Genomic DNA, 54,083 nt, shown 5'->3' with positions numbered 1-54,083 from the left:
TGATATTAGAATTGGATGTCAATAAATCCCAGAGCTATATTTCGTTTTAGACTTCACATCTATATTGTCATTTCTTTTATGGAAAAGGAAGATGTTTCTGGTAAGTGGCTATTCCATTGCCTCTTGTTTTCTTCCATCTGAAACTTGGCAACTAGTTTCCTGACAACTCTATCTTCACGATCAGGTAAAGTAGGTGAAAAATATGGTATGCCAGGCATCCCCGATAAAGTTGGCAGATACTCTCGTCATAGTGGGGCTAAGTGGCTGCAACTCCTGTAAGTTAGTGCACGATCCTGTTAATTTCAATGGCCTAAATAGTTCCTGATAGATTATTTGTTCTGTTGGTATAAGGATAGATTCTTTGCTAGAGGGGCTTTCATGTTCCACTTGGCCTTGGAAGTGCACTTTCATGTCTTGGTTTCAGCTTATATAACCTGATTCTGTAAAACTACTGTCATTTATTTATTGTGCAGTAAATATGCTCCTGTTGAGATAAGATCCCCCCCCCCAAATAAATTCCAGGAATTTATGGGGCTCGGGATCTGCTGAATCGTTCCTCTGCTTCTCGGAGATGAGCCTAGAAGAAATTTCTGAGAAACAAAATGAAAAAAAATGACAAAAATTTATTGGTATTTGGTTCAATGTGAATGCTGCATTTATTACAAGAAGTTATTTACTCGTCAGAAAGGTGAGGGAATCCAGAATATCACGTTTATTTGTTTTCTTCCCTGATGAAATGAATGCTAGAAAATATAGAAAAAGAGATGGAATTAGGGTAGTAAATGCCTTTTTCATTGGAGATTGGATCATGAATTCATATATTGAATGGCATTTTCATGCCATGTTTTTGCACTCGTACGGTTTGTTGTCCACAGTTTCTTTTATTAATCTAAGGGGAATATAAAGTGTATTTGTTTGAAAGACTTTTAATCATTTAACAATCAACGGTTTTGTATCTCTACAGACGTGATACTTAAATTCAAGACTTCAAAAAATAACAATAATCTTTTAATCACTGAAGTCGCTTGATTTGTGTATTGAAGAGTTTCTTAATTGGTTGCATAGGGAAATAATTCCATGATGCGGGTGTTATTGTAACTCTAGTGGATCGGATTAATTGAAGGGTAAATTATCATGGTATTGTATCTTGAGCCGATATTAATGCATTGCCATTTTTCTTATAACACACTCCTTGTGTTTTGGCAATATTATATACAAAGAGTCGCACATTCCAAAGCTGACTAGTTTCACACATGATGAACTTCTCTATTGACAAGCATGGCTAAGAAAATTACAAATCAACCCCTGAGTGGTGCATCGTTAAAATAGACAAAAGCAAAAACCCAAAAGAAGGAAAATACAAAGCAAAGCGCAACATAATTCAACCAAGGTACTGTAGGTCGTGGACTTATGGTCACATTGCTTATTATTCCCAAAACCCATCTTATCCATTACCCCACACAATCATTATATATGTGTTTTTCATTTTACAGAGACAGGACACTAGAAGAAAGAAGAAATGGTGAAGTATGAAAAGAAGCTTCAAGGCTGATATGATTGGGGTTGGCTAGCGTCGAAAGCTCCTGACTTGGCGCGTTTGTTGGGACTCATCATCGCGGAGCTTCACCAGAGTGTAAGTGGCGGAACCGATTAAGGCGCCGAGTGTGGGTGCTATCAAGTATATCCATAATGCCTTGTAATTCCCAGCTGCCACCGCTGGCCCCAATGTCCTCACTGGATTCATTGAACCCCCACTACTTGGCCTGCAAATCAAAGGTCAACCACTACTTTATTTTTGTCTTTATTACTCATTTTATATTGACCCTCTCATGCCTACTTTATATTCTCTTATTATAACATGTAATTTATTTTGATAAAAGTTTTAAATTAATACATATTTTTTGGATAAATTATATGTTTAGTATCTAAATTATCACTTTATTTCATTTTGGCACCTAAATTTTAGGCTTTTCAAAGTCACATATAATGTTTAGTTTAGCTTTCAATTTAGTATAATACCGTTAAAAATTTAACAATGATGTATGTGTCATCATAAGATAATGACATATCATCTTTGAAAAAAATAAAAAATGTCATGTTAGTGGTTATGTTAATCTGTTAACAAAATGTATCATATTGAAACTTAAACTAAATGTTAAGTATAATTTTAAAAAAATAAAGTTTGAGTATTAAAATTGAACAAAAATTATAATTTAGGTTTTTAGTTTACCCTATTTTTTATTTTAAATTAGTAGCTAAACTTGAAATGAATTTTTAAGATGCCTAATGTTAATATGGTATGTTAACAACCAAATAAGTCATCAACATGATTTTAATGGTTAAAATATTTTATCAATACTTAATACTAATTTAATTTTTTAAAATTTAAATATAAAACTAAAAAAATCAAATACTAATCTTGAAAAACTACAAGTAGCAATTTGAATGATAAACGTTTATTTAACTCTAGTCCATCAAATGGAACCAAAACCTGACCTGTAGTTTATCAAACGGCACCAAAATCTTGAATTCTAATTTTTTTTAATAGTTTGATAAATATAATATAATATTTGTTTAAAATTTTTCTTAGTTTATTGATAATATATACATGTGTATATGTCTATTTAAACCAATTGAACTCAGTGGTTAAGGGACTCATTATTCTCCTTAGAAATCACGAGTTCGAGCACCGGCAGAAATATAAATATCTTTGGATACATGCATTATCAATGATTAAAAAATTCTAAATAAATAATATCATGTAATTACCTTAGACTACTAAAAATTATTTATTTTAGAAAAAATGTATTAATATTATTAAATTCAACTTTTTTTACCCTTTTAATAAATCAATTAAGTTGTATACAATATACCTAATATTCTAATACCATTTGGCATTTCTTGATCATTAATTCTCATTTTTTTGTCCGCACCGAAGAAAATTTAAGCATTAATATTGAAAAAATGTGACATAATCAAATATTATTTATTTTCAAGTGTGTATGCAAATTACTTTTTTTTTATAAAAAAGATCAAGTTGAAAAAAAAATTAAAACATGGTAAATTGATTATGGTACTTACCCAGCCACAAGGATGTTGAGCATTACAGTCGCCCCAACAGCTATTCCTGCCAACTCTCCGACCTGTAAGATAAACATATTTACTTTCAATCATGGAATACCATTTTCTTAAACCAAATTGTTACATTTGACAGAGACAAACATACGGCTCGGGTGTCAGTGGCAACGGCCGTGACGACGAAGAGAAGATTAAATGTAATGAGAAACTCGAGAGCAAAGGCCTGTCCGTAGCTGACGGAGGGGACGGTGACTCCGCCAGACATGAAGGGATGAAAGACTCCCTTGAGAGCGAACGAAGCACAGATAGAGGCGGAGACCTGAGCTGCTATGTAGGCGGGAACCTGAGTCCAGGGGAAATGACGACAGGCAGCAAATGCAATGGTGAGGGAAGGGTTTAGATGAGCTCCAGAGATGTGTCCAGTTGACAGAATTATTATCATCACCGCCAGCCCAGCGCATGCGGCGTTTCCGATCAGCGACTCGACTCCGCCATACTTTTGGTTCACTATAGGTCCAGCCGTTGCCGCAAATATAAGGATAAAGGTTCCCACAAATTCTGCACCCAGCTGCATACATAAATCCATACACCACTGGACGTAATTATGTCATATTATATTACCATTTGAATTAAATATGAACCAGAATTATAATTAAACAAAGAGAAACTACATATTTAACCACTCCATTACCTTTCCGGTTTTATTTTGAATGCTTAACTATTCTTATTTTAAAACAATTCCTAAAGTTACATTTTGATTTCGTTTAGGTCATCCATCATAAAATAAATAACGATGATGCTAACGTGTCACATTATTTTACAGTTTTACTTTTTTAAGTACAGTAACCAAAATAGAATCAAAATCTACATTTAGGTGACAAAAATGAAAAATATGAGAATAGTTTGGTGACTAAATACATAGTTCACCCTTAGAGAGAGAGAGAGAGGAAGCGCACCTTTCGGGTAAGAGAGACATCAGGTGCAGGGAAGTCGGTGAAGCATGTGTGAGGTTGACCCCACGTTGGGGCTGTCACCGGGAAACATTTGCATCGCGGCATTGACTTCCGATCGTAAGACAGTGAGTCCACCCTCATCGAAGTGAAAAGCGGTCCGCCCGGCGTTCCCGGTGTTGCCGGCGCCGACGCTGTCGGGGTTGCTGTCTCTTCGTCCGGCATTCTTTTTCACTAAAACAAACTTCTTTATATATATATATATTATAAAGGTGCAGCTACACGGTTGTTCTAATCTTCTCCACGACAGGCAAGAATCAAGAACAAAAGATAACAGTATAAACTACAGATTCTATATCTATATTTTTTGGTTTTTGGTTTTTTTGAATAGGATTTGAACTAGTGAAGGCAAAACTTACATGCTTGATATGTTCTTATAAAGGTGTAGTTAAGAAAGAGTGAAAAGGAACCGATCCAGCTTCAAATGAAAAGAGAATAGAAAGCTCAGAAACAATGGCGAATCGTGCGTTGATCAAAAGAAAAATGAAGTGGGTTTTGGAGATTTCAAAAAGATGAGGAAATGAAGGAGAAGAATCGGGGCGAAGGTGTAACTTAAGTTAAAAGTGATGAGATAAATTATAAATGCAATGCACCACGTGTTTATAACGCAAATCCAGGCTAGGTAGGCCTTTTCATATTTTTCTTTGGATATAGTAGAACAAAAGTTATTCAACTCTCTAGGAATACTATTTTTGGTTAATTAACTTTTAAGTAATATAAAATAATTATTAATTAAATAACCCTATAATGGTGAGTTTGTGACATTTTATTTTTATTTGAATGCTTTTATAAGTAAAATCGTGATATTAAATCCAAAATTCGATCATAGTTGAGGGACCAAAACAATGATTTAATATTTAATGGAAAAAGTCAATGCACATTCCAATCTTTTTGAACTCTCTCTGTAATTATTTTGCTAGAGTCACCGCTTCCTTCAAAATTACAAGCTGCCTCCTACCGTTGGATCACTTTGAGCAAAAAGATCCAATCTGATGTCGAGTAGCCAAAAAAGTCGATGCAAACAACGTATATACACACCATCCCGTAAGGCTGTAACAGCTCTTCCGGCTTTAACGATGAAAACTGTGGGACAAAAGCCTAGGATCACAGACGTTGTATAGCCGTCCGATCATGGGACATTGTGACGACAAAGACAACTACCTAGAGATGGTCATTTCTGATCTAACCTAATCAAATCATATTGATTTTTTTATTTTAAAAATTCAATGTAGATTGAGTTTTCCAAAAATAAGGTCAAATAAATTTAGTTTAAAGTGAAAAAATTTAACTCAACCCAATATACTATTATAAATTTATAATTCTCTTTTATATATTTAGAAAAATTAAATAACGTCTCTTTTTATTTCTTTTAATTAGATTCCACTTTAACTTAATAAAATAAATTACGTATATAAGTCGAATCGGATATAAATTTTGACTTAAAATTAGTTTAAATTTTGAATCAAATGAGATTTTCTTATACTTAAATTGACTTATATATAATTAAAGAAATTAAATTTTCAAATCAGATTTGAATGAACTAAAAACTCAAACCGATCCACTGCAATCCCCCACACCACCCCACGCCACAAGCACTGTCGGGACATCACTTTCTCTTGTATTTTATTTTTGTTATTATAACACTACCCGATCAATAATGATAATAATGTAATAAAGAAGCATCTCCGGTCCAAACCGAAATCAGTGATTAAACCACAACTACCCACCTTAAAGAAAACAAAACACATACACATAAAATAATGATGATGATAATAAAAGTAAACATATTTAAATGAACTTTATTTAGGCCTTCTCTTCTCCCCAATCACCTTCAATCTACATATATATATATGTTATACCTCATCATTGCATTAAGATCACAATGTCCGAAAAATCACCCAAATTAAAATTTGGTTAAGCTAGATAAGGTAAAGATGTGGAAACATATATATACTTTTGTTGAGTTGTCCATACCATAATCTTTGGAATTAATAATGAATTTAAAAATATTTTTTTAGAATTGATATATATAAATAATATGCAGGGTCGGTCCTGACTATTTTTAGGTTCAGGGTAAAAATAAAAAAAGAACCCTTAATATAAAAAAATTAAGAAATATGTAATATACAAATTTTATTAGATTTTTTATTAAATTAAAAAAAATAGTAATTCATTACAATATAAGATGTCAAAAATATATATTTAAGAATACAAATATTTATAAAAAAATATTACATTCGATCAATTTTTTTTTACAAAACCATTGATGATAGTGTCAATATCAATGCTTTCCAACATATTTTTCTCAATACATAACATAGCATTTGAAAATGAAAGAACGATCTTATCTAGAATTTGAAAAATATGTAAAATTAAAAGAAAAAGTTAGAAAACGTGATCTACCTAAAATTTTAAGAACAATCTTTCATATGATTTAAGCATCATAATTGATAATAAACAATTGTGACTTTATGTGTGAGAGAAATATGATAAATTAAAAAATGTGAATAAAAATTTTAAGGTGAATCGTGAAACATGAAAGAGAAAAGAAAAATGCTAATTACACTTAAATTTTTTCCTGTCATTAAGTTTTAAAAAAAATAATGTTAATAAATTTTTTTCATTGGTACGAAAAATCAGAAAAGAGATTTAGTGAATTGATAGTGGGAATTTTGAAAGACCAAAATTAAATAGTTCAATTGATTTTTTTTAATTTTGAAAAAAATATTAAATTAGAATTTTATGGAATAACAATTTATTAACATTAATATAAAATTCAATAAAGATAAGTGACACCTTAATAAATTCATGGGCCTCATTATTTTATTGAATAAATTATGTATTTAGTACCTAAATTATCAGTTTTGGTCTGTTTTAATACCTAAACTTTCAAATTTTTTAAAACCATACGTAAAGTTTAATTTTTGTTTTATTTTATTACCCGCCGTTAAAACTTTATTTTTTATTTCATTTTAGTGCCCATTCAAAATTTAACGTCAAGTTTTAAAATTTTCTGAAATTCTATGTACTAAAACAAACCAAAACTGATAGTTAGATACTAAACACGTTAAGTTTTTAACGACGGGTACTAAAATAAAACGAAAACTAAACGTTAGATATGATTTTGAAAAAAATTAAAAGTTTAGGTACTAAAACGGATCAAAACTGATAGTTTATGTACTAAATGCATAGATTACTCTATTTTGTTTTACAATTTTTTAATTTATTATCATAAAAATAAAAAATATATATTAAAAATTATTTTGTGGTCCCTGGGCGGGTGCCCCTCCTGCCCTGCCTTGCCCTAGGGCCGACCTTGATAATACGAAAATTTATACGTGAGAGTACAAATAAAATATCAAGATAAATATAATATAATAAATAAATAATTCTAAATAAATTCAGATTTCAAAATAATGTCTACTCATCCTAAACAACAAGTGATCCGCCACTGCTTGGAATAATTTATTCATTATCATTAAGGTTCACTCATTTCTTGTCTATGCCATTGTTGTTTTAGGTCAATACAAATGTAATTTCTGCAGCTTAATTTTGTTGGAATTCTTTTTGACCCCGTTTCTCTTTCTACGAACACAACACGTACATATTCTAACAATGTAAGAAAAGGTAACCCTAGACCAAATTCCAAGACCTAATCAAGGTCTCAAACCAGAGACCTTAGGAACAACATTAAATACTTAACAGAAGAGTTTTATCATTTTGATCTTACACCTTAATTGTTTTAGCAAATATTTTTCATTATTGGTAAAATAAATCCCCGTTTAAAAAAAAAGTTAAACTTCATTCTATATTCACATGAAATGAACGAAAAAGTTGAGCATCACAAATGAAAGGAGATGACCCACCATCCCACAGAGGATATAAATGTTTATAAATAAAGTGGGAGTCGCCAACTCGTAATAGTTCATCTCAATTGATTCAAACGGAGACTCACGTATGATGGTAGTGAGATATCCAAGCACGATGGATTTAATTCATAGTGTTTTTATACATGGTATTGGTCACTGTTATAATGCATATTACTTGATATATGAAAAGGTATGTAAGTATACAAGTGCATGTGGCATCTAAATATGTATTAGTGGCACCAAAAGTGCATACATGAGATGAAAGATACATGATATTGTATGTGATTTTAATAAACTTGTATCATGTGATACGATGTTCCTAAGGTTGTATGATGTGGTTGCATATTGTTTGGGAATGAATGAATTAGGAATTAATGTTATTAAATTCTTTAATTTATAATATATTTCTCATCTTCTAGATATTTTTTTATTTTTTATAATTTATTTGATAGATTATGATAAGTAATAAAAATTTAGAAAAATTAAGCATATTAAACATTAATATTTGCTAATTTACAATTTATTATTTTATTCAAAAATAAAATTAAGGTTTATCCTATTTTTTCTTTCTTTTTCTTCACTCACCGTTAGTCTCTTTTCTTCTTTATTTTTATGATCGACGTCGATACCAACCTTGGTGCTAGTCATCGATCGTTGATATTTATTTTTATTCATTTGCTTTATCATAGCGTATATTTCTCTTTTTCTTGTTTTTATTTTTAATAATTTTGTTTTTATGACACGTTTTTGAACTATATTTTGATATAACAATTAAGTCAAAATGTTTTTGGACTTGAATTGAATTTATTCAAAGTTTTTCAAAGTTTTCAAAAATAATTCAAAGTCCATTTAACTTGAAATTGAGCACAAAATGTTTTTCTAGACAAGTAGTATCGATACTGTTCTTACAATATCGATACCTCATGAACAATACTGATATTGTTCATATGGTATCGATATCAAGGTAAGGGAAGTATGAATACTCACTAGGTAGTATCGATTCTACCAGCAACATTGATCAAATTCCATAATGTAAAAAATGGTATCGATACCCAAAGGGGTACCGATACTACTTTGTATAGTAGTATCGATACCATAGGCAGAGTATCAATACCATCAGGCCCCAACGGCTTGTAACGACTAGTTGATTTAAAAATAACAAACGTAGTACCGATACTCTCTTTAGGAGTACATATACCCTATGTACTGGACAGTTTTATTTTGCAGATATTTTATCCTCAAACGACTAGAAATGACCACAACTTCATTCCAACATATAAATACAAGTTCAAGACACTTGAAGAAGGGTGAGAACACTTATCCTATCATTCGAACACAAGAGAAGAATTTTCCAATCTTATTTTATCTCTCTTGTAAATATTTTTATTATTGTGAGCTTTAATCATCTGTAAACACCTATCTTAGAGAGGTTTTCTTGTTTACATTTCTTTTATTTGTGAAAATGGGATTGATTCTAGTTTAGCCATTGAAAACCTAGGGAGTGTAAAGGTTATCTCTTGATCCTGTAAAAAGAAAGAACAAATTAGTGAATTTGTTAGAAAATCCTTGGTGAGGAGCTAAGGTAGTGGAGGTGGACTTTGTTGAGAAGTCGAACCACTATAAATCGCTTTGTCAATTTTTCTATCTTTCTAATCTCCTTACTCCCTAAACACAAAAACCAATTCACTCCCTCTTGATAATATTTTTCAATTGTCAATTCGAGCTTCTGCAAATCCCAACACACGTCTTCTTCTGTCTTCATAGCATGTTTTTTTTCTGCCTTTATGACACGTTTTTTTTGTCATTTGACCATGATTTTCGTTTATCTTTTTTAGGGTTGGATTTGACATCGCCACGACTGATCAATATGACGCTTATTTGTTTTCATGTTGATCTTCCCTATTTTTGATTATCGGATTGGATTTAGATATGCCATTTGCGTTCGTGGATAGTATTTTTACATCTCTCTATTTTAATTTGGGAGTTGTCGGTGGTCTTTCAATAGCTCCATCATCTTTTGTGATTTGTTTACCGATACAATTAAATCTGATCGTATTTACCTTTTGTTCGAGTTTATTTGGTTAGGTTTTTTAACTTTTTCCTTGTATGGTCCTTATGTGATCTTAAGTGTTTAGTTTTCTTGTGTTTAGGAAAATATATTTATTATATGTTTAGTTTACGGGTGTAGTTGTAAGTCTTCATTATAATTTGGATATTTTCTATTTTTAATAAAATTAGCGGCTTCTATAACAAAATTGCTAATTTACAAGAAAAATATTTTAAAGCTTAACGAGGGCATGCATATATATTTAAAAATTATTTGATATACTAATTATATTAATAATAAGTTAAATATAAAGTTTTTTTAAAATGTATATAGTGTAATGAAAATAATTCAAAAAAATTTCATGCAAATATTTTAAATTTAATATTGAAAATTTAACTTATTAAGAAATTCATTAATTGATCGAGTGGTTAAGGATGTTCATGTTGTTCCACCTAGAGGTGAGTAAAACTTGACTCGAAAAATTGTTTGACTCGACTCAAAAAAAATTTAAATTCAAATCGAGTTGTAAAATACAACTCGAATAACTCTAAATTTTTAGTAATTAGTGGATTGATTTTTAGAGAACCATATAAATTTACAATATAAATAAAAAATTGGAATAAAATAATATCATAATATTATAAATATTTACAATTAAATTTAAATAGAAACTCAAAAATTCGACTCATCTCAAATTTTATAAACTTGAATTGACTCGAGAAAATTTCTAATTATAAAATATGACTCCTCAACTCGTATAATTTGAAATTTGTTTACTCTTCTCGACCGAACGCTCACCCTTATGTGGGTTCAAATCTCTACGTTTTTTTTTTTGAAGTATTATATTCTTCTTATCGAATATTAAAATCTTACATCCTTAATAAATCAAATAAGATATATCATTCCCAATCATGTATTAAATAATATCATATATAAAAAATCTTACTCCGAGAAATAATTTTGTATCAAATAAACCAAACATCTCTTAAATGTAAGATGGTTGATATAATAATTGATGAGACTTTTAGTGGATATTATAATTTTCAGAGGCAAAACAATACATAATGAATAATTTATTTCAAACCTGTCAATAAAGCCATATTAAGTAATTCTTTAGGATTAAAAAAAGTAATTCTTTAGGATTAATGCATCAAATTACCAATAATTAATTGATTTAGTGGGAAGATACACTAGATTTCTTAAGTAAGGTTAGAAGTTTAAATCTTGATATTTGTGAATGAAACAAACTGAGTTGAGAAAGTCGTCCTTATTTCTATCGTAGCCGATTTAGATTAATCGATCCATAAATCGAATATTAGTGATTATAAAACAATAATGCATCAAATTACTTCCTTTATGGCAACACCAAGGCCGCTACTCTAAGTGGAGATTATGCCTTCCTAAATGTGTGGGGTTTGTGCACTTAACGCGAAAACCCATATCCCTAATTATTCATTAGAAAAAGAATGATCAAGTCGTGGATTAGCTGGAGAATACTTAACCGACAATGCCATGGGCACCTTCTTAGTTAAGCTGGCAGCATCAAACAAGTATATTCAATTGTCCCCAAGGGCTGAGATTAATCCAGAATCTTCATAGGGGTTGTTTAATTTGTCCCTTAGCAACAACTGTGAGAAGTGGTATTGATGGTGCAGTTTGTTTTATTTTTTTATTACGAGTGATGATTATAAGGTAGTATATGTTTAAAATCTTTTTAACTAACTGACAATGAATATACATATATCTTGCAAGCACAACTATTTAAACTCAAAAGTTTTGAAAAGAATTATGTTTTACTATTGAGGTCGTTTAATAAATTCAATTTTCAAAATTAGAAAAGGAATCGAAATCTGGAATTGAAGGTTCATTACACAAGCACTTTGTGAACAAAATGCAGTGGACGTCCTTTTTGTTTGATGGTTTTAATGATGATATTTGAGACTCAACCAAAGTCCACCTCTTCTACCTTGGCTTTCTCCAATTTGATCCGCTAGTTTAGTCACCAAGACATGAGGATATGCTGCGTTTTGTTTTAATGGTTCGCACATTCCCGCATGTTAATGTATGGTACATTCAATCAACAACAAAAAGATCACTATTATAAATGTCATAATTTTGCAAACTTAAAACAAACCGTGTATTGCTGATCATATCAGTGAGCTAAAAGTGCCAAAGTTGCTGCAGATTGTGGAGTAGTGATGGCAAGTGATGTTCAGTGGGTTTGACCATCCAATTCTTTTCTTCTTCTTTTTATCTATTTTTTGTGCCACAAACTTTGGGTTTTCCAGACGTGATTGATGAGGATACCCATCATTTAGCTTTTGAAACCCATTATCCATGGCCTAGCTAGCTTTCATTTAACAAAAATGATAGTAGTAGTAGATTCAATTTTTTTTTAATATAAGTTAATAATATAAAACTTTTATATGAGAGGTATACAATCAACAAAATAAATAATTAATGAAAAAAATTTAAATTTCAAAATAAATACGTATCATCATAAACTTATTTTAGATCAGCCACTGCAAGCCACCCAGACATGCAGGGGAGGTGTCCCTAGAAACTTCTCTCAGTTGCTTCACTTTTTACAGGTTAAACACATGGCTTCCGTCTCTTTAAAACAGATAAAAGATAAGATTCTTGCTATATGTAGAATGATCTTAATTGTACTTTCATGGAAATTACATCCCCGTTTATATATTTATAATATCTAGGAGGAGAGAAAGTGTATGAATGATGTACAAGCAGCAAGAAGAGCGTTTATTTTTGGAGTGCACACATATACGTTAATAATACAAAATTTTTAAATAAGATGAGCACAAATAATTTCAAGGTGGTATCATCAGTAAAATATGTAATTAATTTAAGAAAACTTAAATTTTAAAGTAAACACAAAATTTTAAAATAGACACTATTAATAAAATAATTAATAAACTAAAAAATTTAAATTAAAAATAGACACATCACTACTCTCAGGTCTCGATGGATCCGCCACTGCATGCAAAGCTTATTCATTGTTTGAGAAATGACATTTAGCACATGATCCATGGACCAGGAATACCATTGAGAAACACTTAAAAGCATTAACCAAAGAATAAAACTAAAAGCATAAGGATAACCTACATATTTTCATATTTTTGTTTTGATTATTTTATTATTATTATTTTTTCAAAATCATATCTAATGTTAGGTATTATTTATGTTTTAGTCATCCACAAGAAAAAAAATTAACATTAATACTGATATGAAAAATAAAAAATCTACATATAGCCTTATATGTTGCTGATGTGTAAATCAATGGGCCAAATAAATCATTAAAAAATACCACTATGTTGTTGATGTAGAAATAAGAATTCATTGAGTGACCTTAGCGGCAAAAAGAAATATTGTTCTCTTAGAAGGCTCAGATTCGAACAATTACGTTTGTAGAGTATGTGTACGTTGTCAATATGATAAGAAATCTAAATATATATTACCTTGTAATCACTACAAATTGTAAAATAATAATAATAATAATAATAATAAAAATGTTCATCAACATTACCATTAACTTTTTAATGGCAGTGACAAATACATAAATGAAATCTAATATTTAGTATAATTTTGAAAAGAATAATAGTTGAGTGAAAAGAATAATAGTCTCAATGGTATTAACATATATGGTCTTAGAAGATCAAAACTGAAGCATATCTGCATTATTGGAGTTATAATGAATCACAGTTTGCTGGGATCCGTCTTTCAATTTACACCACAACTCAGTTGAATGGGATGGAGTCTGTTTCCAGGGGGAAAAAATAGACCATAGAGTTAATGGGCAGTGATACCAAATACATGATGAATATGATAGGGCCCATGTAAAGGCCGAAACCGAAGTCAAAAAGGTTGATAAAGGAACCAACTTCAAGCTCACAACCACACAAATATGAATAATTGTAACAAAAGCTGGGTTGGCAGAAACATAGCCGGTAATGGATTTTGTATAATCCAACCATGAATTGATGTTATATCAAAGTCAAGGTACATGGATTTGCAAGCAAAGATGTGTTCGAGGAGAAATTATTATTTGAACCCGATTTATCACGTCAATCACAGCTAATAAGATTCATCCATCTTAAAATAACTTTTAAATAACTATCCACTCATTATTTACACGCAAGAAATACGTAAAGATTCACTTTAAAAAAATGAGATAGATGTATTTTTTTGATTGAGACTACTGATAATATGATGAGTCATGTCATCTAATATTTTTTCGTGTTAGTAGGATTTTTGTTTTATCAAAAAAATTCCCATCAATTTTTTTTACTTATTTTAATGATTTGAGGATGGCATGTTTTGGACGTTCATTCCTATTTGAACTCTAACAATTAGGGATGTGTATGGTTCATGTCAAATTAAAGCGTATCGAATTAGGATTTTAGTCGATACACAACATATACACATAACTTTTATTTTTATTTGGTAAAATATAAATTTAATTAAAAAAGAGAGATTAATATTATTGCAATTATTTTTAAATATACAAGAAATAATTATTTCGAGTCGAGTTAATGACTTTTAACCCTAAATTCAAACTCAACATGAACTGATACTTAAAAAAAATCTTAAATTGACCCAAATATAATTTTTTCCTAAAAAAACGTGACCTTATAAAATCAGATCTAGTGAAAACTTATCAGATCCAAGACTCATGTACATCCCTAACATCAATTGTTGGTGCTTGAATTAGTTAACAACATTTCATCAGGATAAAAAATTGTGACCCAACATGATTTGATAGGATCTTGAGTTCTTTTAATGAAATTTTGATTGTTAATTTAGGAAAAATTTGTCATGTCATGGTCTAAAATAATTATAAAAATGATTTATCATGTATTAATATATTATTAATTAATTTTTGAATTTTTGATTTAATATATAGAAAAATAGAATAAAAAGTACTCAAATGATAATATTAAATTAAAATTTAATTTTATATTATTAAATTGGATAAATAAACATTTGATTTAATTATTTTTTAATTTTAAAAATTAAGTGAATTATTAAATTTTTTCTTAAATCAGGTTATATCTGAAATTAAATCAGATTTTTAATTTAATTTTTAGATCAAGTTCGGATTGAATAAAAATATTTTAAACCCGTTTTTTTATAGTATTACTGTAGAGTAAACCAGACTTTTAAACTTTATTGGTTATGTTTCAAGGCCATCAAGCCCTGGTCAATTTGGGCTGGGTTTCTCATTCAAACAATTTAGTAAATGGTAAATATAAGTTTTTGTACCTAACTTTTTTTTTTATTAATTTAGAGTAAATACAAAGCAGTACTTGTTTAAATATAACTCTCAACCATTTGACGTTGAACTCTCGTACACTTAACATTCAAGATGTTTGAACTCGAGACCTAAGGAATAACATCAATTCTTTTGCTACCAAGGTGGTTTGGTTTAGTTCGTTCTCTAAAATATTATTTACTCTTAAGCAAACAATTGTGTTAACAACGAAATAAAAGCCCATAACGTATTTAAATTTAACATATTTATATTGATATTTAAAGAATTCTTTTTAACTAATAACTAGTTGATTTAGTTGGACGAGTCATTAGAACCCTTTAAATTTGTTTAAGGCTTCTTATCCCGGTGTTTACAAATGAAGCAAATTGAGTTAAAAGAGTCACTCTCGTAAAACTTGATTAGGATTCGTCGAGATATAGATTGAATATGGATTGTTATACCAAAAGTAATTTTTTTTCTAAATTGATATTCAAACTTTGATTTTATTTACTAATTTTTTAATAGTACTAATTTTTAGTTTTACTCTTAAACTTTAAATATAATATTATTTTGAACCAATACTTTAAATAAAATAACATTTTCATAATTAGATTTTAAATAAAATATCAATATAAATTAAACAATCAAAATCCAATTCATGTGTGCAATGCGTACTCTCCACTTCTACCCTGAAAATATAATTACATGCGCTAAATCTCCACATTAATCATTTTCTTTCTGCCCTGTTTTTTGACTTTACAATCATAATTGAAGTAAACTATGAGCGTTATTTAGTTGCTAGCGGCAAAGAATCTTTGCCTTGCAAATCCATGGAAGTGATTTTCTCCTTAATGATTTCAATGATTTGAGCGGCAGATGGCCTAACAGTGAGAGACTGGTGAAGGCAGAGTGCAGCAATCGAAAGCAAAACCCTGGCTTCTTCCAAGTCAAACTCTCCACACAGGCGTGGATCCACCAATGCCGCCACTTTCTCCTCCGCCCCATGTTGGTCTATGTCCCTTAAACACGGTGCCACAATCGAAGTCAATAGCTGTCCCCTCTCCGGACAAAAGGCCTTCATTCCCGTCACCAGCTCCAACATTATCACACCCAAGCTGTACACATCGTTCTTCTTGGAAGCCAACCCGGTTCTCAAGTAATGAGGGTCAGTGTACCCCGGTGATCCCACCATCACTTGCTTCGAACACAAAGGCGGCTTCACCGTCGACGAAAATCCCATCTTCGCCGACCCGAAATCGCACAGCTTGCAATTGAAATACTCGTCCAGCAACACGTTTGATGGTTTGATGTCCCCGTGGACTATTTGGAGGGTACATTTTTCGTGTAGGTATTCTATGGCTTGAGCTAGTTGGAATGCTATGGCAGTTCGGGTTTTCCACGAAAGTAGGTGTAGTTTCTCTTGTAAGTTCCCATTGGGAACGTACTCAAACACCATGGCACCTTCATCTGGACACACAAATTAATACAGTTTCAATCAATAAACAAAGTAAAAGACTTAAGCGAACGAGTCACGTAACGTACCGAGATCATCGCAGTAACCGAGAAGCTTGACGATGTTGTGGTGACGAAGGCGGAGCAAGATATCGAGTTCTTGTTTGAACACTTGATTCAGTCGATCACTTCTGGCATGGATCTTGACCGCTCCTTGTCGTTGGTCAGAACCAGACAACTTAGCCAAGTAGACATTGCTAAAACCTCCACGACCAATCAGACGGGAGAAACCCTTGGTGAAAAACTCAATCTCTTCCCATCTGAATTTCCTGACAAACACCTCGCCTTCAACGCCGCCATCTTTTCCCTTGCTCTGATCGGGCCGAACGGTTGACGTTGATTTGCAGCATTCGAGTTTGAAGCATCTGAGACACGACGACCCCATTGCAAACGACAAGACAAGAGAAACAGAGAAACGAGCGGTTGGGTTGTTTTCAAAGGGATTGTGAGCGGATCAGTGAAGAAGATAGAATGGGCATTTGGTTTGGTAGCAATAAGAACACGGAAATGGAAGGGATGGGAGCAGCAGACAGATTTTGAAACCTTGGATCTTGTCAAATAGTCAAAGATGTAACCATGGGGATGGAAGCCTCGTAGGAAAGCCAAACCATTTCATTTTTGCATAATAAGTACTAAATAGCCCCGTCAAGTATGATTTTCTAATAAAAACAAGAGAAAATCGCCTCAGTGACCAATAAAATCGCAACGCGATATCAAAATCGCAACGCGATTTAGAAAATCGCAACGTTAAAAAGAAAATCGCAACGGCCACGGCCACGACCACGACCACGACCACGACCCGAGACGGCGGCGGCGGCGGCGCGCGAGAGTCCCCTTGTCCTCTTTCACTCAACAAGGAAGTGCAAAATACAAGCCTTAAATATAATTCCCAATAGTGTTTCCAATACTATGTGGGATTGAGCATTACCAACACTTGTTCCCAATATCATTATTCTTCATAAGTTATCATCCATTACAATATGAATTATCGATAATAAATTAATTCATTTTAATAAGTATTTAAAATTATAACTTGATAAATACATGAAATAATTCTATTATTAAATAAAAAATATATTTTTTATATTAAAATTATTGAGATAGATATTTACTATAAAAGTAAAAGATTTTTTTTTTCACGTACAACCTCTATGTGAATTAGTTTCACAATAAGGTATCGGTTATGCATTGGATTCTTTCGTATTAGATGGTCTTTAATAAGATCATCATCATCATTCTTTTGTTCAACAATACCATATATTAATGAGGTATATTGGTTCATTAACACGACTAATTCATATTGTAATGGATGATAACTTATGAAGAATAATGATATTTGGAACAAGTGTTGGTAATGCTCAATCCCACATAGTATTGGAAATACTATTGGGAATGGTATTTAAGGCTTGTATTTTGCACTTCCTTGTTGAGTGAAAGAGGACAAGGGGGACTCTCGCGCGCCGCCGCCGCCGCCGCCGCCGTCTCGTCTCGGGTCGTGGTCGTGGTCGTGGTCGTGGTCGTGGTCGTGGTCGTGGTCGTGGTCGTGGTCGTGGTCGTGGTCGTGGTCGTGGTCGTGGTCGTGGTCGTGGTAATACGTGTCTTCGACACGTCCGCGCGGATACTATCTTTTTAGAGAAAATTCTTAAGAAACAAAATTTTTTTAACTATTCTTTTGACCGTTGCGATTTTATTTTCAACGTTGCGATTCTATAAATCGCATTGCGATTCTCTCAGTCGCATTGCGATTCTCTCAGTCGCATTGCGATTTTCTTCTAAATCGCGTTGCGAACTTGGAAGCTCGCGTTGCGATTTTCTTTTGACCGTTGCGATTTTCTAAATCGCGTTGCGATTTTGATATCGCGTTGCGATTTTATTGGTCATTTTGGCAAATCCAAAAAAAAGTTGGTTAAAATCGTATATTATAAGGTATTTTTGGTCACTGAGACGATTTTCTCTAAAAACAATTCAACATTTAGATAATATATTTTCAAAAACTCTCAAACATTAATAACGAATATTCAAATATTTGTGTAAATATTATACTTCAATTTAATATCTTTAAGAATAATAACTATCTTTTCTATTATTGAGCACATTTGATTTGTGCATGTTCGAATTTAAAAAAAAATGTTCTGATCCAAATTAAATAATTATAAAACTATATTTTTTATGTGTTTATATATTATTAGTTCAATTTTGATAAAACAAATACGTGTAAACAATTAGAATATAAGATATTAAAATTATATTATATTAAAATTTATTTTTTATGTTTACTAAGTTGAATAAAATAATATTTTATGATTTTTTATATTTTACAAAAATATATAAAAAATTAAAAATTATATTAAACCGATTATATCAAGGTAAGATTATTAATTAAATTTTTAGGTTAAATAAAAAAATATTTTTTTTGAATAATTCCTACCTAGAGGAGGGAGAAGGAGAATTTTGCTCACAATGGGTAATGAACCCACAACTTTAGGGAGAGGAGATGTGCCAAAGGATATCTTTTAACCATATGCTCTAAATATTTTTAAATTTGAATTAGATTGAAATTAGTTTTATTATTATAATATCATATTGAGTTCAGATCAACCAAAAACCCACATTAATCTATCACGTTTCAATCTTAAGGTACATGAGTGGGGATGTACATTTGACCCGAACCTAACATGTTCAAAATTCAAAATTTGACCTAGAAATACGAATCACGTTTCGGGTTAAATGAAAGCACTCTAAACTCATTTTAGATGACAGATAGAGAGATCATACTCTAATCAAATTTGAATAGGACAAAATTTTGATCCAATTCGACTACGACCATCCATGTACATGAGGCTTTCTTATGATTTTTTTTCTTTATTTAATAAAATTTAAAAATTTTATTTGATTGAAAAAGGAAAACATTCATAGTGGGATGCCATTCGCCAAGCGCCCCAATACCAAGTCCAACGGTTGAAGATTATTCCCTTGTTCATGAATTTGTTGATTATGAACGATTCCCTTGTTTAGGAATGTAATGTAATTAATTTTTATAATTGTTTGTGTTTAATAGCGTTAAAGTGCAAATGGAAAATCCCAAATTGTTAAACCAATCCAAAACTTTATAGCTTTACTTAAATAATTATGTACATATTCATTGCATTGCATTCAACTAAATTCTTGATTTTCCATGAAAATAAAATTATTATTATCAAAACTATAGATAAATTATTTATTTTTAGGGTGAATTACACAAATAATCCCGACTATATGGTAATACTTTATTGAGTTCTTCAACTATTAAAAGTTAAAAAAAGTCCCTCAACTATAGGATATTATTTTGTTGAGTCCTCCGACTATTAAAAGTCACCAAATGACCACCTGATTGTTCATATATTGCAAACTTATTGACCATCTGAGTTAAACATTAACTTATTGACTGAAATATGATAAAATCATATTTTAATTATGTTTACTGGCACCGCCGTTGCTTTTAAGCACTAGATCGACAACATAATGTAAATGGAGAGTCAATCCAAAAAATACAACTCAAACGGTTCTAGGATCAAATTTTATCATATCTCAGTCAATAGGTTAACGTCCAACTCAAACGTTCGTCAATACTTTAACAGAAAATGACAAATTTGGAACATGTGAATAGTTGAGGGACTATTTTATAACTTTTAATAGTCGATTGAGGGACTATTTTATAACTTTTAATAGTCGAGGACTCAACAAAATAATATCCTATAGTCAGGGGAGCATTTGTGTATTTTACCCTTATTTTTATATGAAAATAAATAAATGTGTTTATTTTCTGAAAAAAAAAATATATAATTAAAATTATATATTTATAACTACACAAAATTAAAAAAATACTATAATACGCATTTAATCAAAACTGATGTTTAAATTAGCTAAAATAAATAAGTTTTAAGTTTTAATTTGTATAAGCAGGTAAACCATTAATCTTTCATCCCATTAAATTATATTTTCTTTTTAAAAAATCTTCCATTCATAACAAAATATACTAAAAACATAAATCAACATTTCCTTTTAGATAAAAGCTTATTTAGGTATAATCCAAAAGATTTTGCTTAAGGGAAAAGTATATGAATTTCCTTAAAAATAAAATGATTCAATGTTTTTATAAATATTTTGATAAAATCTTTTAAAAGAAATGGTTGGTTTGGTTTGAAATTTATTACTATTATTTGTCTTAAGTCGTCTATTGCCAGCCGATGTTAGCAATTTCTCTCTATGAGTGTGAGACTATATTCAGTGTTTCTCCTAAACACGTTATTTAACATAAATTTAGTTTCACGAACCAATAGACCTCAGTAATAAAGAAATTGTTGTTATTCTTTAAGATTCTGGATTCGAGTACCATGAATGCCAAGAGTATGAAAATTCAATGTCAAAAAATTGAGAGTTATTTTTAAACAAATACTACTTTATACTTATCCCGGATTAAAAATAAAAAAATAGTTATTGTCTCTAAAAAAAATTATTCTTATATATATTATCATAGATAATTATATCAATTTTGCGCACATTGAGTGATTTTAGTGGTTAAAGGAAATGTAATTCTTTCTTGAGGTCCTGAGTTTGAACAAATGTATATGTAGGGTGTGTACATTGTCAATAATTGAAAAATATTATGAACAAATATTACATTATAATCAATATATATATATATATATATATATATATATATATATCAATTTTTATTTTTATAGTTATTTTATTATAGAATTTTAATTTTTTTTTCTTTAGTGATTTAAGGTTTCGAAGTGAGGTCGAATCAGATAGGGTTGAGACAGATTTTCACTCTTAAATTTTAGGTCAAATTTTAGACAAGTGAGACTCCTCTAAAATTTGACCCATGTCTATTTCTAATAACTAACTATATATTATCTATTTTATAAAAATCAAATATTTAATATATATTTTGTAATTTATATAAGTTTAATGTCTAAAATAATTATTTTAAAACAGTTTTAGTGGTATTTTTAATTTACACAAATTATATTTTCAAAAGTTCGCAATCTTAAAAACATACACTTTAATGATCTAATGGTTATGAATTAATTTTTAAAATTGATATAACTAAAATCAATATTAATGTTACACCAATAAAGACATTTATAGATGCAACGATACTTACTAATTTGTTCAAATTTTACATTCTAATGATGAAGTATACAACCATGGTCTTACCTATCATAATTTACTACTTTGCTAAAATATTATTAATATGTCAATACCATCTTTCTAATTATTTATTAATATATTAATTATTTATTAATTTAAATATTTAACTATAGAAAAAATATTAGAAAATAATCTCTACCGTCTATTTTCATTTATTCAACAATATTTAATCAATATAAAACTTTTAATTTTACATTGTATAACTGAATCTCAATCATGATTGAAAATGAGATATGAAGTACAAAGAGAAGAGATGAAACTATTAAGAATAAATGATAAACGTCTACTAGGGTTGCCTGTGTGTTGCTTCACCGGTCCAGTATGTTTTAACAGCAACAAGAATTTTCTCAGGATTGAAGGGTCCGCTTTCATGGTACACGATCTGACTCTTCCACCTCATTCCATCTGTTATACTCTTTATCTTCACTAGCAGCTCCACCGTGTCCCGGAATATAACCGACCCTTCCGGCCACAGAATTCGATCCATCTCCAACAAGATGTAAGTTATGTCACACTTTCAATCACCATATTAACACAACTTTAATCACACATGGAACATAGTTCATCAACTGTTTGAAAAAACAAAATGTTTACCTGTACGTCTTGATATATAGTGAACACGCCTTTAGCATGGATGAGGTCGCATGTTCTTGGATATGTTGAGAATCCCTCGCACCAATCCTGGTACGTACCGATTAGACCACGTTCATAAATGATTCGCAACGCGTCAGGTATGAATCTGATGGTACCACATTCATGTCCATGATGTTCCGATATCATCATGAGCGTAGGGGAGTAACGAGTCGATTGTAATGTGCTATCTTTTGCTTCCACAGTTATTGTCCTCTAAGAATCGATCGGCACCTATGCCTGGTACTAAGCCACGGCTAATTCTAGGAGGTACAACAAATGCACGTTCCGGCCATTTTGGTAGTTTTCCATCAGTAACATCATTTGAACTTGTTACTTCTGGAAGTGGGGTTATGCAAGCTTCCAAATTTCTGTAACTTTTTATTGTTATCACAAATGACAAGGAAAGTGAGACCCAAAAGAGCTTTATGCCTTTATGTTTATGTGTATCAAAGGGCTAAAGACTAAGCTGAATCTGGATCCTGTGATGTACACATGAGCGGTGTTCCATGGACCTTCTTGATTTTAACACACTCAAGGTGGTTGATAGGCTTTTGCCAAATTGCTAGATCATTGTGTTCGATCACTTTCTTCAAGCATAGGCGTTTGGCAGCGTCTTCGATAGCGTCTCGCTCTTGTTTTAAGTCCTCCATTGTCCTTTCCCACCCTCTCCAATATGTCTTCCAGCGGATAGGAGGACCGGAGAGCACCCGTTAACCTCCTATCTTAGAACTCGATCCACTTAGATGAGATACAGCCCATCTGTCCCCAATTAAACGAAACCATTAGCTAATATGCACAGAAAAATGAGATAGAGGGTAGGAATTGGGCTTTCTTGTTGGAGATGCCTTACCATTCTTTGACCAAGGGATCAACAACGAGAACAATGAGCCAAGTCCAAAGCCCTTGCTGGGTAAGGAAGCCTCTGCGATCCCATGATTCCGATCATTGCAGGAACTCTGCGCTCCAACGCGAACTGGACCTGCGCTTCATGTGTATCTCTTGGAGCAAATGAAATTGTCAAGATATTCCTCGTTAACAGGTAAGCACCAAAACTTGCAACCTAACAGCAAAGGCAATTAGTACACAGTTCTTGTACAAGTTATTAACATGGGCCAACAGTTCATAGGTATTTGTAATAGCCCAAAAATTGCGAAGGGATTTTCCAATACTTACCCCACAGCCAGTATCAACTGCTGTTCTGATGTGTCCATTAGTAAGGGGAATGAGCTTGTAGATGTACGCATCGGCTCCCAGAGGGAACATGGTGCCCCCACCGGGGAATCTGAAACGATTACCCTCTACTTGAATCCAATTCTGGACAGTCTTCTCAATGCTGAGTTCTCTATGAGGGATATTGTGATACCATGCATAATCACTGCTCTGAGGCCATTTAAAAGGAGTCTTATAATTCAGTGGAGCCGGTATAAGGCAGAGCATAAATTCTTCCTTGGCCGGACAATGCCGCTCTTGATATTTCATCATGTCGCGATTGAATTTCCGTCCCCTCACTTTATCTTGGCAAGGAGTGTACTCACTGTACGACATATCACACGGCGGGAATCGACTTACTGTTTTAGAACCGTCAAGAGCGACCTAATGATGGCTAGCAAAGTCCAACTTCGTCAATTTAACATTGTCAATGGTGTCCGAAGCACCCGTATTATTATCACAACCAACTTTAGTGTACAAATCGTATAGAGTATTAGGAGTCGCCTGCCAAGCTCCCAACACATAAAATAATATGCAGAGGGGACTAACCCCAAGAATCCATGTGAGATGCCTCCTCCTTGTGTTGAAAAGTCAGCACAAGTGGCCAAGCCATTTTCGGTGCAAAGGTGCAAATGGGTTTGCTTTCGGTGCATGCACTGCAAATGTTGATTTTTGGACAATGGTAAAATCATAATTTAGTCATTGTACTTTAGGGTATTTATAAGATTAGTCCTTAAGCTTCAACTATAAATACCCTAGCTCATTTAGCTTCAAAACCATCACAAATCATTCTAGTTTTCTCCCAATACTAGAGAATTTAGAGTTTATTGAGAGTTGTTTTCTCTTTTTTTATCAAGAGAGAATTATCATTGTTTTCTCCTTGGTAGATTGAGAGAAGTTGTAATTTTTATTTTCTCATAGTGAAATTCTTCTACCGTTACCCGTGGTTTTTACCCTATATTATTTAGGGGTTTTCCACGTAAATTTTGTGTCTCTTTTATCTTTATTTTTATTTTCTCAAATTATCAGTTATGATTTTTCTCTATCCGATAGCCGTCTTCCGCAACAATTGGTATCAGAGCCAGATTAGAGTGTGTAATATCAACTTATTGTCTTTTTGGTTGCTACCAAAAGGTGGATCCTCAAACATAAGAAAGTAAGAAGATATTACCCATTCTTTGAAGGTTCCAAAGAACTATTCACGATAGTGAAATAGTGTGAGCTATCCGTAATAAAGTTATGGCAACGAAATTTGATATTAAAAAGTTTAATGGGAGAAATTTCTCATTGTGAAAATTGAAGATGAAGGTCATCCCGAGGAAAGACGGTTGTCTAGCAGCTATTACTGAAAGGCCGATAGATTTCACAGATGACAACAAATGGATTGAAATGGACAGAAATGCTATGTCATACTTTCATCTAGCATTAGCAGATGAAGTATTGTCAAGCATCGAGGAGAAGAAGACAGCTAAGGAGATATGAGATCATTTCACCAAATTATACGAGGCCACATCGTTGCACAATAAAATTTTTCTTAAAAGGAAATTGTACACTCTCCGGATGCCAGAATCTACTTCAGTGACGGAGCACTTAAACATACTGAATACTTTATTTTCTCAACTTACATCCTTAAGATGTACAATAGGAGAACAAGAACGTGCTGAACTTCTACTTCAAAGTCTACCTAATTCGTTTGATCAACTCATCATCAACTTGACAAACAGTAATGTCACCAGTCTAGTCTTCGATGATATTGCAGCTGTTGTTTTACAAGAAGAAAATCGATGCAAGAACAAGGAAGACAAACAAGTAAATCTACAACAAGCAGAAGCGTTGACAACGATGAGAGAGAGATCAACAGAACGTGGTCAAAGCAACAATCACAAACATAGTAGATCGAAGTCGAGGAGCAAGAAGAATTTAAAGTGCTACAACTATGAAAAGAATGGTCACTTGAAGAAGGATTGTTGGAGTCTAAATAAAAACTTCAATCCACAAGGTAATACCGCAAACACTTCAGATGATGGAAATGCTCTATGTTGTGAAGCGTCAACTACCGTGGAAGGCATAAAAAGATTTATAGATATATGGCTCATTGATTTAGGAGAAACATATCACATGACCCCAAGAAGAGAATGGTTCCATCATTATGAACCTGTCTCAGGAGGATCTGTGTATAGTTGCAATGATCATGCCTTAGAGATCATTGGCGTTGGAACCATCATATTGAAGATGTATGATGGAACAATTAAAGTTGTTCGAGATGTGTGGCACGTGAAAGGCTTGAAGAAAAATTTATTATCCTACGGATTGTTGGATAATAATGTGAGCAAGATTGAAACACAGAAATGAATCATGAAGGTGTTCTATGGAGCGCTTGTGGTGATGAAAGGCGAAAAGATAACAACAAACTTGTACATGCTGAAGGGAGAGACTTTGCTAGAAGCATAAGCCTCTGTTGCCTCATGTAGTTCAGATTCTACAATGTTGTGCTATCAGAAACTTGGACACATGTCAGAACAAGGAATGAAAGTCCTTGTGGTGCAAAAGCTACTTCCAGGCTTAACAAATGTATCACTTACTATAACATCCCAAACTACGAGTTAGTGATCAAATTGTAAAATTTCAGAATTTGGTGATTAAAGTGGAAAAGTTCAATGATTTATTTGAAAGTATTTCATGAAGGGTTGTTAGTAATTATTGAAAGAGTCAAAGGGCAAATAGGTCATTGAACAAGAATAATAATTAAATAAAATTTAGTGGGTATTATAATACCCATGTGATGCATGTGTGAAGAGATAAGTTTCCAAACTTATCTTCTTCATCTTTTTCTCTTCTCCAACGTGCCCAAGCTAGAGCAGAGGTGAGTTTTATATTTTGTTGATTATTTGTTAATTTTAAGAGTGGGTTTTGATCATTAGATGATAATTAAGCTTAAGGAAAGCTTAAGTTATCTTAAAATCAAAAGATGAAGAAGTTACGAAAGATTAAATAAAATGGGTTTTTAAGTGATTTGGAATATGAAGGTTTAAATGAATTTGGAGAATAAATTTGACTTGTCATCTATGAGAATAAGAAGTTAGAAGTGTTAGAATTAAGTTTGGATAACATGGAAATTTGGTATGATTATTGATTTCTATATGGAGAATATAATTTGAGGTTTAAGATGAAATAAATAGATATAAATGAGTTTAAGCATGTATATTTGAGTTAAGAATATGAAAGGGAATGAAACTTGAAGAATTAAAATTGAAATAGTGAATTTTCGTGCAATGAACAGTGGTTTCTGGGTAGGTGCATCGATGCATTAAGGGGGTACATCGATGCGTGGATATTTCGAAGCTATTCTGTGTACCGATGCACCCATAGTGCATCGGTACACTCTGAAAGGAAAAGCTGAAATTTGGTATATTAAATTAGCCTGAGTTATGAACATCAAGTTATAAGGTTTAGGCTTTTGATAATCGTATCAGAATTTATGTTTATGTAGATATTGAGCCTAAACAAGTTCAGGAACAATCAAAGAATTAGGATCAAATCAAAGCAAGGCTAAGGTGAGTGCATTTAAATTGTACTTATGTGATTGATCAAACATTGGCTTGCGATGAGCCAATGATAGAGTTACTATGGTAAGAAGTAACTTATAAAAATGTTATGTGATTACTATGTGTGTATTAGTACATAGAAATGGATGTATGTTATTATATGTTACATGATTTACATGCTTACGTGAAAATGCAACATATGATATATGTTACTTGATATGATATGCAAGGTTACATGAACAAATGAGAAATGATAAAAGCCATATGAAATGATCTATGTGAATACATGCATTTGTGATACATGTTATATGATATTAGATATATGTTTACACATACATGTGGTATGTGACAGAAGAGAAGGAACATGTGATTATGAGATCAATGATTACATGTACATGTGATACGTGACTGAAAAGAAAAGATATGTGTTTATAAGAGAAAGGATATGAATAAGTAATGTGAACTGTTATAAATGATAATGCCCATGTTATGTGATGTGAGAGCTAGGGGTATAGTTGGCATGCTAAGGGTCGAGGGTTTACCTATGTTCTTGGGGACATATGGACTGTTTACCTATGTTCTTCGGGACATATGGAATGTTTACCTATGTTCTTCGGAACATATGGACTGATTACCTAGGTTCTTCGGAACCTATGGACTGGTCCTTCGGGACAATTATACGAGCTGTGGTGACAGCATAATAGTGCACAACCTCAATGTACTCACATACCTTAAGTTCTCACTGGTGTACATGGGCTAATAAAGAGATTAAACAAATATACTGAAGGTGATATGCATATGTGATTTATTATATGGAATAAATTACAGGATTCATGTATTGGTTATATGAAAGCATATATGTTTTAGTTATATGAATTGTATTACATGAAATACATGGTGTTAAGTGTATTTCTTTATGAAATGATATATGATGTGTATAAATGATAAGTATATGATTATATGATAAAAGGTATCAATGATAATAAGAGGATAATGATAAGGAAGAGGATAATCATATATATACATTTGTGGATTTGGTATATGAATAGAAATATAATAGTATATGTACATGTATGTAATTTAATATATGCAATGTTTTACGATTTTTATTATATGTTTTATATGCCTCACTAAGTCGTAGACTTAGCGTGTGATTGTTTCACGCGTAGGTTTTGAGAAGAGGAAGATTGATAAGAGTTATGCAAGACAGTTCAGTTCTCTTTTCCAAAGATCATATCAGAAAAGAAATGTATAGTATGTATTTTGTAATAAGTAAAATGGTTGGCATGTAAATAAAGGATTAAATCCGATATGTTCTAATCAGTTTTGAAAAGTCATATGATTGAGTTTTGTAATGTTTTAAACATGCTTATGTAAATGACAACTGTATAGTAATGAACGGTTAAATTTTTATGAGTTTTATGAACGTTTTATGAAAGTCACTGTATCAGTACTGTAGCAGTGCATCGATGCACAATTTTGCTTTGAATTTTTGATGCATTGATGCACTGTAGCAATGCATCGATGCACTGTTCATGACACTGTTCATTATTGTTCATTACTGTTCACGGAACTATTTATACCGTATTTTTGTTCATAAATACATTTTTATCTCAAAATTTTATACCAAACACAATTGAAGAATATATGATCGTATTTTCTTAATGTAAGTTCAAATGTTCAGTTATTTTACAAGAACAAAGGTTTTAAAATGTTAATATGAAATCTCGGACTCGTATCCGGGTCGGGTACGGGTTGGGGTGTTACACTTACTTTGTGTGAGCATTGCATAACAAGTAAGCAACACCAGTTGAAATTCAACACATCAAATTCTAGAGGCAAAAGTGTTCTAGAATTGGTTCACTCTGACGTATGGCAAGAACCAGTTACATCCCTAGGTGGAGCAAAATATTTTGTCTCATTTATTGATGACTACTCCAAGAGATGTTGGGTGTACCCTATTAAGAAGAACTCAGATGTGTTTTTCACTTTCAAAAACTTCAAAGCGCGGGTGGAACTTGATTCTGGAAATAAGATCAAGTGTTTCAGAACAGATAATGGAGGAGAATACACAAGTGAAGAATTTGAAGAAACTTTTGCAGAAAAGAAGGCATCAAAAGACAGTTCACAGTGGCGAACACTCCTCAACAAAATGGAGTGGCAGAGCGGATGAACAAAACCTTATTAGAAAGAACAAGAGCAATGTTGAGGGTTGCAGGCCTAGAAAAATCATTCTGGGCAGAAGCAGTCAATATCGCCTGCTATTTGGTGAATCGAGCTCCATCAACAGTAATAGAGATGAAGACACCAATGGAGACGTGGACTGGTAAACCAGCTGATTATTCAAACCTCCATGTATTTGGAAGTATTGTGTACGTGATGTACAACTCCCAAGAAATCTCAAAGGTGGATCTAAAATCCAGGAAATGCAAATTCTTGGGGTACGCTGATGGAGTAAAGGGGTATCGCGTATGAGATCCCATTGCCCGTAAAGTGATCATCAGCAGGGATGTTATCTTTGTAGAAGATAAACTACAAGGAAAAGGAGAAGATGATAGAACTAAAAAGTCAGAGACTACGCAGATACATGTGGAAAATGAGTTTGAACAAGGAGATTCTTCTAAAGCAGAACCAGCACATGATGAACAAGAACCAGAGAGTTCTGAAGCTCCAACAACTCGTCAATCAGATCATGTGATAAGACGTCCCAATTGACACTCAAATTATGTTATAGAAGGAAATATTGCATACTGTCTTTTAAGAGATGACGGTGAGCCATCAACATACCAGGAGGTAATAAACAACTCAGATGTTTTACTGTGGATGATGGCGATGCAAGAAGAAATTGAAGCCCTTCATAAAAATAATACATGGGATCTTGTGTCACTACCACAAGGAAGGAAGCCAATTGGTAACAAATGGGTCTTCAAAATCAAGCGAAATGGTGACGATCAAGTCGAGAGGTATCTTGCAAAACTAGTGGTCAAAAGATATGCTCAAAAAGAAGGTATTGATTTCAATGAAATCTTTTCTCTTGTGGTTCGACTAATAACAGTTCGAGTAGTCTTGGGAATGTGTGCTACATTAAACTTACATCTAGAGCAACTAGATGTTAAAACAACTTTTCTTCATGGAAATCTTGAAGAAGAGATTTGCATGCTCTAGCCTGAAGGTTTTGAAGAAGACGAAGAGAAGAACTTGGTTTGCAGGTTGAACAAATCTCTGTACGGTCTAAAGCAGGCGCCAAGGTGTTGGTATAAGAGATTTGATTCCTTCATTAAGTGCCTTGGATACAACAGACTTAATGCAGACCCTTGTGTTTATTTCAAGAGGTTTAGTGATAACGATTTTGTTATATTGTTGTTGTATGTGGATGACATGTTGGTTGCAGGACCCAACAAAGATCATATTGAAAAATTGAAGGCACAATTGGCTAAGGAATTTGAAATGAAGGGTCTGGGATCAACAAACAAGATTCTAGGGATGCAAATTCACCGAGACAGAAGTAATAGGAAGATTTGGTTTTCACAAAAGAATTACTTGAAGAAGATATTGTCACGATTCAACATGCAAAATTGTAAGCCAATTTCTACCTCTCTTCCTATTAACTTAAATTATCCTCCAGTAGAGAGGATGGAGGTGTCTCGAGTGTCGTATGCATTGGCAGTGGGAAGTTTAATGTTCGCTATGATATGCACAAGACCAGACATTGCACAAGCAGTGGGAGTGGTTAGTCGGTACATGGCGAATCCAGGAAAAGAGCATTGGAATATAGTAAAGAGGATACTGAGATAAATCAAAGGGACGTCAAATGTTATGGAGGATCAAACTTATTAATCAATGGGTATGTAGATTCTGACTATGCAGGGGATTTGGATAAAAGCAAATCTACTATAGGATATGTGTTCAAAGTTGCTGGTGGAACTGTAAGCTGGGTTTCAAAATTACAGTCAGTTGTGGCTACGTCCACAACAGAAGCAGAATATATAGCAGCTATACAAGCCGATAAAGAAGCAATTTGGTTGAATATGCTATTGGAGGAGCTTGGGCACATTTAAGAGTATGTCTCTCTGTTTTGTGACAGTCAAAGCGCCTTGCATTTAGCAAGGAATCCAGCATTTTATTCAAGGACAAAGCACATACGAGTTCAATACCATTTCATTCGTGAAAAGGTGGAAGAAGGAACGATAGATATGCAGAAGCTCCATTCCAAAGACAACATAGCAGATTTCATGACGAAGGCGGTCAATGCTAATAAATTTACTTGGTGTCGATCCTCTTGTGGCCTGTCAGAAACGTAAGCAACATGAATGTACAAGGTAGAAAAAATTGTGTGAAGATTCCAATCAAATCTTCAAGTGGGAGATTGTTGAAAAGTCAGTACAAGTGGCCAAGCCACTTTCGGTGCAAATGGGTTTGCTTTCGGTGCATCCACCGAAAATGTTGATTTTTAGATAATGGTAAAATCACAATTTAGTCATTGTACTTTAGGGTATTTATAAGATTAGTCGTTAAGTTTCAACTATAAATACCCTAGCTCATTTAGCTTCAAAACCATCCCAAATCATTCTAGCTTTCTCCAATACTAGAGAGTTTCTTGAGAGTTGTTTTCTCCTTTTTTATCAAGATAATTATCATTGTTTTCTCCTTGGTAGATCGAGAGAAGTTGTAATTCCTATTTTCTCATAGTGAAATTCTTCTACGTTGCCCGTGGTTTTTACCCTATATTATTTAGGAGTTTTCCACGTAAATTTTGTGTCTCTTTTATCTTCATTTTTATTTTCTCAAATTATCAGTTACGATTTTACTCTATCTGATAGCTGTCTTCCGCAACACCTTGCTTCTAGCTGATGATACTCTCTGGCCAGCACGATATTATCGCATCACAATCTGAGAAAATAGCAAAACATGATGAGGTGAAAGATTAGAATCGAAACACAGTGAAAACTATGTTGCCCTAGCATAGATGGATACAAGAATAAATATAGGTACGTGAAACTGTAGTTTCTAAAATTATATAGTACGAGTACGATAAAGTATAGTAAATATAAATAAATTTTAGCATTCGTAATTACTATAACATTGCGTATTAAATCTATATTCAAATTTATGTCTGCACTATCTTCGCTAAAACGGACATATCTTAAGTTCTCGACGTTCGATTGAAGCATTTTCGTATGCGTTAGAAAGATAACTTAAAGACGATTCATATGTAAGAGGACATTTCAACCCTGAAATGCCTAAATCGCATTAAAAAATCATCATAACTCAGCTGATATTCCAGACTTTAAAATCAACTTCAATTTCTTATCAAAATTATCTTTTTTTATGTTAAATCTACAAAAAAAAACTCTGGGTGAATATCTAATGTCATCCCGATTATGTCTTGGAAATCTATTCAACATACTCAACTAATTCTATCAGTATCCCTTCAACATGCCGATTATGTCTCGGAAATCTCTTCGACATACTCAACTAATTCTATCAGTATCCCTTCAACATGGGATGTCCCATACATACTCAAGCTGTACATGTCCCGTATTCATCTGGAGGACGTATTGACTATTGAGTACTTGAAAAGGCCTTGGATTGCCGTACCCGTGCAACATAGGGGAAAAACATACCAACACAATGATAAAACAGGATGATGGTACCTGAAGAAGATGATTTAGGTAGTCTGTGGAGACTTTGAACTCCAAAAATGAAGGGATCTAAGAAGGGTAGGTGGAACTTTGTATAAATAAATGGAAACTACAATGAAAGATAGAGTAGGATGAAAGAGGAAAGCATGAGATGTCCGCCATTACAGTAGTAGCTAGGTGAGTGGTGTTATATTTTGAGGAAGAAGGAAGGATGTTGCTACTTAACATGTATTTATGTAACAATGCCACTTGGAATGAATATAAGGACACAATATTGGAGAGAATTGGGGTAAAAGTGGGTGGATTTGGTCTAAACAACAAGCGTAAGTAGGAAAGAAGTTGAGAATTCACAGCCTCATTTCTGTGCCTTCAAACCTTTATGTTTTGATATATCCCATCCAAACTTCTCAAGAGCAACAAGATCAATCATCCCACTCATGTACTAAATCATGACTATATAATCAACGGGATTAGTTCAAGTAGTAAGCAGCTTAATATCATTTAAACATGTCTCGAGTTCGAGTCATTGCGTACACAAAAAATTCCCGTTGAAAGACTCTCCCGTTAAAATTAGGTATATGATCCGGGTCGATACGAATTAATCAAAACGAAACTTTGAGAATCGAGAACAACCATATATATATATATATATATATATATATATATATATATATATATATATATATATATAAAAGATAGTCTTTCCTTGATAACTCTTTAACTAGTGTCTTAATATTCTATATATCAAACATGAAATTTCTCACCCCAATAATAATTAATAAATCAATTGATGTCATTGTTACTTTTAGTCATCATTAATCCCATATCTATGAAAACAGATCAGTAGTGAATTCTAAATAATCTTATATCAAACGATAAAATTTTATATTCCAATCATATGAATCAAACAAGATGTTATCGTATATATCAACAAAATTAAATTTTATATTTCGTAAAGCAAACATCATCTACATATAGTCCATGTTTATATTGCTATTGTTATACCTCCTCCGTAGGTCTTTATGTTCAAACTTCGATTTTAACCAAATTAATCAATTGAATCGAAGTTTTTCCGATTAATCAATCGGTTAATTTTAAGTTTAATCGGTTAACGATTAATGATTTTTCAAACTTTGTTTATCGATTAATCCAGTTAATTAATCGAACTGAATTAATTGAATTATTAAATATTTAACATATTATATATATTATTTATATATTACTTAGCTTTAGGAGTGATTAATCTTCGATTTTTACCGAATTAATCGAATTAATAAAAATATTTAATATTTAATATTTAATATTTAATATATAATATATATTATTTATAAATTTTAGTTAATTCAGTTAATCGATCGAATTAACTGAACTTTGTTCGATTTGTTTAAAAGTTTTCGAAAAAATTTGGTTCGATTAATGGTTAAAGGGAAAAAATTGTATTAATGAATTTTATGTAGTTTGATTTAGTCGAATAACCGAACCGACCGATTAAACACCACTAGGTCTTCGCAAATGACTTCTTCATAAGTCAAACTAGGTTGTACTTCCGCTTTCATTCCTCTGGAGTTTCTAAAGCCTACGAAGACTCGTATCCTCTAGAAGACCACTCCCGAAGTTTCCGAAGATCATGTCCTTCAGAGAATCACAGTCCTTTAATTAGACCACTCCTTTGAAGTTTCTAAAGCCTACGAAGACTCGTATCCTCTGGAGAGCTACAATCCCATGACATGACCTCTGATAAGTCTACATAATTTGTCAGAGTCAAATTTATTATCTGACAACATGATCAATTCATTCCACCAACCTACAAATAACAATCATTGTCCTAAACTTGACACCGACACTAAGAGTCACTATAACTCTCCCCTAAACCAAGATTGAAAGGGAGACTTCTTTTTCTCGAGCTCTCTCTCTCACACATATATGTGTTCAAATCCGGGTACTCGTATTTTTGGGTAGTCGAGATTTTCGAGTAACAAAAGTTTGGCCCGTGGCCCGACCTTAAGAGACGAGTACATGTAAAACTCAGGTACTTGTATTTTCGGGTCACGGGTACCCAATTAATATTCATATTATTTTATTTTTTAATTTATATTAATTAAAAAACACATATAAAAACACAAAATTTAAAACTTAAAAGTTTATAATACATAACATAAACATAAAATTTATAAATTCACCTTATATAATCTAAAAATAAATTTAAAAATACAAAAAAAAAATCACAACTAAATTTGAAATAATTTGAGATGAAAAGAAATAATTTAATAAATAATTAAATGTTGAGGTGAAATAACTTTAAAAAAAATAGAGATTTAGAATGTTAGGGTGAAATCATTTTGAAATTGGAAATGAAAAATCTAATTTATAAATGCTATTTTAGTGTCTAAACAAAGATAATAATTTTAGATATTTTTTAACCCAAGTTTTAGGCGAAATTATAGTTAACTTATAAGTTGTAGCTACCTTCTATTGTTGTAACCCCAAGTAGAATTTATTTACTTATGATGTCATAAGATTTAGGTTGAAATTCTAACCGCTAGTCCTTTTTTTTATTATTATTAAGCTCTCTCTTTGCCAATTTTTCCTTCTCTTCTTCTCCTTTATGACGTTGGTGTACAGGGATGGAGCCGAGATTGATTCATAATAGGGGAAGTTGTTTAATTTTAAAACAAATAGGGTCTTAGAATATAAATTTACCATAAAAAATAAGATATTAAGGGTTTAGTTTCATTAATTTTAAAATTCAACGGCCTTAAAAAACAATTAAACCAGTCCAATTTGGAGTAAATGTTTAATTTTATAATTCTGCTAGCTTGGAATGCAAACCGACAAAACCAAATTTAAATTGATTTAATTTTTTTTACAAACCTTATAAACTAAAAATACCACCTACAAATAAAATAAAATCAACACACCAAATTCAGTTCGGAACTTCACTTCTGGATGAAGAGTTTCTGCAACAACAAAAAAAACCAAATACATAATCATATTCTATTTAGGTAAATTTGCTTCATAATTCTGTATTAATTTAGTGTGAGAGAGAATATGACGGGTACCTCCAACATTGTTAATATCAACATTTCCAAGAAGCTGCTCTTTCCATTTCCTTAAGCTCTCATCATCATACACTTACAAATAATAACAAAAGAGAAGCAGCAGAAAAAAGTTTTTCTTCTTCCCTCTTTTATTTAACTTTTTTTTTAAAAGCCAGTCAAAAGCTTTGAAAAATCAATTGTATGAAAAAATAATGTCAGTTTAACGAACCACATCAATTTTTCGTTACTGCAGTAATGGCTATTAATGACAAATGACTGATTTATTATAAATCAACGATATTAGCGACCAATCCGCTACTTTTGAAACTTCAATGAAGGAAACAAAATCTTATTCAAAAATTAGTGACCATTTTTGTAATTTACCCTTTCTTTTATTGATTTACTGCCTACAGCTTTAAAATTTCGTAATTTTCCACCCAGTCTCTCTTCCTTTGTCTTGACGCCACATCAAAATGCAAATAGTTGGCCATTGCATTTACTGTGTTGCATTCAATACGCACACTTGTAACTTCAATTCAGGCCATATAATTTTTGTTCAATAGTTTGGGATGATTAAAATGTAATATCTGTTCAGAATTTTTCTTAATCATTGACAATAAACACATACATTACAGACGCAAATGCTCAAACTCAAAATTTCTAAGGAAAACATTCCTTTAACCATATAATTTGAAAGTCTGATCAGAGACCTCTGATTACATTACTCATCATGTTACAACAAAAAGGTATGCAGCAGAGTCCAGAGTGTCTTAATCCAAATGTGAAAGAATTTAAATTATTGGATCCCAGTCCCACTGCATCCAATACAGCTATGAATACCTATGATAATTTATACACAATAGAACACTCCCCCTTCTCGCTCTCTCTCTTTTATGTAATTGTAACTGAAATTCTAGCAGCCGGATTAGTGTACGGTCTAGAAAATCTGCACCAAACTCTCCTCACCACTCCAATATCTCACTCTGTTCAATCATTGGATAGGAAAGGGTATTTTTCCAATCCAATTAACTGGTATACTAAGGGCGAATGTCAGATAGAGTAAAATTAGTCTCCAAGGTGACCAAACCAAAATTACCCAACATAACAAATCAGCCAGAGCAAGCCAAGCAAAATTAAAATGGCAGATTACAGTACCACCAGCTTCTTGAATTTCTGACAAATCGATTGCTGGTTTGTGCTTTTATAGACTTCGATCATGGACTGTACAGCTTTATATATCATCTCTTTCTTTTGGCCCGTAGAATCACATCCAACAGTCTCAGATTGAGCACTCGTTTCCCCCAGCGAAGAGTATAGCATCTTAAACCAGTCCTCTAGAAAAGATGCTTTCTATTACACAAGAAGAGAAATGGTTAAATCGTTAGTATCTAACAAACCTATGGTCATTAGATTTAGTGCTTGATATCTTGTACAAATTTCTCTATCCATGCAAAACGCAGCCTTTCTATTTTGAAAGCGAGAAATCATCTATAACACAAACTATATGCCAAACATAAGTTCCATAAAAAGGTGCACTGGATTCATTCATGACATTTTGTGAATGTCAGAAAACGTTGTTTAAAGCTTACTTTGACAAGAAAATCTTTCAGCGGTTTGTGATCAGAAGCTGAAGCAAGGCTAAGAACATGCAACAAGGTTGAAGTTAACTGCAATAGAAAACCCAATAACGAGTCAGGCATGGCCTTGTCTTAATCACCGACACTTTTTTATGAAAATAATTAAAATAAATTAAGGAATTTATTCTAAAAATGTCATGAAACTTCTGATTCACAGGAATTATTGAGCGATTCGACCTGGATTAAGAAATAAGTACTTGTTTGAAAAATGCAGAGTGCAAGATTCCTAAATCATGTTATATCATTTCAAAAGACTTCATTATATGCATAGAATAACCTGCTTCTCCAGCGCAATCCTATATTTGAAACTTGAAGGCGCCGAAATAGAGTCTGAACCTAGATTCTCGACTACATGTTCCAGGCCCTGGACAATGTCCGGGAAAGATTTCCCATAATCTGTGTCAAACAAAGTAAGCTATGTCAAAACCCAGCTTTAACCTGTCAACAATATGATACTCTCAAGACCAAGAGTAAACAGAAGATTGAAGGTATCAGTACAACTCACCAAGTGCCGTTTCTGGCACAGCCAATGCAGCAGCAGCTTGTATCCTTATCTTGAAGTTCGAAGAATCACGTAGAAGTAACAGAAGAATACCAAAAACTGATGGAGCCCTGCCAGAATTGTATACATGCATATTGTTGTGATATACAAAATATTAGGAATTAATTTAGCAAGAAATTATGGATTTACTTAATCATAAGTATTTGTTGTAATATTCTTTTTTCCTTGTTTGTATACACAATTGATGATAGAAAATCAGATTTTAGCTTGTATGTTAGACAACTTGAATCATTCAGAAAAGTTAAACTATTAAAATTATGCGATATTTGAAGAAAAAGAGCATGAAGAAATTAGCATCATCATACCAATCCATATCCTGCAGTTGTATTGTCTTATTCAAAAACATATTGCTCAACGCATGACAGACATTCCATTGAACCTAGTCAATGTAAAGTCACAATAAGAAACAGAGCATAGCTAAACTGACATTAAAAATGATTTCATGCTTGTACGATGTTGAGATTAGAAGTTCTACAGAAAAATTAAAATGCAGGATATACCTTGACATTTCCAGTTGTAACACAAGAAATAAATGCTTGCACCATTCTCTCTAGCCAATGCAAATCCTTCAATGATGCAGGGCAGGATGAAGTTATCCCACCTCCATCAAAAGCATTCGGCTCACTTCTTGCTGGCTTTTTATCCACACATGGTGAACTCGAATATCTGAAAAATCGTGCAAGATTTCCTAGAGCTCTTACAGCATTAGATTTGACCTAATAGGAAGAAACATAAAGAGAAGTAAAAGCTACAAGAATTTCTAACTGATGTAAGAAGATGATAGTTACAATCTCTCTTCTAGATATTAAAGTTCACAAAACCATCACTCGGCTGAACTTCAACCGAATATTTTGTTTTGACTCTTCATTTTCCCCAAGTACCTGCTTCCGGAACTTGTATCTAAAACACTAGTGCGAGTATATGACCTCCAAGGATCCTCTAAACATATGGAAAGACCTAGAAAACCGACCATGCCCCCTATCGGATATGTACTTGCATGCAACACTCAAACTGGAATTTGAGTAACATTAAACATATAGTTACCAAAATGAAGTAAATCTAACACCCGAGCAACCAGGATCAAGTATACACAATATATACAAATAAAAGATCAGCAAGTTCCACAGTTTGCCATCAAGTAAAAGGTATCTAGACAACCTGACAGCATTTCATTCGTTCTTGGACCAATATGGAACAAATATTCATATATCTGAGCCTAAAACTACTGAATTCAAATTTAATGAGAACACATTCTTGCTAGCAACAAATTAGTAGCACGCAAATGGATTAAGATAAAATTAGATGTTGTATAAGCAACAGAAAATCCACTACACAACTGATATATGAGGTGAAGTCAAAGTACCGTGTACATTTTCTAAATTGATAACCATGCCCTCCCATCTTATCCGTTCTCTTTTTCAGATGAAGAAATTCATAAATACGTTACCCAATTGTGAAAGAATATATATGCTAAAATGCATAAGTATTGTCAGGACAAACACAAAAAGTTGTAATTGTATCCAAGCATACACAACAAAAAGGCAAAGTATCTAAATAAGCTATCGGTCACACCAATCTCCCATTAATCCATAAAAGGTTATAAGGTGCCTAAAACCATATCATACCTTGTCTCCATCTTTTGTTAGACGCAGAGCACACTCAATTAACAACTCCACTAAATGGAAGTTTGTTTCTGAATCTATAACTGTGCATGGAAAAAGTAATCAGATACTTGGAAACATTTGTGTCAAATATATCAGATTCAAATATGTTTCCCTCAAGCCAGAAAGTTACCTGTTGATTGTTTTAAAGGAAAATCCTCAACAAAGTGACGGAGAGAATCACATATGTTTGCCAAAGCCCAAGAAGCTGGTATGCGCACCTGCAAAAGTATTTTTAAGTGATGCTTGCATGTTGAACACTAGATATATAAACACTCTTCTAAGGTCTAAATCAAGATGAGTAAGAATTACCGAGACCACAGGATCACGAGTGTTAATCTCAACAGCATGGATAAACTTGCCAAGGATCTCTGCACTAAATAGTTTAGGCATTCTGTAAACTTTATGTTCGTGATTTTTGCACATACAACCCATTAAATAATAAAAGCTTATATCCTAGCATTGCATAATCACCTCTCAGGAGTTTTTTGGAAACATGAGACAACACCAATTGCTCGACAAGAAGCTGACCGAACCAAAGGAACCTTATCATGCTCAGCAGCATTGATCTACATTTTTATTTATCCAAACACAAATCTTAAGAAAATGCACGTTATGTAAGATAACCAAAAAAGGAGAACAGGAACACAAATTCAGGTTTAAAATAACACTATATCAGGACTTACTAGAGACGAAACAATGAAGTCCTGATTTTCCTTCGAGAGAGTGAAGAACACGGAAGAAGTGATTCCAGCAAAACAAGTTACTGATGCAGATCTCACCTTCCAAAGAAAAGCAGTCCAGTGTCATATACAGGTAAGGATAGAATGTTTCAATCATGTTAGAAGTGCAGTCCTCATTAAGAATGAATTACTAGGACAAATAATAAGCACCAAAAATTAAAATGTAACACTTCCCGTGTTAGTGAGAGAAGCTCCAGCTTCTCTCTAACATAGGCGATTTCAAATTTTGAATCTCCACGAGCCCAGGCGCTTTAGATCTATTCTCTCCCTCTATCATCCCCCGTTGTCCGCCACAGCCGTCCACCAACTGCCGCCGCCGTCTGCCGCCACTTTCCGACCACCGTTTTGACGCCGGTTTTTTCTTGGGATGATCACAGGCCCACGGTGATTTCGATTATGGCCTTAGATTTGTGATTGAATCTTTCAATCATCGCAGATCTTGACGAAATCCTCTGCCGTTTTTAGCCGCTTCCCGTCGTTCGTGCTCATCAACGCCGCACCACTGGACACAGCGCCTTCTCCCGACCAGAATCCCATATCCAAGTGTCGAGAATCTTTTATTCTCTCCTTTTATTTCTAGTAAACGGGGTTGGCAGTAGTTCATCCATTTCCTCCTCCTTCCTGTTTTTTCCAGACCTAACTATGGCACCCCAAAAAGTCCCGTTTTTTTAGTGAGAGAAGCTCCTGCTTCTCTCTAGTTTTTTAGGCGTTTTTTTTACAGCTCTTTCTTTGATCTCTCTTTTTGTCTTATGATGGCAAGTAAGGTGACTAGTTCTGCTGGGAAAAATTGTTTTACGGTGATCATTTTCAACATTCAAGAGCGTCTTCATCATAAAGGGCTTTGGCTATTATTCGATAAACATGGAGAGGTGGTCGATTCTTTCATCCCTAACAAAAGAAGCAAGGGAGGAAGTAGGTTTGGCTTTGTTCGTTTCACCAGATTGGAGGACGCAAGGAAGGCTATCAACTGTGTTGACAGATCTAGGATTCGCGGTAATGAAGTTAGAGCTTTTTTGGCTAGATTTCAACCCCGAGAAGCTTTTTGGAGAAAGAAGTTTTCGGGTTTAAAACCAGCCGAGATCAAGAGTAAAAGGGAGGATGTTGGGCATTTAGAGGCTCCCATTGTGGGTTCTGTTGACGAGGACAAACTGCTAACTTGCAGAGGCAGCTTGGTAGGGTGGTGCAGAAATTTTTTAAAGATGAATGAGTTGGCTGCCATAATGCATAATGAAGGCATTTTAGGCCCGAAAATCATGAGGCTAAGCGGGTTAGCAGTTCTAATCATTTTTGAAGATGATGAGAGTAGGGATTTCACGCTGAATAATCAGATGGGGGCATTGAATAAATGTTTTGGCAAAGTAGAAGTGTGGTCGGAAAACTTTCATTACAGCAGCCGTCGTGCGTGGCTTTCGTGCAAAGGGATCCCACCGTTCTTGTGGAATCCCTCCACCTTCAGAAGCATTGCAGACAAATGGGGAGAACTTATCTCCATTGACGAAGGATCTGTGAATCCAGGTTCTTTTGAAAGGGCTTTGTTTCAAATTATTACAAATCGTCAAACACGTGTGGAAGAATCCGTTGTTTTGAAAGCCGGGGACTTGTTATTTACAGTTTGTATTTCTGAGTTTGAGCCTTGTTTCAGTCCCGATTCAGTCTGGGCAGACTCGTTCTTGATGGATGAGGCAGTTGCTTCCCCGTTATCTTTGGTGGGGGAGCTCGTCGGTGTCTCGCCAGTTAATTCTCCCGTGGTGGAGGTATGTCTTGAGGGAACTGGCAGAAACGAGGACTCTTCGGTGGAGAAGATTTCTGAGCGTTGTTATGTGGATGAAGAAAGTCTATTATGTTGTATGGGGGAAAGAGTTAGTGGCTGCTTCTCGTCGGGTGGGGAAGTAGTGGAAAGGAACATAGGGGAGGATTTTATTATGGGCTTCAGGAATTATGCTGCTGGTTTGGGGATTATTCCATCGGAATTCGAGGATGTGGTGGAGCATGAGAATGTGCTGGATCAAGGGGCTAGAGAGTCAGTTTTTGAAAGCAGCGAAAGTTGTATGTCTGCACGTGATAGAGAGAGAATATTGGATTTTTTTGATTCATCCAACTTGGATGGTCGGTTAAAGGCAAAGGTGATGAAGAACGTGATTAACATTATCAAGAGGCGTGCTATTAGTAGTTCAAAGGGTGTGGAGGCCCACCAGGATGGGGATGCCAAACAGATTGGGGCGGTGGTTGACAGGCTGGATGGCAGAGATATATCGGGGTTAGCAGAGAAAGTTTCGGGTTCCCAATTAATGGCCTGATACAGCCAAATCAAGCAGCAGTAGAAGGTTCAATGTGTGGGAGATTTTTCTGTTCTGGGAGCCAGATTATGATTCCATTTTTCCAGCTTTGGAGCCAGAGTCTATAGTTTGGTTTTCTGCCCTCTTCGTGTGGATGGAAGCTCCTGGATGTCTGTGTTTTATTTTGGATACTATGGTTTGAGTCAGCTGTCATTTTCTTGTCTCTTTTTTAGGTGTTCTGTTTTCTGGTGCTCTCCGAGTCAAGAGTTAGGCTTTTAGTTGGGTTAGTCCTTTAGAGGATGTTGTGGTTGATATTAGGTTGAGCTACTGTTGCTGCTATGGGGTGTTTTTTGGTTGTTTTATTTTTTTTTGATAGGAATAGGAGGTCTCATTAAAAACCTCCCTCATAGTTGCCTCTTGAGAAGAGGCAACTAACGGAAGGAGGAAAAGAGTACCTCAATATATTAATAAACCCGAATTACATACAACTATAACTTACAACATCACCCGAAGTAAAATACCAAACATAACCGCTAACAGTAAGGACATTCAACCTATCCCCTCCTTAGCTAACTTGTCCGCCTCCCAATTACAAGCCCTAGGAATCAGCCTAACCATAATATCCCTACCCGAAATTACATCCCCAATTTCCCGAACCAAAGAACTGAAGAACGAAGGAGCCTCAGTAGGCCTGAAAATCCAATCCACTGCAGTCTTACAATCACTTTCGAGAATAAGTCTTCCCTTCAACGCCCAATCCGAATGTAGAAATAGATCAATTCCTTCTTTAATGGCTTTCAACTCAGCAAACAGAGGAGGACCAGGTCCGACAGGCTTAGAGAAATAGATCACGGTAGAGCCATTCGAATCTCTCAACAGACCTCCAATTCCACCCTGCAAACCATCACTTCTAACAGCCCCATCCACATTGAATTTATAAAAATCAGGTGGACGTGAATACCAGCACAGATCCTTCTTCTTCTTCTGAAAATTGACTGCTAAACCATCTGCTAGCCTTGGATCTCCTATTAATAGATCTACCTGGATGTTAGCTTCAGGAAATTTAGCCAGAAACCATTTGGCCAGCCTGAATCTGCAAATGAAGAACAGTGTAGATCTCTCAAAATTCCATTTTTCAAACACCACTAAGTTCCTAGCCTTCCAAATCGACCACATAACAACACCCGGGATGAAATTCCAAATAGAAGAAGAAGCCTTCAAATCAGACCATGAACTAAGTAGAGACGGGGGATCTTTGGGCAGAACAGTATTAACCTCCCATAAATTGATGAACAAATTCCACAACTCCCAAGCAACAGGACAAAACATAAATAAATGGTGAATTGTTTCTTCCTCCTTTTGGCATAAAGGACATATTAACTCTTCCAAAGGAATACCTCTTTTCTTCAATTCCACTCTAACAGCTAATTTTTGGTGAGATAATTGCCATAAAAATGTTTCAACTTTTGGGGGAGCCAATCCAGACCAAACCCATTTCTTCCACTGAAAATTTCCTCCAGAGCTACGAATAAGAGCTGATCTACAGGCCTTAACTGAGAACAAACCATCTCCACTCCCAGACCAAATTAGGAAGTCATCAACAGCATCAATCAAGATAATATTATCAATCAAAGTCATTAGCGATATCCATTGATCCAATTCCCAATCGCATAAATTCCTCCTCAGACAAATATTCCAACTCCAACAATTATTATCATAGCAGCCAAAGTCCACAACTTTCCCCGTTTTGTTAATCGATAAAGCATAAATCCTAGGAAATTGTTCTTTTAAGGTGGAATTATTAGCCCAAATGTCATTCCAGAATTCGATTGATCTACCATTCCCCACTTGGATCTTGGAATTGGACCTCAGACAGTTCCCAATATCGTCCTTTTTCTCATAATTATTCACAATTCCTCTCCATATCCATGAATCTTGCGGGTTAACAGCCTTATTAATTGAAAGAGACAAATTGTTAATATTGTGCTTGCAGCAGATCATCTCCTTCCACTGAGAATGTTTATCATTTGCAAACTTCCAAACCCACTTCCCCAGAAGCACTCTATTCGCCATCGACAAATCCAGGACACCCAAGCCACCCTCCTCGTACGGTTGACACACAATTTTCCAATTCACCCAATGAATTCGCTTCTTCAAGGGATCGTCCCCCCAAAGGAATTTAGCCATCAGAGAATTCAACTTTTGGTTAATCTTTAGAGGGATTTTGAAAATAGAGAGAAAGAAAATTGGCAAGGACGACAAAACAGACTTCACTAATACTAATCTCCCTGCCATCGAAAATGTTTTTGCTTTCCAGCCCTCTAATTTGCTATTGAACTTCTGCAGAACTGGTTCCCACAACAGATCCGAATTTCTGTAAGTGCCTATCGGTATACCAAGGTATGTCATAGGAAGAGCCCCAACACCACAACCAGCGATCGTAGCCCATTCCTTTAGAACCTCCTCATCCATATTAACACCAAATAACTTGCTCTTTGATAAATTAAGTTGGAGGCCTGTCATTAAACCAAAGACCCTCAATACTCTCCTAATATTCATAATTTGAGCAGAAGAGTCCCTGCAGAAAAGTATTAAGTCATCTGCGAATTGTAGATGCGTCAAATGAAACTTATTTTCCGCCCTACCAACACTGAACCCTTCGAATAGATCACAATCAGCAGCCTTAATCAACATTAGATTCAGTAATTCCCCAACAATATTGAACAGCATAGGAGACAAACTGCAGCCTTGCCTCAACCCTTTCCCCATCTTGAATTCATTAGTCGGAGAACCATTGACAAGAACAGAAATTGAAGCAGAGGAGATGCACAAATCAATCCAAGAAAGCCACCTATCTCCAAAACCCATAATTCTCAGGAGTCTCAACAATATCGGCCATTCCACCGAATCATAAGCCCTTCGAAAGTCCACCTTGAAAACAACACCTTTCCTCTCTTTTTTCCTCCAATCATCAATAACTTCATTAGCCAAAAAGGCACAGTCCAGTAGCTGCCTTCCGGGAATGAAGGCAAACTGAGACGGACTAACCAGAACACTAATAACAGCCGCAAGCCTTCTAGCTAGGACTTTGGAAATTATCTTATACAGACTGCCAACTAAGCTTATCGGTCTGTAATCTTCTATACCTTCAGGATTTCTGATCTTTGGAATCAACGTTAGGAATGAATGATTGACCCCATGCTCCCAAATCCTTCCATTATAAAAGTCCTCGACAAATTTCATAATGTATGACTTCAGAGATGGCCAAAATTTCTTAAAGAAACCCATGGTGAAACCGTCTGGCCCCGATGCTTTGGCACTATCCGAGTGCTAGACTGCCTCCCACACCTCCTGTTCTGAGAATCTAACTTCAAGAAGCTTCTTTTGATCATCTGTCAATTTAGCAAAAGTCAAATTGATTTTGTCCACCTCTAGGGTTGTTACCGAGTTAAAATTGTCCTTGAAATAATTAAAAACAAAGCCTCTCAGCTGATCCGGTTCTGAAATAACATCCTCAGCTACCTTCAATGAAGAAATAGTGTTAAACCTATTCCTATTCAAAGCACACATGTGAAAAAACTTTGTGTTTCTATCCCCCTCAATACTCCATCTCACTCTTGACCTCTGCAGCCAAATGCTCTCCTCCTTCCTATGCAAATTCCACAGCTCCTTCCTCGCAACAACCATCAAGTCCCATTCTTGAAAAGAAATCCCCTCTTCCTGTAGCTTCAATTCCAGACCATTAATTCTGGATTCTAATTCAGAAATAGCATCGGAAAATCCCCTGTGATTATTCCTTGGCCAATTCCTAATAGCCTGCTTAGTTCCTCTAAGCAGTGAAAACAGGCCCCTACCACCAATACCCTTCCTTAGATTTGATAATGACGATTCCACCACCCCAGCAAACCCATCTTCCTCAAGCATGTAATTATAGAACCGAAACGGCTTAGGGCCCCAATTATTGCATTCTTCTACCAACAAAACTGGATTGTGATCCGAAAGGGATTTAGGAAGCATTTTTGGATCACATTTGGGAACTGATTTAAAAATGATCCACTAATCTAATCAAAATCTATCCAACCTTACCCAAGTAGGTGACTCTCTATTATTGCACCATGTAAATCGCCCCCCTACTAGCGGTAAATCCATCAGATTTGATGACTGAATAAAAGACCTAAGCAGATCCATAGAGTGCCAATTCTGAGTAAACCCACATTTCTCCTCAGGGTCTAGATAAGCATTAAAGTCCCCCCCCCAAGCAGACCGGCAAGTTGATGCTTTGAACAACACATAAAAAAACCCTAAAAAATTCCTCTTTATCAGCCTCTACTGATGGACCATACACATTGATAATGACACATTCAAAATTGCTCATCTTAAACTTCCCTGATAATGTCATAAATCTACTACTGTTAATCTGTGCACTAACCTCAAAGTAATTCTCATTCCATAAACATATTAGACCTCCTGCCGAACCATCAGCTGGAAAAAACAACTGCCTCTGAGCAGATTACCTCCAAGCTTTCTTGTTAATCCACTTCTACAGACGTTCAGTTTTGATTCTTGAAGTAGTAAAATAGCCGGCTTTTCTCTAAGAACCAACCTCGACACTGCCCTGATTTTTTCAGACTTCCCAAGCCCCCTAATATTCCATGTAATCATTTTTAGTTTTTTTTTTTTTTGATAGGAATTGTAGGCCTCATTAAAAACCCCCTTCTTGATTAAGGAACTTATAATGAGTTCCTTCATCAGAGGAAGGAGGAAAAGAGTGCCTTAAACTTCATTAATGATAATACCTAAGATTACAACAAGAAGAAGCCCCTTACAACAATTTGAAAAACCCATAATAAAATACCCCTAAGATACACTGGAATTAGCCAATGGCAGATTTAGCCATCCCATCAGCCTCAATATTGGCTGCCCTAGCAACCCATCTAATAACACCCTCAACTTCTTTTAGCTTGATAGTTATGTTCCTTACAAGACTGACAAAAATCTGAGGGCAGAAAGTTCCATTCTTAACCCAATCCACGGCCAATTTGCAGTCTGATTCTAACAATAAACGACCATTAATACCTCCTTTCACTGAATCAAAGAAAATTAAGCCCTTCTGAATAGCCCTTAGCTCCATCATAATAGGTGGACCTGGACCCGTGGCCTCCTTAAAAGATCCTAGAATAAGACCTTCCTCATCTCTTAGAATACCCGCAACTCCACTGCTGTTCCAATCCGAATTTGTAGCAGCATCCACATTCAATTTTACAAAGCCCTTAGGAGGGGGGGACCAAGGAACTGTAGTAACCATCGATTTGTTGAGAGGGAAGCATGAATCCCCAAGAGACGGGTCCCCGATTAGAGAATCCATTGAAATACCAGAATCTGCAAACTTAGCTGAGAACCAAGATGCAAGTCGTACTCTTGCTAAGAAAAATAGATTAAGATGGTCAAACTTCCCTCTATCAAAAACAATATCATTTCTTATCTTCCAAACAGTCCAAATAATAACGGCAGGAATGAACTTCCAAATGGTAGACCTAGGATTAAGATCTTCCCAAGCTTGAAGAAACTTCTGCGCATTTGTATGAAAAACCACAAAAAGACTCCAATACTGCACAAATTTGTTCCAAAGTGACCACACAACTGAACACGAGAAAAATAAGTGAGAAGAAGATTCAACCTCCAAATTACATAAAGGACAAGAAGGATCTGTTATACCCGTAACCCCTCTCTTAACCAATTCAGACCTCACTGGCAGTTTTTGAAGAACTACCTGCCACATGAATACCTCAACTCTTGGTGGCACCAGACCTTTCCACACAAATTTCTTCCAAACATAATCCTCCTTCTGAGCCAAAGAACAAGTCTTCACACATGAATTAGCAGAATAGACACCAATTCCGTTTCCTTTCCAAATCAGACCATCGATTGCCTCTTTAGACAGATAAAAATTAGAAATGATAGCCATCAGGTTAGCCCACTGTTCAAATTCCCAATCGGCTAAGCTTCTCCTCAACTGAATATTCCAGATCCATCCCAAAGAGCTGAACTCGCCAAATTCAATCAGTTTTCCAAGCTGGTTTGTAGAGATTGCGAACAACCTCGGAAAAGAAACCTTAAGAGGACAGTCCATTGCCCATTTGTCCTGCCAAACTGAATAAATTGACCATTCCCAACTTCTAGTCTGAACATGCTGCGAAAATAGCAACCAAAAGAGTCTTCTTTAAAATAAGAATTCACCACCGAGCTCCAAATCCAAGAAGCTTGAGCTGGGATTTTGCGATTGAACAATAAAGAAAAAGGATCAATATTGTATTTTGAACAGATCATTCTCCTCCAAACAGCATCCTTGTCATTTGCAAATCTCCAAGACCATTTCCCCAATAGTGCCCTGTTCATATTGCTAATATTTAACACTCCTAAACCACCAGCCTCCTTTGGCTTACACACGTTAAGCCAACTAACCCAATGAATCTTATTTTTCTCCGCTCCTCCTCCCCATAAGAACTTAGACATGATTGAGTTGAGTTTAGAAGTTACGGATGATGGAATTTTGAATATAGACAAGTAGTAAGTAGGAAGAGAACAGAGAACCGATTTAATCAAAACTAGTCTCCCTGCCAAGGAAAGGGTGGCAGCTTTCCAACCTGCTAGTTTGTTGTTAAATTTTGAAACAACTGGATCCCAAAGAGCGATTTAATCATTTTTAGTTTTGACATTTGGTTTAATAACATTCAACACCAAATTCAATCCACAAGGTACAATCAGGAGGCCTTTCCAATCCCCAACAATTCCATCTTGAAAATCTCATCCTCTACAATTTGATTCCCCCCTTTAAAAGAAATTCCCAGCATGTCACAGACTTCCCTAGTATATTCCGCTTCCTGCCTGGCTTGAACAAAGTCTTGAGATGGCTGAGACACCTCCCTAGCGTATTCCACTGACTCCCTGTCCGTGCTACTAGTCACCCTCCTATATATTCTATCATGAAATCTTACTTCCACTTCACCCTCCGAACATACACTACCCGAATGACAAGGAGCAATTCTGAAAATTCTCCTGTTCATTAAATTTTTTGACCGAGAAAAGCCCTGACCAGAATTTTTTGTAGACTCCAAACTGCTCTCCTTATCTAAGAATTTGCCATCCACCTCATGGTCACCAGATACACTATTCCTATCAATGTCCATTTGTCTATGAGAATTTAGCACAATATCCTCAAGTATACTCCGCTGCTCGATAGCCTGCTCTACAATCAATTCAACGCCCTGCTCAGCTTGTACCAATTCCTTCTCCCCCCCTGAAATTATAATCACTTGCCTAGGATTATCAACTTCTACAGGGACCAAAGGATTGACTAAATTGTTATTGGGCTGGAAAATTAGTTTATCTCCAATCCTTTTTACATTATATGCAGGCCCAGAAGGACAGATTTTCATTGTAGAGTTTAAGGAAGACTCATTAACATCAGATTGGTTTTTTTCAACGGGAGAAGTACTTTCCCTCAGACCTAGTCCCACGTGACCTTCCACTTGGAAAGACCTATTTTCCACAAAACCTGACAGCCCACAATTGGACTTTTCTGCATTTGACTTTCTTGAAATAGCCTGACCCTCAGTAACTCCATTCATACCACTATTATGACCATTATTCAGCCAAGAAGTAACTTTATGCGAAGAAATCTCTGCAAAATCTTCTCCTTCAACTGCTCTTTCTGGAACACAATCCTCCTCTGACTCGGAAAGGACAGAATCCCTGTTCACCTTGTTTGAAAATTTCTCTTCCATCTTCCTCCCCAGTTCCTTCGGCTGGATCAACACAGACCCCATGAGAATCTTAACTTTGAAAGATCTACCATAAGAACCTATAGTGACCATTTCTGGAACATCGAAGGGACTCTCCACCCTTAACAAAACCTTCGCAGACGAAAGGATGTATCTCATCTTTGATTCTTCCTTAAAACAAATGAACCTTCCCCAATCCTTAGTAAGCTTCTCCAAGAAAGCCTCATTCCAGCACAATAAGGGCAAACCACACAGTTCTATTTGGCACAAAGCCAAAGGAACTCCATTCTCATTAACTGCTGGAGCTAACCAATCGAAACACAAGGACAACTCTTCCTTCTTGTTCTCCCAAGCATAAGAAAATTCATCAACAGAATCAAAAGTGATGATACAAGCCTTCCAAGCATAACCCCATCTCGACACCTGGATTCCCAATCCCTCTATCTCCAAAGCTTCCTTTACCGACTCATAATCATAAGTTGATTTCATTATTCCTGTTAATGATCGTTTCACCCACTTGAAATTGTCTGTCGCAATATGCATCTCCCACACGTTCCTCACACCAGTAGCATTACGTTTGCTACCCTCCACAAACATCTCTGACTCTTGTTCTCTTCTCTTGCTTACATCAGACCTCGCTACTTCCTTATACGTTCTGCCATCCCTGAAGCTTTGCAACGACTTTGCCTTTAACCCATTTAAAACCAAGTCCTGCTCTCTTGACTTGATCCTCAACATACTCTTCCCATCATCAACCTCCTTAGTTCCCTTCTGATACTTAGCAACCCCTACCGATAATCTCCTCCCATCGAACCATCTCCCATTCACAGACTGGATAGCTTTTTCCCTACTTTCCTCATCAATAAATTGGACAAAAGCGAATGTTGAGGACTTGTACTTTGATTTCTCTAAAAACCGCGGAATGAATATTCTCACAATCTGACCATAAGGGCTAAAAAACTCTCTAAGCACACGTCTTGAAACCCTCTTACTAAGATTGTCAATGAACACTGTCCATTCCTCAGTAGAAGCAATGGACTTTTTCGAGTTTTCTGTACTTCTCTCTCTACCTATCTCACTCATGATTTTAAACTGGGACACAAATGCATGGATTTGTTTTTTTTTTGGTTGTTTTATGGTGTTTTGTTTTATGTACGGGGTCGATATCTGAATGTATTTTGGTGTTCTTATGTTCAATGAAATTCTAAGGCACTCTTTTCCTCCTTCCGCTGATTAAAGAGCTTCTATTTAAGTCTCTCTAATCAAGGAGGTTTTTAATGAGGCCTTCATTTCCTATCAAAAAAAAATAAGCACCAAAAATTGCAGCAAACAGAAGAATTTATCCACAGGGTTAACATCTATTTGTCAACCAAGTAGATAATGGTAAGCAATAAAATGAAGGGAATGGAAACTATAAGTTATACTATGCCTGCAGGGAAATAAATGACGCCAAATTGAATTCCCAATTAGGATGGCTTTACTAGTTAGTTATCATCAGAAATAGGAAATTTATCTGACAGTAGCAGAAGATTTATTTTAATAATGCATTAATCCAAGAACATGTAGCCCTCAAAAACAAGTTTCTTGTACGCAAAAAATTAAACTTCACCATTCAAATCATTGGTCTTACATACAGCACCAATGGCCATGCATATTAAATCAGAATTCTAAAACTTTTCCAGAAGAGTCAGCAGTTAAGAATTTGATTGTCAAATGTATCTCTATTTTAGTTTCTCCAAAAAAAATAAAAGCCACATGAAGTTGGAAATAATTTACACCATAACATAACTGACCCAGAATTAGACAGAGGAAAACCAAAAATACAGGGATAAGGCAAAGAGAATTCTGCATGCATCCACCTCTACTTGCACATGGAAGAACAAATACAAAATAATGATGATGATGATGAAAAGGAGAGTCAACCAACACAGCATGAATAAGTCTTAATCTGCTACATGTCAGTCATCTGCAAAAACTGAAGAAAGGGGGAAGAAGAATCTAACCAACCATTGCAGATATATGCCATAGAATGAGAGGCATGAGCTTCTCAATTGTCTCAGCCCACTGCTGACTTCCTGATGGACATGTATTTCTTTCTTCTTTAGCATCTTCCAAACACTTGGGCCCATATGATGGGGCTGACGATACTTTCTTTGTCCTTATGCAATCAGAAGTAAATGGGGAATCCAAAAAAAATTCAACCGAAAGATCCTCAGTTCCTCTAAAACCAGATATTGCACGAAGGCATTCGTCCAAAACCTGATGAATAAAATCATAAATTAACATCAGAAGGGAGAAAAGGGAAATTCGGAAATGGAAACTGGACAAACTATCATACAGAGAGGGGCATCTTTGCCTCTCATATAGGTAGTGTAGATTGTAGATATGTCGTGTATATTAGTTATTGTAACTAGTTAGTTTCAGTCTTAGTGGGAGACTTATCTATCTAATTAGTTATTATAGATAAGTCACTAGTTTATCTCTAAGGTAGTTTAAAATAGAGTGTTACTTAGAACAGTTGTACAAGAGTTTTTAAAAAAGAAAGACTCTTCTTTTAGCAATTGAGTGATATAGAAATTAGAGAAACTCTTTTTCTCTAAACTCACAGGTAGCTCAAACTATCATATCAACTACTGAAACTACCCTAAGATCTAATACATCTGATAACTCTGGCAAGAACAATCTGCTGCCCATCTATGTCTTTGGTGCACAGATGAGTTTCTGTATTTTCCAGAACCAAAATCCAAAGGAACCACAATAAAAACAATAATAATAACTATAGAGTAAATTTAGAAGGATTTCATCTGAAATGTCAATGTCAATGTCAATTGGTCACAAAGATTATGGTTACAAACTTATTTAATAATAAATAAATAAATAAAAGGAGGAAACCAGTTGGCAATGTCACCTTTATAGAAGATGTAACGATTTTTTCCCCAACAAACACAGTAGTATTTCCAGCTTGTTCCTTCCAGGATTTCGTTGCAATTTCAGCGGTACCTTCTCTCAGAAATTTATAAACAATGGCAGAGAGTTGTCCCCAACATACTAACATTAAGTCCGGATAATTGTGTGAAACAGCACGAAGGGCCTGCAAAATGAAATGCATATACATGCATAACAGGTATTTTAAGATCAAAATACTCGGAAGAAATTTGAAGAAAAATGAACTCAGACCTCAAGTTCCAAAATCAAATATCAACAATCAAAACCTAATCCATCTCCCTCCCCACTCTCTCTCTCTCTATAAATATATGTGTGTGTTTGTGTAGATACAAAAATTGAGAGATTCGCATATACATGTGTGTGTATGAACTACATAAAACTAGGTTCTAATTTACATCCATTTAAAATAAAACCAATCTAAAAAAA

General features: G+C 34.4%; 4 protein-coding genes and 1 pseudogene across 5 annotated transcripts; all 5 read right to left on the bottom strand.

Moving 5' to 3' along the window:
- Positions 1–1,245: 1,245 nt before the first annotated feature.
- LOC120117443 (probable aquaporin NIP5-1) lies at positions 1,246–4,270 on the bottom strand. The gene is made up of 4 exons (XM_039137729.1): positions 4,035–4,270; positions 3,227–3,646; positions 3,082–3,143; positions 1,246–1,763 (listed from the first exon to the last, which is right to left on the bottom strand). Exons 1-4 carry the CDS (start codon positions 4,251–4,253, stop codon positions 1,568–1,570), a joined length of 897 nt encoding a protein of 298 aa, XP_038993660.1. The 5' UTR covers positions 4,254–4,270; the 3' UTR covers positions 1,246–1,567.
- Positions 4,271–16,060: 11,790 nt separating this feature from the next.
- On the bottom strand, positions 16,061–17,214 carry LOC120117182 (probable receptor-like protein kinase At4g10390). Its single transcript, XM_039137486.1, has 2 exons — positions 16,816–17,214; positions 16,061–16,740 (listed from the first exon to the last, which is right to left on the bottom strand). Exons 1-2 carry the CDS (start codon positions 17,168–17,170, stop codon positions 16,061–16,063), a joined length of 1,035 nt encoding a protein of 344 aa, XP_038993417.1. The 5' UTR covers positions 17,171–17,214.
- A 4,984-nt stretch (positions 17,215–22,198) lies between these two features.
- LOC120117315 lies at positions 22,199–24,237 on the bottom strand (annotated as a pseudogene).
- Positions 24,238–36,864: 12,627 nt separating this feature from the next.
- LOC120117314 (HEAT repeat-containing protein 6-like) lies at positions 36,865–53,835 on the bottom strand. Of its 2 annotated transcripts, none has more exons than XM_039137603.1 (13): positions 53,620–53,835; positions 52,719–52,970; positions 40,598–40,693; positions 40,386–40,480; positions 40,224–40,287; positions 40,045–40,132; positions 39,876–39,955; positions 38,751–38,966; positions 38,556–38,629; positions 38,194–38,300; positions 37,966–38,084; positions 37,641–37,718; positions 36,865–37,401 (listed from the first exon to the last, which is right to left on the bottom strand). In XM_039137603.1, exons 1-13 carry the CDS (start codon positions 53,824–53,826, stop codon positions 37,198–37,200), a joined length of 1,680 nt encoding a protein of 559 aa, XP_038993534.1. In that variant the 5' UTR covers positions 53,827–53,835; the 3' UTR covers positions 36,865–37,197. The 2 variants fall into 2 exon arrangements, with proteins under 2 accessions (XP_038993534.1, XP_038993536.1); XM_039137605.1 differs by having other exon boundaries at positions 36,866–37,401; positions 39,876–39,949.
- On the bottom strand, positions 47,606–49,067 carry LOC120117316. The gene is made up of 3 exons (XM_039137606.1): positions 48,646–49,067; positions 48,413–48,570; positions 47,606–48,321 (listed from the first exon to the last, which is right to left on the bottom strand). Exons 1-3 carry the CDS (start codon positions 49,058–49,060, stop codon positions 48,283–48,285), a joined length of 612 nt encoding a protein of 203 aa, XP_038993537.1. The 5' UTR covers positions 49,061–49,067; the 3' UTR covers positions 47,606–48,282.
- Positions 53,836–54,083: the final 248 nt, after the last annotated feature.

The sequence above is a fragment of the Hibiscus syriacus genome, unplaced genomic scaffold (genome assembly GCF_006381635.1).
Source record: "Hibiscus syriacus cultivar Baekdansim isolate YM2019G1 unplaced genomic scaffold, ASM638163v2 tig00110319_pilon, whole genome shotgun sequence".
NCBI classification, from domain to species: domain Eukaryota; kingdom Viridiplantae; phylum Streptophyta; class Magnoliopsida; order Malvales; family Malvaceae; genus Hibiscus; species Hibiscus syriacus.
This window is presented reverse-complemented; position numbering and strand designations above follow the sequence as displayed.

Coding starts and splice junctions, on each gene's coding strand:
- LOC120117182 (XM_039137486.1), bottom strand. CDS start 17,170: ATGGGGTCGTCGTGTCTCAGATGCTTCAAACTCGAATGCTGCAAATCA. Junction 16,741..16,815: donor CGGTTACTGCGATGATCTCG/GTACGTTACGTG, acceptor TTGTGTGTCCAG/ATGAAGGTGCCATGGTGTTT.
- LOC120117314 (XM_039137603.1), bottom strand. CDS start 53,826: ATGTATATGCATTTCATTTTGCAGGCCCTTCGTGCTGTTTCACACAAT. Junction 40,694..52,718: donor TATGGCATATATCTGCAATG/GTTGGTTAGATT, acceptor TTTCTTTGGAAG/GTGAGATCTGCATCAGTAAC. Junction 38,301..38,555: donor CAACTGCAGGATATGGATTG/GTATGATGATGC, acceptor CAATTCTGGCAG/GGCTCCATCAGTTTTTGGTA.
- LOC120117443 (XM_039137729.1), bottom strand. CDS start 4,253: ATGCCGGACGAAGAGACAGCAACCCCGACAGCGTCGGCGCCGGCAACA. Junction 3,647..4,034: donor ATGTCTCTCTTACCCGAAAG/GTGCGCTTCCTC, acceptor TTATGTATGCAG/CTGGGTGCAGAATTTGTGGG. Junction 1,764..3,081: donor CTCAACATCCTTGTGGCTGG/GTAAGTACCATA, acceptor TTTGATTTGCAG/GCCAAGTAGTGGGGGTTCAA.
- LOC120117316 (XM_039137606.1), bottom strand. CDS start 49,060: ATGGACTGTCCTCTTAAGGTTTCTTTTCCGAGGTTGTTCGCAATCTCT. Junction 48,571..48,645: donor GGTTAAGAGAGGGGTTACGG/GTATAACAGATC, acceptor TCTCGTGTTCAG/TTGTGTGGTCACTTTGGAAC. Junction 48,322..48,412: donor TTATTTGGACTGTTTGGAAG/ATAAGAAATGAT, acceptor CTTGGTTCTCAG/CTAAGTTTGCAGATTCTGGT.